The following is a 72,089-nucleotide window of genomic DNA, read 5'->3' as shown; positions in this document are numbered from 1 at the left end:
GGCCCTCTAGACTGCTGTGCTTCACCTGGCAGGACAGGCTGGCTGCCTCTTCAGATGCCACATCAGGGGTGGCTTGGAGATACCATGTCCGGTCAGCACTGGGCAGGAGGTTGCTGTGCTGAGTGCCTGGCTGCTCCTACTCACCCCACATCCACATCACCCACACGGGCTTTGGGTAGAATCCTGAGACGTGGCAGACCAGCAGCAGACGGCCAGGCCCAGGACTAGGGCCACTGGACAGCCAGGCCTTAGGCTTCACTGTGGCAGGAAGAGACAGTGAAAATGTCTTATCAGGACTTGAATTGAGATGACAGGGACTCAGAAAGCCACAAGATTGGACTGTGACCCCTTCTATGGTTCTCTGATTAGCCACTATCCTTCTTGGGTACCTCTTGGTCTTGAGCTCAGAGCAGTTGGTGGGAAGGGAAGTAGAGAGCCAGACTCACTTTGCCTTTGCAGTGCCACCTTCCCTGCATCGAGGACATTCAAGAAGTATCGGGGGCAGGTTTCAAACAGGAGCTTCTTCACGGCGTCGATGATGCCTTGATATTTCATGAGTAGTGTGCATACTCCCTGTGCTGAGCTGCCGCCCTCTGGGGAAGGTACCCACGTATCATTCTCGACTCTCAGGAAATCCAGTCTTTCTCAAGAAGCTTAGTATGGATCCTCCAGACTTTAGTTTTTTTTTTTTGTAGAGACAGAGTCTCACTTTATGGCCCTCGGTAGAGTGCCGTGGCCTCACACAGCTCACAGCAACCTCCAACTCCTGGGCTTAAGCGATTCTCTTGCCTCAGCCTCCCGAGTAGCTGGGACTACAGGCGCCCGCCACAACGCCCGGCTATTTTTTGGTTGCAGTTTGGCCCGGGCCGGGTTTGAACCCGCCACCCTCAGTATATGGGGCCGGCGCCTTACCGACTGAGCCACAGGCGCCGCCCATCCAGACTGTAGTTTACAGCCTGTTATGCCCTGGATGTCAAAGGGGTCTAGGTAGAAAGATGATGGAGAATAAGTTATTAAACGTGAATGAGAAACAAAGTTGCAAGAAGAGGACTTAGGATGTTAGATTTTGGTTGAGATGAAGTTCTTAGATGTGAAATGATGACCAACCCCAATTCAGCATTTAGAGCTTTCCAGAAAGAAAAGCATTGGGAAGGTGTGAGGGGTATAGTAGAAGTGGGGGTGGAGAGGCAGAGGGTGATGCAGGCTAGCACACAGCACTTCAGAGTGAGACAGAGGACCACAGCAAAGGCAGTGCAGGGAGGAGATGTCTGAAGAGGCGGATCAGAGGAAGGAGCCACAGTGCAGGTCACTTGGGCCAGGGAGAGAATAAGGGCCCTTGGGGAGCCAGGCCCAGATAAGACAAAGCAGGCTTTGGTTACAGGGGGCCTGGATCTCTCAGAGAATAATCAGAGGTGGCCAGAATCTGCAATAAGGTGTGAGGTACAAAGTCAGAGGGAGGGATGGCTCCAGGAGAGAGTGTGTACACTGTTGGGACAAGCAGAAAACAGGGGAAAGATTAGCAATTTGCAAAAGGAGAGGGGGGAAAGTCTTTGAGCATCTTTGCAGTTCAGTGACTGGACTCACATTCTATCTGGAATTCACTACCACATGCCTGCCTTTCTTCAGTAAATCTGTAAAAGTAGATTGGGAATAGGTCCTCCAGCTCAGCAACCTCCACATCACTGAGGTTTCCCTTGGACCAGGGCTTCAGGACTATGGCAGTGTTTTTATCATTGTCCCAGCCATGAATCTGTAAATCATCCAACCAGCCTGAACCTCGATTTTTTGCCCAGGTACTGTTGGCAAAAGATGAAATCTGGATGACACGGTAAGAGGTTGGTCCCTGGAAGGCTGTGAAGAGAAAGGGACAAGCAGGAAAGAGTGAGAAGGAATGGAAATGGAAAAGATCCAGACGACTGGGTGCTGAAGAACACGTAAAGGCTGACACATGTGACTGCCCTGGGGATTCAGCCTCCAGCCTAAATACCCACAAAAAGGAAACGAGAGAATGAGGGCTGGAGACCACAGGGCTCAGAGCCTTGGTGCCTTCGTGTCTGAGTGCACCTGGATAGCGCAATCTACTTTAACCCAATACTCTTGCAGCAGTGCAGGGAGCTGCTAGAATGACTCTTATCATCTTCACTTTCAGCACAGGAGAACAGCTAGCAATGGAAATGGCAGAAGCCCCATTTCCCCCAGGAGATGGAACTTCTGACTTAAAGAGTTGTTGTTTGATCTCTAATTTCAGCAAACCTTTTTCTCAGTAGCTGTAGTAACTTCCTATCTCTTCCAACTAACAGATCTCTTCCTCATCCAAAGTGCATTTCAGAGATAAAATGTGCCTCCTACAGCCCTGAGCCTTATACCCTCCTTTTGTTCTCCACCATCACCCCTGCTCTGACTGTTAGATTTTGTCTTTCTCTCTGACTTCCAGCTTCTCTCTGTGTCCTCAGCTTCCTTCAGACCACCATGGAAAGCCCCCTTGTGATTCTGAAAAGTCATGTCACCTTCCTCCCCTTTATTCCCACGTGTGTAGCATAAAAGGTTGATATAAAACATTTGCTTATCTTCCAGTCTGCTATAACCTAGCCTTTGGTTTATCCACCTGACTCAGCCTTTCTCCCTCCTGCTGCCTTCTCTTCTCAGTCCCTGTCACTGCTTCCTAACGTTCTCAGTACGTCAATCTCACCCCTCCTGTCTGCTGTCCCTTACTCTCCTTTCTGGTCTGGCCCAATATGTGTGTGTGTGTGTGTTTGTGTGTGTGTGTGTGTGTGTGTGTGTATGTTGATATTTACTTGCAGTGGTTCCCAACCTTCCTAATGCCATGGCCCCTTAATACAGTTCCTCATGTTGTGGTGACCCCCAACCATAAAATTATTTTCATTGCTACTTCATATCTGTAATTTTGCTATTATTATGAATCATAATGTAAATATCTGATATGCAGGATGGTCTTAGGTGAGCCCCGTGAAAGGGTCATTTGACCCCCAAAGGGGTCACAACCCACAGGTTGAGAACTGTTAATTTACAGGAAGGCAGAGCTTTTAAAATGCCATGTGTGCTGCAGAAATGCAGACCCCAATCCCAGAATCAAATATCATAAATATGGCCACTTATATTCCAGGCAAAATTACTTCATATCATAGATATTACTAGGAGAAATAGCATTTCCTACTTGTATATGACCTTCTCTTCAGTAGCTCTTGACCTTTGGATTTTTGATTAACAAGTGTCATGGCACAATCAAAACTCCAGTAGCTGCTATAGGCACGTCCAATCTAAGTGGAAGGCAAATTTCTGGATATGGTTCTATATGTATTAGATATGTATTCTCCCTTTGCAATATCTGAGAACCTCTGTCTACATTGATGACTTCCTGTCACCCCTCGAAGCATTCATAAGAGACTCAGCAAGGTTGCCATTTTCTAGACCACGAATTCAGAGATGTTCATTCTAAGGATTCATCTCCTATCTTTCCTTTCTATGCCTTTTTCAAGTTTTGACAATGTTAAAATCTGCTGACTGAAAAATCTGGGCTTTAACGAGTATGTGGTTTAAGGATGATTTTTTTTCTGCAAGCATTAAAGGAAGTTTATTTAGAAAGAGAAATATAGGTTTACAGAGTAAGAGCAAGCCCCTGGTCATAACAAAAAGGGTGACGGACATTTTTGAATTTTCTTTAAATAAAAAAAATTACAAGTATGCCTAGATTAACATACCATGCAGGAATGTGGTGGCAAATGATTCCAAAATGTAAGGGGGTGTCATTAACTGATCTGCTATGTAAGATGAGAAAACTAAAAACGAGTCATGTGTCAGTCTCTAATCATGAAGATAAATGTTTCACCATATGAAAAAGAGTAACTTTCATCCAAGATTATTACTACTTAATTGATCATTCAGATTAGCTCTCCATATTTCAACGTTTGTGTCTCTGAACAGTATTCCCAGACCCTAATACATGGTAACATCTAATCCTCTTTTTGGGATCAGCCATAGAGAATAGCAGAGACTTAACATTAGTTGTCATTGACATGAACATTTATTTTTCTTCATAAACCTTTTATTAGAACACCCAATGCAGAATTCAGGGAAAACTGGTAGATGACCCGGGTTATTTTCCATTAAAATGCAAGAGCAAGACCTCCAAAGTTGAATTGATGTGAACTAAATTTCAAATATTACTCATTTTTGAAAATAATCCAAAAGAGTTAGCAGGGCACAAAAGACTATCACAACACTAGCCCCATACTCACCGAATTTTCAAAGAAGGTAACCCTAAAGTATGAAAACAAAATTATCTCACCAGAAGAGACTATTCATTGTTGCCAAGACCATGTTAGACTCTGATTTGAGCCAGAGGGAAGCAAGATAGAGGGTGAAATCTTGGTCTCAGTTGTAGCAGGAGGTCAGTAAGTCTGTGCCACATATGTGCAGGACATCAAGGCAAATGACAAACAGAAAGAGAGTCTCTCTAGAAGACAAATACATTTATTTGGGAATAGAGCACATCAATGGACATATGGGTGATGTGCATATTCAGGGAGTATGAAAAGTAAAGAAAAAAATTAGGATTACAGAAATAGTACAGAAAAGTAAAGAAAAAAATTAGGATTACAGAAATAGTTCTGAAATAATTATCCATGATTATAAAGCTTAATAACAAGGGTGATGCCCATCAGAGGTGAGACAGGCAGCTCTTGCACAGATGTCTTTGCAGAAGTATTTTTTGTGTTAAGTTCATGATGCCCTTTGTGCAAAGCTTGGGTATTTCAGAATCTTTGTTGATAATTTTTGTTATTAAGTCAACAAGCAGGAAAAACCTCTCTGCATGACCTTCCCCAGCTGTATTTGCTATTATTATTTTTTTTACACTGTGACTACATTTTGAGTCTGACTTGCTTTCACATGAAGATGACTGTAAGTTTAAACCCAATGAGGAAAGATTCCAAACAATTGAAAATGTAATTGAGAACATATATTGGAGAGAAAAATCTACCTTATACAATGTGACTTCTCTCAGCAACAGCAGCAACTGGAACTGAGTGAAAGATTTAGAAATTACCACTCTTTCTTTCTTTGGCATTAGGTCATAAGAGTCCTGTTCTAGAGAAGTTCCTGCTATGCACCCGGAAGGAATGAATGGATATTCCCAGAGGCCAAGAAGAATCTAGACATACAGGTATTGCTGGATTTCCCCACTTAGTCTATTAGCATTAGACCATACCCCCCCTTTTTTATTAAATCATAGCTGTGTACAATAATGCAATCATGAGGTACAATGTGCTGGCTCCATATACAGTCTGAAATATTTTCACCAAACTGGTTAATATGGCCTTCAGAACACAATAATTAAGACCATACCCTTTTTGTTCAGTCATGTTTCTACACAGCTGTCAGTACTTAATTGAACCTAATTATAAAAATGGATAATTTCTACTCTATTTTTGGGTCTTCATTCTGAAGTTTCCCATGTATACACATTCAGTGAATTTGTAGGTTTTTTCTCCAACTGTTCTGCATCTTATTAGTAATTTTTTCAGTGAACATTCAGAGGGCCAGGGATTCCCTTAGTTCTTACATAGTCATGGCATGTCTGTGACATCTCTATACTATACTGTGATGTCTTTTTCAGTCCTATGGTGTGGTTGCTATTTACACTGTGCCTTCCACCATTGTAGTTTAGTATATTAAACCTGTCTTCTATTGAAAGGCTCTCCCTAAGTGCCAATATTTGTTCCAAATAAAAAATCAACATTTGCACATGTCTTTATGGAAGTTTTTATTGCTGCACCCTCCTTTGAGCCCAGAGATGAAGTGTACTTCTGATAAGCTCCTCAAGACATGGGCTTTTTCTGATATTGATTGCATAATCTCTCTCTCTCAAAAAAAAAAAAAGGAATCTTAAAAAGGTTTTAAATATGCATAAGTAGAGAATAGAACAGTGGTTGCTGGGAGCTGGAAAGGGGTGGTGGTGGAGGAACGGGTGAGATTTTGGTTAAAGGATACAAAGTAGCAGATACAGTAGCACCCCCTTATTCATAAGATGTGTTCTAAGGCCCCCAGGGGATGCCCCAAACCTTGAATGGTTCTGAACCCAGTTGCTGCCAATTGGAACATGTTTCTGTTGATGGCATCCACCCACAGATTGAATGCTTTTTGTTTTTTTTATTAAATCATAACTGTGTACATTGATGCATTTATGGGTACAGTGTACTGGTTTGATATACAATGTGAAATGCATACATCAAACTGATTAACACATCCATCACCTCACTTACTTGTGGTAAGACAATTACACTCTTTTATTTTGTGAATTCCTATTTGTTTATTCTTTGTGTGTGTGTTAAGACATTTATATTCTACATTTACTAAGTTTCACATGTACCCTTGTAAGGTGCACTGTAGGTGTAATCCCACCAATCACCCTCCCTTCGCCCATCTCCCCCCCTCCCTCCTGTCCATCTCCCCCTTCCCCATATTCTTAGGTTATAACTGGGTTATAGCTTTCATATGAAAGCTATAAATTAGTTTCATAGTAGGGCTGAGTACATTGGATACTTTTTCTTCCATTCTTGAAATACTTTACTAAGAAGAATATGTTCCAGCTCCATCCATGTAAACATGAAAGAGGTAAAGTCCCCATCTTTCTTTAAAGCTGCATAATATTCCATGGTGTACACATACCACAATTTATTAATCCATTCGTGGATTGATGGGCACTTGGGCTTTTTCCATGACTTAGCAATTATGAATAGGGCTGCAATAGACATTCTGGTACAAATATCTTTGTTGTAATATGATTTTTGGTCTTCTGGGTATATACCTAGTAGAGGAATTATAGGATTGAATGGCACATCTATTTTTAGATCTCTAAGTGTTCTCCAAACACCTTTCCAAAAGGAATGTATTAATGTGCATTTCCACCAGCAGTGTAGAAGTGTTCCCTTTTCTCCACATCCATGCCAACATCTCTGGTCTTGGGATTTTGTGCTATGAGCTAATCTTACTGGAGTTAGATGATATCTCAAAGTAGTTTTGATTTGCATTTCTCTGATGATTAAGGATGATGACCATTTTTTCATATGTCTGTAGGCTGTGTGCCTGTCTTCTTCAGAGAAGTTTCTCTTCAAGTCCCTTGCCCAGCCTGCAATGGGATCACTTGTTCTTTTCTTGCTTATACGTTTGAGTTCTCTGTGGATTCTGGTTATGAAAACTTTGTTGGAGATACAACCTGCAAATATCTTCTCCCGTTCTGAGGGCTGTGTACTTGCTTTACTTACTGTGTTCTTGGTTGTGCAGAAGCTTTTTAGTTTGATCAGGTCCCAGTAGTGTATTTTTGAAGCTGTGTCAATTGCCCCGGGGGGTCCTCCTCATAAAATATTCACCCAGACCGATTTCTTCAAGAGTTTCCCTGCACTCTCTTCTAGTATTTTTATAGTTTCATGTCTTAAGTTTAAATCTTTAATCCAGTGAGAGTCTATCTTAGTTAATGGTGAAAGGTGTGGGTCCAATTTCAGTCTTCTACAGATTGCCAGCCAGTTCACCCAGCACCATTTGTTAAATAGGGAATTTTTTCCCCACTGAATGTTTTTAATTGGCTTTTCAAAGATCAAATAATGGTAAGTAGCTTGGGTTCATCTCTTGGTTCTCTATTGTTTTCCATACATCTACCTCTCTGTTTTTGTGCCAGTACCATGCTGTTTTGATCATTATCAATTTATAGTATAGTCTGAAGTCTGGTAGTGTGATTCCACCTGCTTTGTTTTTATTTCTGAGTAATGTCTTGGCTATTCAAGGTTTTTTCTGATTCCATATATAACGAAGTATTAGTTTTTTCAAGATCTTTAAAGTATGACAGTGGAGCTTTAATAGGGATTGCATTAAAATTTTATATTGCTTTGGGTAGTATGGACATTTTAACAATGTTGATTCTGGTATGTTTTTCCATTTGTTAACATTTTCAGCTATTTCTTTTTTTAGAGTTTCATAGTTCTCTTCATAGAGATATTTCACGTCCTTTGTTAGATGAACTCCCAAATATTTCATCTTCTTTGGCACTACTGTGAATGGAATGGAGTCCTTAAGTGTTTTTTCAGCTTGACTATTGTTGGTATATATAAAGGCTACCGATTTATGAATGTTGATTTTGTAACCTGAGACGCTGCTGTATTCCTTTTTTTTTTTTTTTATTAAGTCATAGCTGTGTACATTAATGTGATCATGGGGCACCATACACTGGTTTTATAGACCGTCTGACACATTTTCATCACACTGGTTAACATAGCCTTCCTGGCATTTTCTTAGTTATTGTGCTAAGACATTTACTTTCTACATTTACTGAGTTTCACATATATCCTTGTAAGATGCACCACAGGTATAATCCCACCAATCCCCCTCCCTCCGCCCTCCTCCCTTTCCCCCTTCTCACTATTCTTAGGTTGTAACTGGGTTTTAGTTTTCATGTGAAAGCCATAAATTAGTTTCATGGTAGGGCTGAGTACATTGGATACTTTTTCTTCCATTTTTGAGATACTTTACTAAGAAGAATATGTTCCAGCTCCATCCATGTAAACATGAAAGAGGTAAGGTCTCCGTCTTTCTTTAAAGCTGCATAATATTCCATGGTGTACATATAACACAATTTATTAATTCATTCGTGGATCAATGGGCACTTGGGCTTTTTCCACGACTTAGCAATTATGAATAGGGCTGTAATAAACATTCTGGTACAAATATCATTGTTATGATGTGATTTTTGGTCTTCTGGGTATATGCCTAGTAGAGGAATTATAGGATTGAATGGCAGATCTATTTGTAGATCTCTAAGTGTTCTCCAAACATCTTTCCAAAAGGAATGTATTAATTTTCATTTCCACCAGCAGTGTAGAAGTGTTCCCTTTTCTCCACATCCATGCCAACATCTTTGGTCTTTGGGCTAATCTTGTGATATGGGCTAATCTTACTGGAGTTCAATGATATCTCAAAGTAGTTTTGATTTGCATTTCTCTGATGATTAAAGATGATGAGCATTTTTTCATATGTCCGGAGGCGGTGCGCCTGTCTTCTTCAGAGAAGTTTCTCTTCAAGTCCCTTGCCCAGCCTGCAATGGGATCACTTGTTCTTTTCTTGCTTATACGTTTGAGTTCTCTGTGGATTCTGGTTATTAAACCTTTGTTGGAGACATAACCTGCAAATATCTTAGCTGTGCAGAAGCTTTTTAGTTTGATCAGATTCCAGTAGTGTATTTTTGAAGCTGCTTCAATTGCCCATGGGGTCCTCCTCATAAAATACTCGCCCAGACTGATTTCTTCAAGGGTTTTCCCTGAACTCTCTTAGTAGTATTTTTATAGTTTCATGTCTTAAGTTTAAATCTTTAATCCAGTGAGAGTCTATCTTAGTTAATGGTGAAGGGTGTGGGTCCAGTTTCAGTCTTCTGCAGGTTGCCAGCCAATTCACCCAGCACCATTTGTTAAATAGGGAATCTTTCCCCCACTGAATGTTTTTAATTGGCTTGTCAAAGATTAAATAACGGTAAGTAGCTGGGTTCATCTCTTGGGTCTCTATTCTGTTCCAGACATCTACTTCTCTGCTTTTGTGCCAGTACCATGCTGTTTTGATCACTATCGATTTGTAATATAATCTGAGGTCTGGTAGCGTGATTCCTCCAGCTTTGTTTTTATTTCTTAGTAATGCCTTAGCTATTTGAGGTTTTTTTCTGATTCCATATAAAAGAAAGTATTGTTTTTTCAAGATCTTTGAAGTATGACAGTGGAGCTTTAATAGGGATTACATTAAAATTATATATTGCTTTTGGTAGTATGGACATTTTAACAATGTTGATTCTTCCCAGCCATGAACATGGTATGTTTTTCTATTTGTTAACATTTTCAGCTATTTCTTTTTTTAGAGTTTCATAGTTCTCTTTATAGAGATCTTTCACATCCTTTGTTAGATAAACTCCCAAATATTTCATCTTCTTTGGCACTACTGTGAATGGAATAGAGTCCCTAAGTGTTTTTTCAGCTCGACTATTGTTGTTGTATATAAAGGCTACCAATTTATGAATGTTGATTTTGCAACCTGAGATGCTGCTGTATTCCTTGATCACTTCTAAGAGTTTTTTTTAGTAGAAACTCTGGTGTTTTCCAGATATAGAATAATATCATCTGCGAAGAGCAAAAGTTTGATCTCTTCTGACCCTATATGGATACCCTTGATTGCTATTTCTTCTGTAATTGTGATGGCTAAAACTTCCATTACAATGTTAAAGAGCAGTGGAGACAATGGGCAACCTTGTCTGGTTCCTGATCTGAGTGGAAATGATTTCAATTTAACTCCAATTAATATGATATTGGCTGTGGGTTTGCTGTAGATGGCCTCTATCAGTTTAAGGAATGCCCCTTCTATACCAATTTTCTTAAGTGTTCTGATCATGAAGGGATGCTGGATATTATCAAAAGCTTTTTCTGCATCAATTGAGAAAATCATTTGGTCTTTTTTTAAATTTGTTTATGTGCTGAATTTTATTTATAGATTTACATATATTGAACCAGTGTTGAGACCCTAGGATAAAACTGACTTGGTCATGATGTATAATTTGTTTGATGTGTTGCTGGATTCCGTTTGTTAAGATCTTGTTGAATATTTTTGCATCTATATTTATTAGTGATATTGGTCTATAATTTTCTTTTCTTGTTGGGTCTTTTCCTGGTTTGGGGATCAAGGTGATGTTTGCTTCATAGAATGTGTTTGGTAGTCTTCCTTCATTTTGTGTATTTTGAAACAAGTTGAGTAATATAGGTAGTAGTTCCTCTTTAAAGGTTTGGTAGAATTCTGACGTGAAGCCATCTGGTCCTGGGCTTTTCTTTTTAGGGAGATTTTGTATGCTTGATGCTATTTCAGAACTTGATATAGGCCTGTTCAACAGTTCCACTTGATTCTGGCTAAGTCTTGGAAGGTGACAGTGCTTCCAAGTATTGGTCAATTTCCTTCTGAGATTTACATATTTCTGAGAATAATGTTTCTTGTAATATTCATTAAAGATTTTTTGAATTTCTGAGGAGTCTGTTCTTATATCATTTTTGTCATTTCTGATTGATGTAATGAGAAATTTTACTCTGTTTTTCCTGGTTAGGTTAGCCAAAGGTTTATCTATTTTATTGACCTTTTCAAAAAACCAACTTTTTGATTTATTGATCTGTTGTATAATCTTTTTGTTTTCAATGTCATTTAATTCTACTCTAATTTTGGTTATTTATTTTCTTCTACCGGGATTGGGGTTGGAATGTTCTTCCTTTTCCAGATGCTTGAGATGTCCCATTAAGTTGTTAACTTCCTCTCTTTCCATTCTCTTGAGGAAGGATTGCAGTGCTATAAATTTATACTCTTTTCTTAACAGTTTTGAAATGTACTATTGCACTATGCACATTTGGTGAGGTTCCTCCCACATGCCCACCCTCCTCCTGGTCTTTTGAAATTTTAGCTAAGCACTTCTCAGGCACTCTGGTCTCTACTTTTGCAATTTGTGGTGGGACAGCAAAATTTGTAAAATGTTTATTTTTTCTCTACTCGTTTTCGTGGATAGAAGTTTCGTTCTTACTGTAGATCATAGCATCCTTAGTGTACATCTTTTTTTCTTAAGTTGAGAACTTTCACCTTTTCAGATAAAGGAAGCATTTTATGGCTTTGCTTTGGCATATCTGAATGACCAGCATCACGACTCCTGTGCTTTGGAGCCATTATCAAGTGAAGTAGGAGTTACATGAACACAGCATGGTTGCTGGGTGGTGCAGAGCACGGCCAGGCTGGTGTTGAACCTGCAGGACCTCAGCGCTCCCTCCGGCACCGCTGTCACTGCGACACACCGGCCCATCCTGCCCTGCCTGGCTGCTGTGCCTGAGGGGGCAGACACGACATCCCGGCCCCAGCTTTTCTCTCAGACAGGTAGGGTGGAGCGGCCAGGTGCAGGAGGAGACATACTACCCCTCTCAGTTTTTCTCCTTGATGGGGCAGAAGACATAGGGGAATAGTTAAGGGTAGAGAGTAAGCACCAAGAGACTGTTCCCCAGTCGGAACAGAGAATGAGGAGCACCCAGTGACCTTACACTGACCTGGGCTAATTTGGCTCATTATATAATGAAAACTGCTAATTTCGATGGACCTCCATGGACCTCTTTGGGAACGTTTGAGAAAAGACTCATAACTCTTGAGAAGTTTGGTTCTGTAACCCCAACCTAAAGGAGGGAGGCCAGGGCCAATCCTCCCTGGGAAAGAGGGAGCAAACTAATCAGCTTAGTTAGCTTATGAAAGAAGGTGGGTTCTCAGACTCAGCGTCTTTTCTTCACTCAGGGAGAGGCCATGTTTCTCGTTGAGACATAGTCTCCTTACGGTTTGTGTGATAAATGCATGTTGATTGTGATCGTTTTGTATTTGTGATCACTTGTCATCAGCCAGGCACCAGCACTCATTCTTGGCACTGGGAGCCAAGAACCAGGGAACATCCTCCTGCAGACGGACCCGGCGGTGCCCAAGCCAGACCAGCGCCACCCAGCGCCGTGAGACCTTTATAGCTTATCTGACAACATTGCCAGCTACTAAGTGACTAACGGGCGGGTAGCGTATACAGCGTGGATAGGCTGGACCAAGGTGTGATTCACATGTCAGTCAGAAACAAGTGACTGGGATGAGATTTCATTACGCTACTCAGAACAGTGGACAATTTAAAAATTATGGTTTATTTCTTGAATTTTCCAATTTTACACTGCAGTTGACCTTGGGCAACTAAAACTGTAGAAAGAAAACAATGGATAAGGGGAGTCTACTGCATATTAAAAAATAATTTTGACTTTGCTACCAGTATTTATGCAAATTAAATTTAAGTTTAATGTTTATAGATACTTTGGGTATTTTTAGTGTACCGTATACTCTCATAATATCTCTAAATATGGAAATTCCGCTTGTTTTATTTTAATTCTAGTATCATTTATTACATTTTCTTGCCTATTTTCATTGGCCTTTGATCTCCAGGTACAATGATGAACAGCATTACTGATACCTAGAGTTCTTTCTGTGTGGCGACCCCTATGGCACTGGTCTTGGTCACCGCAGGAAGGAACCAGGTGTGACACAGATCAGAAGTACAAGCTTGAGGGAGGCTGGCTAACCTTAGTGTCACGCCTGGTTCCTGCTGCGACCGAGACCAGTGCCGTAGGGGTCTCGACATCTGGTGCAGTTGGCAGGATTAGCAATTGAGCAATCTTTTGTCTGGCTAAAATTTGAGTTGGTTGGTTTACCGAAATCCTGATCTGTATTTCCGCTAAGAAGTTACTATGAATAACACTTCTGTGGACAAACACTCCATAAGATGTTAAACTACTTTAACCCAATGGTATCTGGGGGGAATAGGACCACATATTCCTGTTTTTAATTTCTTTACTCCCATGTTGGAAAGCAAAAGAACATTATCACATGCTGGTAAATCTAAAGTGGCACTACCTGGGGTGGTGTGTAAAAGGGATTGGATGGGCTTTAGTTGCTGATGAGTGGGTAGGTCTCCAGACCCATAGTCTGTAGTCTTTGCCGGCCACTGAGGGTGCTCCAGGCTATGAGAGATGTTAGTAACTGTGACTGGGAAAAGCCCTATAGTATCTTCAAAAGTGAAGTCACTGTTTTCTTGCCCCCTAATAAAGCCTTCATAATAGAAGTCACAGGTGGATCATCTACACAGGGAGGCACTGAGGGCAATGTTGAGTGATTCACGTAAACATTATAAACTATTTTTATTTATTTATTTATTTATTTATTTATTTATTTTGAGAGCGAGGTGCACGCCCACCCCGCCGAGGTTGCACTCCTGGACCAGCCTGGATGGCCCCCTACGTCCGCAACCACATCACCCCTGGGACAAGGGTCACTGCAGACCCAGCCACTCAGCAGATGCTGCCACTGACCTCAGTCCCCAGTCCTGGCTTGGGGGTGAGGAGGCAGCGGGTCCCTGAGCTCGGGGAAGGCAGGCGGGGAGGGGGTGGCACCGCACAGCGTCACCCATCCCCTCCCTGGTTCTTGCTCAGCTCTCCACCACGGCCCCCCACCACGCTTCCTGCCACTTGTAGGCAGGAGAGGGGAGGCTGCTGAAGGTAGGTGTGACAGACTAACGGACCTGACCCAAGGCGCTCTCAACGCCCAGACAAACCCTTGTGTTGAAGGATATGTTAGCATTTTTAACTGTGAGACTCTTCAACTCATCTTCCAACTGTTTATTCTGAGCTGCCATAATGGACATTGGGGTATTTTCTTGCTTATTCATGGCTGTATCACATACTTCCTCCCACAGGAAGGGCCAGAAAAACCTTCATAGCTCCTGGTTCCCAATTCTCCTCAGGTCTAATTTCCTACTGAACCTCACTATTCTCCTCACTTTCAAATTCTGCTCAAACAAACCCTTCTTCTTCAGTTTCTAATTCTCGTGACTCCCCAAACAGCAAGTTACCCATTATTTTCTCTAAGTGTCTTTGCTTATTATTTACCAAAGGCCTCACTTATTCCGAGAGGAGTTCCTTTGTTTCTAGTATGGTCAAAGGTCCCTCTTTCTCTGAGCAGAGTTTCCCTTTGGGACTTCCTGCCACTGTTTACCGAAGGCTTCACTTACTTCCAAGTGTCCTTTGTCCCCTTTGGTCCATGTCCCCAGTGTCCTGTTGTATCCTGCTGACTAGGCCAGATGTCCCGACCCTTATAGTGGTGGTCTTGGTCTTTTATATCTTTTATAATAGTAATGTTGTGAGTTTGAATCATTTATTTTCAAGCTGGAAAACAAAGTTTTGTTCCTTTCTATAACTTATCTGTCTTGTTCATAATGTATGTATGTGGATTCAGTTTATAATTTTTTTATTGTTATTGACACAATTGTACCTATTTATGAGATATATGTAATATTTTGATACATGTATACAAGATGCAATAATAAAATCATGGCATTTAAGATACCCATCACCTCAAACATTTACCATTTGTTTGTGTGGGTAGCCTTTAAAATCCTCTCTTCTAGCTATTTTGGAATATACAATAAAGTGCTATTTACTATAGTCATACTACTGTGCTACTGAACGTGAGAACTCATTCTTTCTGTTTAACTATGTCTTTGTACCCATTAATTAATCTCTCATCATCCCCTCTGCCAACCCTTCCAGCCTCTGGTAGCTACCATTCTACAGTCTACCTCCACAAGGTGAACTTTTTTAGCTCCCATGTATGAGTGAGAACATGTAATCTTTTTCTTTCTGTGCTAGGCTTATTTCACACAATGACTTTCAGTTCTATCCATATGGGTACAAATGATAGAATTTCATTCTTTCTCATGGTTAAAAATTATTTCATTATGTATATATACTACCTTTTCTTTATTAATATGTTTGTTGGTGGACACTTAGGTTGATTCCATATCTCAGCTGTTGTGAGTAGATCTCCAGTAAACAAGAGTGTGCAGGTAGGTATCCCTTTGATACACTAATTTTTTTTACCTCTTTGGATAATACCCAGTAGTGTGATTGCTGGATCATATAGTATCCTGTTTAACCTTTTGACAAACCTCCATAATGTTTTTCATAATGAATGTACTTTTTACATTCTGCATTCTCACAAAAATTTGTTGTATTTTGTCTTGCGTTCAGACCAGGGTGAGTTCATATCTCATTGTGGTTTTGATTTGAATATCTCAGATGATTAGTGATGGTGAGCATTTTTTCATATATCTGTTGGCCATTTACATGTCTTTTTTAGAGAATTGTCTTCAGATCTTTTACTTTTTAATGGAATTATTGAATTTTTTACTTTTGAGGTGGTGAAAAAATAATGTAGTTGAAGTTATATAAAAATATTTATAATTTAGAAATATATGTTGAAATATTTATGGATGAAATACGATATTTGAAATTTATTTCAATCGTGAATGGATGCATTTTTCAAAGCTGTCTTTTTAGTAAAAGGTGGTTCTTTATGTTGCTTTCTCTATTTTGCTTATACAAAATTACTAACTAAAATGTTGAAAAAGAGACATTTATTATCTATGGTTTCAAGTCACTTTGTAGGTGGCTCAGTGAACAGATGGACTATTGCAGTTTTGCAGTGCTTGTGTTCAAGTTGTCCTTATTTTGCTTAGTAGTGGCACCTAAGTACAAGAGTAGCAATGCTGGCAATTTGAATATGGCAAAGACGAGCTTCCTTTAAGTGAAAGGTAAACGTTCTTTACTTAATAAGGAAGGGGAAAAAAAGTATGCTGAGGTTGCTAAGATCTTCAATAAGTATGATTCTTCTAGCCATAAAATTGTGAAGAGGAAGCAATTCATGCTTGTGTTGCATCTCAAACTGCAAGTTATGGTCACAGCTCATGATCACTACTTAGCTAAGACGGGAAAGGCCTTAAATCTGTGGGTGGAAGACATGAACAGAAACATGGTCCAACTGACGCAGTTGAGTTTCGTACTGTCTGTGGTTTCAGACACACACTGGGGGTCTTGGAACATACTCATCATGGAAAAGGGCAAACTATGCATGTTTACATATTTGCAAAAATCATACAATGGGTATCCATGCACATACATTCTCTCACAAAAATAGTTTGGAAGTCCTTATATTTTGTGGTTGAACATTTATTTCTGAAAGTCATTCCTACAGAAGTCCTAGTAAAAGTCATGGGTAAATTGAGGTTCATCAAGTTAAGGACACTAACAGGAAAATCATAAGTTCAAAACTATTGTTTAGGAATGATAAATTGGGAAAAGGAATAAGAGGAAATATGAGAAAAATATGAAAAAGCTGGTGCAAGCAACCATGATTAAAGTAGTATCAGCACTTTGAGGGAAATAAAAATTCAATCTCAATTAGTTTAAAGGAAAGATGAAACTTATTAGGTTCATGTAACTATAGTATCCAGAGGTGATTCCAGTCCCAGGTACAGTTGATTCAGGCTTTGGCTCTGCTCCTTATCATTTGCTCATTTATCTGTTTTTTCATTTGTGAGCTTCATTCCTGGGCCAGCTTTTGCTAAGGAACAAAATTCTATAGCAATTATCAGCTTGGCACACATGATACCAGCCAGACAATGGGAGAACTCTTTCCTCAAGCAGCAAAAATCCTAGGTTCCAGTAGGAATGTGTCTAATTTTGTTAGACATATATTGTGAGCCAATTATTCTGTCTAAATAGGGACATGAAATTATGATCATTATGTTTGATCTTGGTTTTGATTTTGGCTCAATGTGCACTACTATGGAACATTTAGCAAAGTCTGAAGATACATTTGAGTCACAACTGAGCACACACTATTGGCCTCTAGTGGGTAGATCCAGGATGCTGCTGACATCGTGCACAGAGCAGCTTCCAGAGCAAGAAGCATGTGCCCCCAAATACCAGTGGTGCGGATGTTGAGAGACCATTAGAACAAGGTTATCAAATTGAATGTATATCAGATTCATCTGAAAACCTTGTTGAACCAGATTACTGGTTCCCATTCCCATATTTTCTCATTCAGCAGGTTGAGGGGTAGAAATTTGATTTTACTGCAAGGTTCCAGGCGCTGTTACTGCAGCCTGTTCGTAGTTAACCCCTGTGTCCACATTGCATAGTTCAGGGCACACAGTGCTGTAAGATGGGCCAACTGAATGTAACCTGGAGATGTAGCCAGGTGTACTAATAGAATGGGGAGAAAGCTGCGGTTTCACCCATTTTCTATACTTGACAAATTCTAAAGACTGTATTGTCCTAAAAGGTACAGGTAGGAGAATTGCTTCTAGTACCACTGGCTTCTCTAAAACTCCCATTTCCTTCTTAAGTCCAGAAATTCTGCTGCCCACCATGGACTTGTGACTATCACACCAAGCTATGGCTTAGTTTCCCATCACGGTCTCATTCCCCTGATGAATTCAATGGATGTGCCAGGAATCTTAACCTGATATGTGGGTGATGCTGCAATTGTGTTGGGTACACTGGCTGGGCCTGACCCCAAAGATTCTGCCACAATACAAGATCCTCTTTTTTTTTTTTTTTTTTTAATTTGGCCGGGGCTGGGTTTGAACCCGCCACCTCCGGCATATGGGACCGGCGCCCTACCCGCTGAGCCACAGGCGCCGCCCACAAGATCCTCTTAAACCATTCACACTCCCCAGTTTGACAGATGTGAGCAAAATATGTATGGGAATTCCAAAGGAGTATCTTGTACAGAGTTATCAAATGAGTATGATCTCTTTGATCCAAAGCTGGTGACCTCCTTGAGTCTGAGAGAACCAAAGATAATCGATGTATCCCTTCTCCACACCAGTTACTTAGTTGTCTGCTACAATATTGTGCACATCAGAAGTAGCATCAAATATGGCAAGATTTGATGGGCTAGAATATGGTCACAGATGTGACATTGATGTACCCACTGAAGCCATGTATACTGTAACCAGATGAGAAGAGTTCAGCGATGTGGTGAGAGGAAGAATTCTCAGGAAATTTTTTCTTATTAAAGGAAAACTGTGAGAATTATTTCATTAAAGCACAGAAAGTGAGATGCCTCATTGCTAATGATTTTGTGAATATTTTTAACTCTAGAGTAGATGTTTTGCTCACTCCTATCACCTTGAGTGAAGCAGTGACATACTTGGAGTTCATCCAGGAAGACAACAGAACATGAAGTGCCTATGATGATATTCTTACACAGGCTGTAAATACAGCAGGATTGCCAGCAGTGAGTATCCCCATGGCACTCTTAAAGCAGGAGTTGCCAGTGGGACTGCAATTTGTTGGGCGTGCCTTTTGTGACCAGCAGCTTCTTAAAATTTCTAAATGGTCTGAAAAACAAATACAGTTTTTTGTTACTCAGTTTCAAAAACTCATGGATCGTTGCTCATCAGTCCTTGAACATGAAAAGCTAGCTTCAATGTCTCTAGAACAAGAGAGAGAAATGTATCATGAAAATTCAAATGAGTTTTAGAGATTCTGCACTCTCAAGAGTCAAATGACCTTGCTCAATTCTTTTTTTTTTTTTTTTTACTTGCAGCTGTCATTGTTGTTTGGCGGGCCTGGGCTGGATTTGAACCTGCCAGCTCAAGTGTATGTGGCTGGTGCCTTAGCCGCTTGAGCCACAGGTGCCAAGCCCTACGTCGTGCTTTTTTAAGGAATGCCAACATCATGTTAACTCTTTTTTTTTTTTTTTTCGTAGAGACAGAGTCTCACTTTATTGCCTTTGGTAGAGTGCAGTGGCGTCACACAGCAACCTCCAATTCCTGGGCTTAGGCGATTCTCTTGCCTCAGCCTCCCAAGTAGCTGGGACTACAGGCGCACGCCACACGCCTGGCTATTTTTTTGTTGTTGTTGCAGTTTGGCCAGGGCCGGGTTTGAACCCACCACCCTCGGCATATGGGGCCAGCGCCCTATCCGCTGAGCCACAGGTGCCGCCCCAGACCTTGCTCAATTCTTATAATTAGGTTCATTCTTATGACAGTCATTTCTTGGAATCACTTCTTAAAATTCTTGTGATAGTTAATTATAGATAATCTGGCAGCATTTATTAAGCATTTACTGATTGCAAAGTACGGGATTTCTACTATAACACAAAATACATATTCCTGAAAAACAATTCATTCTGCAAAAATGTTCACTAAAAAGAGCAAGAAATTATAGTCAAAATAAGATCAGGGATGAACTCAAAATGTGTCACTAAAGCACTAACAAAAACAGTAATTGCACCTCCAGAGATAACCTGGACAGCCTAGCCAGGCAACTTATCATGTCGTGAAGGCCACCTCAGAGGATGTTAAAAATGCACAGAAACAATCAAGGAGGAATATGGGCTTCTGAGTGTTGAACAAAGCAGGTGGAAGAGGAACTCTAAGCACAGGAGGAAGTGCAACCTGCTGGGGCCCAGCATCATGCAAAGCTCGGGGCATGGCACTCTGGGGACGAGCCCCAGGTGCAGGCACTTTTTTTATTTCTTCAAAAATTGAGCTGAAATGACTGAGAACTTTTCCCCTTTTCTCCTTAGACTTCAAATTTTATTTCTGTTATTCCAGAGTTCATGCCTGGGAGCCAGAACAAGTCCATGTTACACTGAGTTCAGTCTCCTGTTTACTGATCACAAATGAGCTCATCGATGTCATAGAAACATTTGTTCTAACCTAACAGACCATTTTGGACTAGAAACTAGGTAGATGGTAGAGCATAGTTTTAGTGAGAAAGGTTCAAAATATGCAAATGACTTGTAGTCTGAAAAAGTTGCAGATAATTTGGTGAGGATGCCAAAGAAGGAAGCCCTAGCAGGGTCCTCCCTCCCCCCTGATTCTGCTTCCTTGGATTCCTTACCGGCTTGACTGTCTTTACAGGTGTTCTTTATTTGGGCTTCTGGATCCCAAAGAGACATTAATGGAGATCTGTGTTACATATTTTACAAAATCTGATGGAAGTCATGCATTTACTCACTTTAAGACTTTATCTTTGGCTTTCTCCCTCTTTGCTAGAACACCATGGTCACTTCATGTTGATCAGGCAATCTAATTTGGCATTTGCATGTTGTTAATAAAGTCGAATTATTACTTAATTAATTCACTTCATTTCATAAGAAAAATCCTTTTCTAAATACATTAAGGAGAAAACCTAAAAGGCAAAACCATCTGCAGAACCTCTAGGATGCTTTATTTTAGGGATTTAACCTGCCTATTACTTTTCATTAATAATTTTATCTCCTCTCTGGGATCCTATTATTCCCAAATACTCAATCTGGATAAACTTTGCATAGAAGCTTCATGTGCCAGGCTCAATAGTATTCTTATAAATTTTGACTCTGAATCCCTGAAAGAGGAAGAAATTCATAAGAGAAAATATAAAAGGAAACTATTAGTTGAAGGAGCTAATGTGATGTAAAATGCAAGTAAGTAAATAAATCTTTGCCCCAGTCATTTTTTATGTATGTATAATTTGAAATGAAAAAATTTTGAAGAATATTTACTCTCTTTTTCCTATATTTTTACTTGAGCTGTGCTAACATATAATTTGAAATGAAAAATTTTCAAAGAATATTTACTCCCTTCTTCCTGTATCTCTACTTGAGCTGTGCTAACAATTTGAATCTGGAAATAGAGAAGTCAAATACTTAACCATTACATAATAATACCCGGCTAACATGAACAAAATAAAAATAGAAAGTGAAAGAGAAATCACCATTAAGTTGTATATTCCATATTTCTTTTATTCTGAGACACATTCTTTCTCATATTTTAATATATAAGACTTGTAATAAATTTACTGTTTTAAATAATTTTCTTCTAGTATTTCAATTATAATTCATCTTAACATTTATGAACACTCCAGTTTGATAAAATATGATGATCATTTGATGAAATGTTATGAGATTGACTCCTGGGATGACATCATGGGATCCTAGGCCTTATTTGGTCCTGATTCCAAATGGAAAAGCAGATATGATGTGGACCCAAGGGATATCCTGACATGACCTATTAAAATCACACAATATAGGCCTCTACATAAGAGATATTTGTACACCCGTGTTCATGGCACCATTAATCACAATAGGTCAAGGTGGAGGCAAGCCCAGCATCCAGTGATGCATGAATGGATGATGTGAATGTGTCAGGTCGACAAAATATTATTCAGGCCCATAAAAGAAGGAAACCTTCTCATATGCTACAACATGGCTGAACCTTGGGGAACCTATACTAGGTGAAATAAGTGAGTCACGATAAGACAGTTACCATATGTGGGTATGATTCCACTTAATATGAGATATCTAGAATAGGCACATACATAGACACAGTCAGTATAATGGTCCTACCCAGGGCCCATAAGGAAGGGGAAGTGGTGATTTGCTGTTTAGGAATAGAGTTTCAGTTCTGAGGGATGGAATAGCTCTGAAGATTGCTTGTATAAGAATCTGAACACACTTAATATCACTCAACTGTACACGTGAAAATGGTAAAGATGGTAAATTTTATTCTGTGTATTTTCACAGGATTATCAATACATTATCTCCACCTAAAGAAGAAGGAGATGGGGGAAAGAATCTGGTGGAAAGTTTGTGGCTAAAACAATGAAATTGATAAAAATGATAGAACAGAGTGGGAACGTGGACAGAAAAGAAAGATTAAAAACAACAACAACAACAAAAACTCATCTTTGCCTCAAATACCATAACATAAGTCATAGCAAAAGGATGAAGGAGGGTACTAGGATTGCCAAAAAGATCAAGGTAATAGATATGGGTTGTTCTGGAAATTGGAAAAGGAAAAAAGGATGTCATATCCCATCCCATGCCCTGAATTCCCTGGCATCCTCTGGACACCTGCATGCCAGAGCTACTACTCACCAGCTGTCAATGTGTGGTCATCCCCACCTCCCTCTCTCTATTCCTGATTCCATCCCTCCATCCTGTGATCCTTCTATCCCCAGCTCCCACAACCTGCAGGTCCTTCATTCTTACCTCTTCCATATCTTGGATTCTCTGTTTTTATTCCTGATGGAATTAGTGTCCCAGAAATGAATCAGTCAATCTCTCTTTTTCCCTCTCATCTTTCAAGTTCCATGCCTTCCCAGTGCCTCCTTCCCTGCCTGAAGGCCGTCACCTCCCATGTCTAGGCTTGGGCCTGGCTCTTTCTCATCCCAATTGAGGATGATTTCCTGGCCCTCTAGACTGCTGGTTTCACCTGGCTAGCAGGACAGGCAGCCACCTCCCCAGCAGCCACATCTAGGGTCACTTGGAGATACCATGACCAGTCCGCATTGGGCAGGAGATAGCTGTGCTGAGTGCCTGGCTGCTTCTGCTCACCCCACGTCCACATCACCTACACAGGCTTTGGGTAGAATCCTGAGACATGGCAGAGCAGTAGATGGCCAGGCCTGGGGCTGGGGCCACTGGAAAGCCAGGCCTCGGGCTTCCATGTGGCAGCAAGGGGCAGTGAGAGTGTCATATGATGACTCAAATTGAGATCATAGGGACTGAGAAACCCACAGAGTTGGACAGTGACCCCTTTCAGTAATTTAGGAATAAAGTAATTTGTTGTTTAATCCCCCATACTACCTGAGTACCTTCCTAGTTCTTGAGCTCAGAGCAGGTGGTGAGAAGGGAAACAGAGAGCAGACTCAACTTACCTTTGTAGCTCTGTTTTCAACACATTGATGACATTCATGAGAAATAGGGGGCAGCTTTCTAAGAGAAGCTTCTTTGCAGTATCAGTGATACCTTGATTTTACATGATTACTGTGCAGACCTCCTGGGCCCTGCTGCCTCCCTCTGCCACCCTCTAGGGAAGGTACATATATATCATTGTCAAACCTCCAGTCCTCCTAAACTCCTCTCAAGAAGCTTACTATAGATTCCCCAGAATGTAGCTCACAGCCTGCTATGCCCTGCATCCCAAAGGGGTCTAGGTAGAAAGATGATAGAGAGCAAGTTATTAAACATGAATAAGAAGCAAAGTTGTGAGAAAAGAATGTAGGATTTTAGATTTCAGTTGGGATGAATTTCTTGGACATGAAATGATGAGCCAAATCCCAATTACAGCATTTGGAGCTTTTCAGAAAGAACAGTCTTGGGAAGGTGTGAGTGGTATAGTAGAAGGGAGCTGGGGAGGCAGAGCATGATGCAGCCCAGAGCACAGCACTTTAGTGTTTGAGAGAGAGGACCACAGCAAGAGCAGTGTAGGGAGGAGACAACTGAAGAAACAGATAAGAGGAGGAAGCCACAATGTGGATCACTCAGGACAGGGAGAGAATAAGGGCCCTTGGGGAACCAGGTCTACATAAGACAAAGCAGGGGTTGGTTACAGGGGAGCCTTGGTCACTCAGAGAAGAGTCAGAGGCAGCCAGAATCTGCAATAGGATGTGAGGTGTAGAGTTAACACGAGTGACATCTCCAGGAGAGTGTGTGCACGCAGCTGGATAGAGCAGAAAGCAGGGAGAAGGGGAGAGATTAGCAATTTACAATAAGAAAGAGAAGAAAGTCCTTGAGAATCTTTGTAGTTCAGTGACTGGACTCACATTCCATCTGGAATTCACTGGCATGCTCCTTTATTTCTTCAGTAAATCCATAAAAATAGCCTCGGAATTGTTCCTCCACTTCAGCTACCTCCTCTACACAGAGGTTGCCCTTGGAACAGGGCTTCAGGAATATGGCAGTGCCTGAGTCACTGTTCAACTGCCATGAATCTGCACATCATCCAACCAACCTGGACCTTGATTTTGTGCCCAGGATGAGATCTGGATGACATGGTAAGAAGTGGGTCCTTGGAAGGCTATGAAGAGAAAGAGACAAGCAGGAGGGAGTGAGAAGGAATGGAAATGGAAAAGATCCAGAGAACAGGAAGGTGGATGCTGAAGAACAAATAAAGGCTGACACATTTGATTGGCCCAGCGATTCAGGCTCCATCCCCAGTACCTGGACAGGCAGAATAAGGCTGGAGATAGCAGGACTCAAACAAAGCCTTAGTGTCCAAGTGAACATGGGTAGTGTAGCCTATTTTTACCCTGGTCCCCTGCACCAGTGCTGGAAGTGACTTTTACCATCCTCACTGTGAGCACTTGGGAGAACAGGTAACAATTGAAATGGCAGAAGCAGCATTTCACTGGAAGATGGAACTCCTGACTGGCAGAGCTGGTGTTTAATCTTTGATTTCAGTAAACCTTTTTCTCTGTCACCATCATGACTTCTTTCTTCCAACTGACATATCTCTTCCTCATCCAAATTGCATTTCAGAGATAAAATATGTTGCCTGCAGCCCTGAGCCTTGTAGCTTGCTTCTCATCTCCCCACCCCCACCCTGACTTCTAGACTTTCTCTTTCCTCCCTGACTTCCAGCTGCTCTCTATGTCCTCAGCTTCCTTCAGACCACCAGGGAAAGACCCCATGTGGTTCTGAAAGGTCATTTCATCTTCTCACCTTTATTCCCACATACATAGCATAAGCAATTGATATTTAACAGTTGCTTATCTTCCAGTCTGCTCTAACCTAGATGGAGCCTTTGGTTTATCCACCCGACTCAGCTTCCCTCCCTCTCTGCTGCCCTCTCTTCTCAGGCCGTCTGTCACTGCTTCCTAATGTTCTCAATGTCTTCTCTTTCTTTTCTCACCCCCCTTGTCTGAAATCCCTGACCCTCCTTTCTAATTTGACTGTATGTGTGTGTCTTTTCATGTCTTTTACTCAGTTTTAAGGTCATGATTTTATTTTTTTTTTTGCTGTTTTGTTTGAGTTTCGTATAGGTTCTGGTATCAGACATTTATTGGATGCACAGCATGCAAATGTTTTCTCCCGTTTTCTGGTTTGTGTATTTGCTCTCTTGATTGTGTCCTTGGCTGTGCAGACACGTTTTAATTTAATCAGCTTCCACTTATTTACCAATTTGGTGCTGTGATTGCTTTTGAAATCTTCATAAATTCTTTCCTGAGGCTGATATCTATAAGAATTTTTCCAGAATTTCTTCTAGAATTCTTGCAGTTTAATGCCTTAGTCTTGAGTCTTTTAGCCATCATGAATTAATTGTTGTAAGTGGTGAAAGGTGCACATTCTCTTTCTGTCTTTTTATGTGCGGCTATCTGGTTTTCCTAGCACCATTTATTGAATAGGGATTCTTTCCCCCAGAGTATCTTTTTATCTCCTTTGTCAAAAATCAGTTGGAAATATAAGGATGATTTCATCTCTGGGTTTTCTGTTATGCCTCTGGTTTGTGCCATTGCCATGCTGTTTTGGTTACTGTAGCCTTGCAGTATAGCTTCAAGTTGTCAAGGTGATGCCTCCTGCTTTGTTCTTATGTAAGGTTGCAACAGCTATTCTGGGTCTTTTATGGTTCCATACAAATTGTAGAACTAATTTTTCTAGATCTGTGAGAAATGGTATTGGTATTTTAATGGGGATTGCATTGAATCTGTAAATGACTTTGGGTTGTATAGCTATTTTAACAATTTTGATTCTGCCAATGAACATGATATATTTTCCCATCTTTCAAAATCTCCTGCAATTTCTTTCCTCAGTGCTTCATAGTTTTCCATATAGAGGTCTTTCACTTTTTAATTTAAATATATTCCTAGGTATTTTATTTTCTTGTTGCTACTGAAAAATGTATTACATTTTTATATTATTTTGAACTTGACTGTTGTTGCTGTATATGAAAGCTATTTATTTGTGTACATTTATTTTGTAGCCTTAGACTTTACTGAATTTATTTAACAACCAGTGGTCTCTTGCTTGAATGTTTGGGGTTTCTAGATACAAGATCATGTCATCAGCAAAGAGTGATAATCTGACCTCTTCTTTCCCATTGGAATACCCTTGATTTCCTTCTCTTGCCTGACTGCTCTGGCTCAGACTTCCAGCACTATGTTAAACACAAGTGGCGATAGTGGGCAAGCTTGTCTGTTTCCATTTCTACGCCAGAATGGTTTTGATATTTCCCTGTTCAATATGATGTTGGCTGTGGGTTTGTCATCTATGGGTTTTATAATTTTGAGGTAAGTCCCATCTATGGCTAGTTTGTTAAGTGTTCTTATCATGAAAGGGTGCTGAATTTTGTTGAATGCCTTTTCTGTGTCTATTAAAGGATCACATGGTCCTTGTTTTGGCATTTATTTATGTGGTAGATTACATTTATGGATTTATATGTGTTTAACTATCCTTGCATCTCTGGGATGAAGTCCACTTGGTCTTGATGAATTATTTTTTTGATGTGCAGCTGAATTTGGTGTGCTAATGTTTGATTGAGAATTTTCACATCTACATTCATATAAGGGATATTGGTCTGTAATTTTCTTTTTTAGTTGTGTTCTTTCCTGGCTTTGGTATCAAGGTACTATTGGCTTTGTAGAATGAGTTAGGAGGAATTCCTTTCTTCTCAATGTCAAGGAATAATTTTTGCAGTATAGGTACAAGCTCTTTGTATGTTTGGTAAAATTCAGGTTTGAAAACTTCTGGTCCAGGATTTTTTTTTTTTGAAGATATTTTATTGCTATTTCAATTTAGGTGCTTGGTATTGGCCTGTTGAGGTGTTCTGTATCCTCCTGATAGAGCCTAGTAGGTTGTGTGTTTTTCTATTTCCTCCACGTTTTCAAGTTTGCGAGCACAGAGCTTTTTATAATATTCCTGGATGACACTTTGTGTTTCCAAGGTATCATTTGTAATTTCCCCTTCCCTTTTTCATTTTTTATTTAGCTTATTAGAGTCCTTTCTCTTCTCTTTCTGATTAATCCAGCTAGGGGCTAGTCAATTTTGTTCATCTTTTGAAAGAATCAACATTTTGCTTCATTAATCTTCTGTATAGTTCTTTTATTCTTAATTTCATGTAATTCTGTTCTGATGTTGGTTATTTCTTTTCTTCTGTTGAGTTTGGGATTGGTTTTCTCTTCCTTTTCCAGTTCCTTGAGACAATTCATTAGATTATGGATTTGTGATCTTTCAGTCTTTTGGTTGTTGAATGAATTTTCATCTCAGGACGGTTTTTCCTGCATCCAACAGGTTTTGTTAACTTTTGTCCCTATTATAATTTAGTTCAAAGAATTTTTTTGTTTACATCTTTATCTCCTCTTTAATCCAGCTATCATTCAGCAATAGGTTGTTTAGGGATCCTTTGAGTAGGGATGAGTGATTCTGTTGGAATTGATTTCTTTTATTTTTTTTAGTTAAAATTTTAAAACAAGTTAATGTGTCATACATATTTTATTCCCAGAAATACTTCATAAATAAGCATTTTTGTGTTTTTGATTCATATTACTATGAGGGTACAAATGATTAGGTTACTTTGTGTTTCTAAGGTAAAGTTCAAGTTACAGTTGAAGCAATTGAGCCTTTGATACCAGGAGTGTGCTGTATGCCCTCAAAATGTGTCCATCATGTGAGAGCTTACCAATCCCCATCCCTATTCTTTCACCCTCTCTCTTCTCCCCATTTGAATATACTTGTGTTATTCTCTTATATGGGTATGTAGTTCCTTTTCTATTAGATTCATATTAGTATTGAGTACAGTGTAACTTGCATTACCATTCTTGTGACACTTTACTAAGAAGAATGTGTTTCAACTCCTTTCAGGTAAATACAAAAGATATTAAGTCATCTTTTTTATAGCTAAGTAGTATTTCACGGTATACATATATCACAGTTTATTAATCCAGTCATTGGTTTGATGGGCACTTGGTTTGCTTCCAGACCTTGGCAACTGTGAATTGAGTTGCAATGAACATTCTAATGAAAATGTTCTTGTGATAAAATGATTTATTTTCTTCTGAGTAGATTCCTTGTAATGGAACTGCAGAACTAAATGGAATGTCCACATTTAGCTCTTTGAGGATTCTCTATATTTATTTCCATAAAAGCTGTATTAGTTTGCAATTCCACCAATAGTGCAAAAAAGGTTCCCTTTTCTCTATATCTGCCCCAATATTTGCAGTTTCGAGATTTTGTGATGTGGGCTATTCTCACTGGGGTTAGGTGATATGTCAGGGTGCTTTAGATTTCATTTCGCTGATGATTAGGAATGATTAGCATTTTTTTCGTGTGTTTTGTGTTATTTACCTGACTTTTTCAGAGCAGGTTCTGTTCATGTTTTTTGCCCAATGATAGATGGGATTATTTTCTCTCTTTTGTTGATTAATTTGAGTTCTGTGTAGATTCTAGTTATCAACCCTTTGTCAGATTCATACCATGCAAATATCTTTTCCCATTCTGAAAGTTATCTATTTGCTTTAATTTTTGTGTCCTTAGCTGTGCAAAAGCTTTTCAGTTTAATTAAGTTCCATTTGTTTATTTTTGTTATTGTTGTGATTGCCACTGAAGTCTTCCTCTAAAATCTTTCCTCAGGTTGATAGTTTTTCCCATACTTTCCTCTAGAATTTTTATTGTCTCATATTGCAGATTTGAGACATGACAAAATAAATCTTTTATTCATTGTGAATTGTGTTTTGTAAGTGGTAAGAGTTGTGGGTCCAGTTTCAGTCTTTTACATGTGGTTAATTAGTTCTCCCAGCACCATTTATTGAATAGGGATTCTTTTCCTCAGTGTATACTTTTGTTTGGTTTATCAAAGATCAGATAATGGTAAGAGGCTGGTTTAGTTGCTGAGTTTTGAATTCTGTTACATAAGTCTATGTCTCTATTTTTGTCCCAATACCATGCTGTTTTTTTCACTGTGGACTTGAGGTGTAATCTGAAGTCTGGTAGAGCGATGTTTCTTGATTTGTTTTTATTACTAAGTATTGCCTTAGCTTCATGTTTTTTTTTCCTGTTTCCAAACAAAATGAAGACCTATTTTTTGAGTTCTTCAAAGTATGCTATTGGTATTTTAAGGGTAATTGAGTTAAATCTATAAATTTCTTTGGGTAGTATTGACATTTTAGCAATGTTGATTCTTCCCAGCTAAGAGCATGGTATGTTCTTCCATTTGTTAGTGTCTTCTGCTATTTCTTTTCTTAAGGTTTTATAATTCTCTCTGTAGAGATTTTTCACTTCTTTCATAAGATGTATTTCCATGTATTTCATTTTCTTTGAGGTTACTTTGAAGCGTATCATGTCCTTGATTTACTTCTCCATTTCATTGTTATTCGTGTATACAAGGCTATTGGTTTGTGGACATTGATTTTTTTTAAGGTTTTTTTCTTAATTTTTATTAAATCACAACTGCACACATTTCATACCCACAATATTATTGTATTTCTTGATCACTTCCAGGAATCTTGTGGTTGAGTATCTGGGATTTTCTAAGTATAAGATTATATTATTAGCAAAGAATGAGAGTTTAACCTCCTCTGCTCCTATTTGAATGCCTTTAATACCCTTCTCCTCCTTAATTGCATTGGGTAGAACTTCCAGCACTATGTTCATGTTCTAAGTGGAAAAGCTTTCAGTTTTACTGCATGCAGTATGATATTGGCTGTAGGTTTGTTGTAGATGGCGTCTCTCAGTTTAAGAAAAGTCCCATCTATGTCTAATATCTTAAGAGTTATCAGGAAAAAATAGTGAATTTTATCAAATGCTTTTTCTGCATCTATTGAAAGGATAATACGGTCTTTGTTTTTTCTTCTATTGATCTGCTGAATTGCATTTATGGATTTGCTCATGTTAAACCAGCCTTGCATCCCTGAGATAAAGTCTACTTGATCATAACGTATAATTTTTTGATATGTAGCTATATTCTATTTTATAAGATTTTATTGAGTATTTTTGCATCAACATTGATTAATGAAATTGGTTTGTAGTTTTCCTCTTTTGTTGGGTCCTTTTATGGTTTTGGCATTTTCTTGGTAAAATGTGTTGGGGAGGCTTCCTTTCTTTCCAAGATTTTGGAATAGTTTCTACAGTATGGGTACTAGCTCTTATTTGAATGTTTGATAAAATTCTGGGGTGAAGCCATCTGGTTTTGCCCTTTTTTTTTTTTTTTTGGTCAGGAGCTTTTTTGTTTCTTTAATTTCAGTGCTTGATATTGGTTTGTCCAAGAGATGTATTTTTTACTGGTTAAATGTAGGGCTGTGGTGTGATTCCAAGTATTTGTCCATTTATTCTACATTGTCACTTTTATGGACTTAGAGTTTTTTGTAGCAATCTGAGATGATCTCTTTTATCTCTGTGGTCTGTTGTTATTTCCCCTTTTTTGTTTCTGATTGAGGATATTTGAGATCTTACTTTTCTGTTTCTGGCCAAAGGTTTAACCAACATTTTGCCTCATTGGTTTTCTGAATGATTCTTTTGTTTTCAATTTCATTTGTTTCGGCTTTAATTTTGGCTATTCCTCAAACATAATGACGACAAAGCCACAAGCTACCAAAACCTGTAAGATGCTGCAAAAGCAGTCTTAACAGGGCAACTTATTGCATTATATACCCACATTCAAAAAATAGAAAGAGTGCACATAAACAACCTACGGCACCACCTCAAGAAACTGAAACAGGAAGAGCAATCCAATCTAAAACCTAGCAGAATAAAATAAATAACCACCTACCCTTCTTGCTGGGCAATAAGTCTCTCCAGGGTTGTTCTTTTCTGGTATCTTGCTCCTTCTTGTTCTGCTCTGCAAATTCCGCAGGTAGAATCTCCTGCAGATTCTGGTAGTTTTCCCGTGGAATTGCATCTGTTCTATGATTGTTTGTTAGTTTTTTTTTTCTTTCATCTAAAATTTTCCTTCTTTCTGAGATGGTCTGGGAGCTTGTTGTCTCTGGTAAGCCACCTTCCAAGAGTCTTTCAGTGAACTTTTGGAGGACCAAGGGTGCCTTTAGTCCTAACATACACCTGGCAGCATCTGTGACATCTCTATACTACATTGTGATTAGGCTTTTGTAGTCCTGTGGTATGGTTGCTAGTTCCACCATCTCTTAGTGCCATTGTGGCTTGGTGTATAAACCCAGTCTTCCAGAAATTCTCCCTAGTTGATCCAAATGAAGAGCCAACATTTGCACATTATTAAATGAACATTTTTATTGATGCTTTGGATCCAAGTTCTGCTGTGGGCCTAGAGATCATATATACTTCTTAAAAAGTGCATTTTTTTTTTTTTTGCACCCTCTGTAGGTAGACACTTCACTTTCTAGGATATGAAGCTTAATTTTCTTCCCCCGAATGTGGGTTGGACTTAGTTTTCCACTTCCAGTGAATATAGTACAAAGCAAAAAACAATAGCTTTACAGCGGGAAAGCCTGAGAGACACATCCTTAACCAAATACTCAAGATTAACATCACCAGTAATAAGCCATGCTATTAATGCCATGTCCTCCGGATACAATGTGATAGGAAGAGCATACATCCCTGTGGTACTCTTACCTCAAATCCATGGTCCAGACTGATTATAAGAAAAATATTAGACAAAGCCAAAGAGAGGGGCAATCTAGAAAATATCTGGAAAGTACTCTTCAAAATTAACAAGGTTATGAAAACAAGTAAAGATGGAGAAGCTATCACAAATTAGAAAAAACTAAGATACATTGTAACTAAATGCAGTGTGACATTCTCAATTAAAACTTTGAATAAAAAATGGAAATTAGTGGAAAAAAACAAGTAAAATGATTAAATTTGTATTTTAGTTACTGATAATGCATTAGTTATGACAAGTTTACCACAGTTATGTAAGATAGAATTTTTTGAGGAAATTGGGTAAAAGGTATATGGGAATTCTCTTTTCTTGAGATCTAAACTTTTTCTGACATAAAATGTTTATTTACAAATGTCTTATTAAAGACTAAAAGAAAGAGAGAAGTCTAGGGGCTCCTAAAGTGTGTCAACTGATAAGATGTCCTACATAAGTACATGCCACACAAAATAGCCCTTACTCTGAGGGCATACATTCTATGATGTAAACAGAGAACAACCCAAATTAAAAAAAAAAATTCTAGTGCACAGCAGCATGACTACAGTTAACAATACTATATTGTAAAATATTTAAAATTTACTAAGAAGGTAGATCTTAAACGTTCAAACTTCAAAAAATAAGGAAAAAAGGTAACTAAGTGAGATGATGGATTTGTCAATTAGCTTGTCATGGCAATCACTTCACAGTGTATACTTATATACAGACATCACGTTATGCACTTTAAGTATACTCAATTTTGATTAGTCAGTTGTGCTTCAATAAAGCTGAAAAATTTGTGTGAATAAATACAAACAAGAAAATAGGTACATAAGGAATCATCTTTCCTGAAAATAACCCAAAAAGAAAAATAAAACTCTTATTTTAATTCTTTTAAAAAAATCAGCAGATGAAAAATTTCCTTATAGTTTTAAAAACATACTAAAAATATTATTTTAAATAAGTTTTAGGTGATTTCTCTCCATCATTTTCTTACATAGGAAGATTAATTTATCCAAAGTCCCATCTTGTAATAAATTTCAAGAGCATTTTCTAGTTTTGGCAAAAGGCTAACAAAAGGGGATCTGTAAATGGGACTGTGGGGAATTCCCAGGAAAAGCATAGGAGGGGAATTTCTTTTAAAAAGAGAACACAACAGTAAATATTTTTAGTAAAACATGTGGTTAGACAGTGATGGAATTTTGTCAAACAAGGAAGAAATAATTGTACCATATAGTTATTTTTAAAAATAAGATTAATTTTGGAATTTTTCCCCTTTATTTTGTAAATGATTGTAAATGCTTCTAATTAGTACAGTTACTTGTAGCATTGATGTTTGGCATATGCCATTCCAATCTTTTTACTATATATTTTGGTTTTCATAGGTTAGTATATATTCTCTTGAATATCTATCACTGTCTCCTGTTCACAATGGTATTATGAAACTAAGATGTGTTTATATAGCAATATATAGCTACAGTAAATGCATTTATAGAAAATATTAAAAAGAATTAACGTGCACCTTCAACTCCGGAGACACGTAAAAGAACCATAAAATAAATCAAAGCGTATAGAAGGAAACCACCATAAAAGCTGCATTTTAAAAACAGAAATTAAAACAAATTACATACTAGAAATTATAGTACAGAAATTATAGTCTAGAAATTATACTACAAACTGTATTTTTTAAAAAAATTATCAGTTTGAAAAAACTGATAAAATATCAAAGTAAATAAATTATTGACAAGAAAATAATACTAAACAGTTGGAATTTAAAAGGTGAGTATTAACAGATGTGGTAAAGAGTAAAAATCAGTAAAAAATACTTCAGGTAATCTGAAGTCAAAATGAGATTGAAAATTTTAATGAAAATTGAAAATGGTGAAAATAAAAGCTAAAGGAAAAAGAAACTAATAATATAATAGTTAACATAAAAATTGAGCCTGAAGTCAAAGTTATAACGAATCCAGAAGAAATGAAGCTCATCTGTGATGAACAGTTTTAGATGTTTAAAAAGACAGGAAATAGTCAAAGTCATGTTATGAAGCTTAAATTATCACAACACGAAACCTCACCAACATGTCAATATTTAAAGATAAATAATGCACACAAATGAAAACAAAATACACAAATAAACCAACAATGCAATGGCTGTTATCTCATTTAACTTGTGAATTTAAGCAAGTCAAATTTACACCTACCAAATAGTGTTTTTACTGGAAGTGTAAGAATAAGTGAACATTAGAAAATCCATTTGTGTAGTTGTCTATAGTAATGGATTTTTGAGGGTATGTTTAATATTATTTAAGGCTTTTTAATCAATCATTGATTAAAAAAAGAAAACATTTTGTTAGTTTGGAATAAACAGGAATTCCCTTAGATGGTTTAGGGTAGTTATAACCAAAATATAGAAAGTATACTCAATTAAAAAAAGATTTAACACTAAAGGGGGAAACAGGACAAGGCTGTCTGCTATTGCCTGTTAGGTAAATAAAAAAAAAAAGAGGGTGAAAATAGAGAAAAATGAAAGTATTATTATTTGAAGATGATATGATTTTGTTCACAGAATAAATTAAGCAGTAGAAAAGTAACTTCAAAAGAAAATAATTAAGCAGCCTAGGTAGGTGAAGAAAACAACATGCTAAATAAGTGTAGTAATACTGTCGTACAAAATTTCCCAGTCAACTCTGTTTATTAAAAGTAAAAAAAGGGAACAAAATGAAAACCGGAAAAAGACTTTATTGGCAGAAAAACAAAATGAGTTGTTTATAACATATGTAGTTGTAAAATGAATAAAAATGTTACATTTTTTGCTAATTTTATTCTTTTAATGTTATTTTTCATGTTATTATGAATACATGAAATGTTTCTTCATTTATTTATATCTTTCACTTCTCTTAGCAATATGTTTTTGGTTTTCTATGTACACATCTTACATTTCTTTTATTAAATTAGTTCTTATGCATTTGAAATTAGTTCTTAAGCATTTGTATTATGCTTTTTGAGACTTTTGTGCATGATTTATGGTTATTATATAAATATAATTGCTTTTGGAATGTTTAGCTTGCATCCTGCTACTTCTGCACAGCCAAGAACACATTTTTGGCCGGAGCTGGGTTTGAACCTGCCACCTCCAGTATATGGGGCTGATGCCCTACTCCTTTGAGCCACAGGCACCGCCCCAGACTGCCTTTTAACAAGATTCCAGGTGAATTTGAGGAACTCAGAGATACCCATAGTAAGATCTCTGCTGAGGGTCAAAGACTTGGAAAAATATGAACCTCCCAGGGCTCTGACTTTAATGACTAAAATGAGTTGCTGTGGCATAAAAATAAAGCAAGCTGGGCTTTTGCTCTAAAAAAAAAGTCATCATAGTTTTTTTTTTTTACTACTTTATTTATTTATTTTTGTTGGGGATTCATTGAGGGTACAAAGATGGAGGTTACACTAAATGCATTTCTCAAGCAAAGTCCCTCTTATAAATGTGTTTCTCTCCCAATAGGTGTGCCAAACACCCTAACCCTCTGCCCCCATCCCTCCCTCCCTCTCTCCTCTTCTCCATTCCCCAACTCCTCCGTGTACTAGGTCATCAATTATCCCCATATTAAAATTGAGTACATTGGATTCTTGTTTCTCCATTCTTGTGATGCTTTACTAAGAAGAATGTGTTCCACCTCCATCCAAGTTAGTACAAAGATGTATAGGCTCCATCTTTTTTAGTGGCTGAATAATCTTCCATGGTATACATACACCACAGCTTGTTAATCCATTCCTGGATTGGTGGGCATTTAGGTTGTTTCCACATTTTGGCAATTGTAAATTGAGCTGCGATAAACAGTCTAGTGCAAATGCCCTTATGATAAAAAGATTTTTTTTCTTCTGGGTAAATGCCCAGTAATGGGATTGTAGGATCAAATGGGAGGTCAAGCTTGAGTGCTTTGAAGGTTCTCCATAATTCCTTCCAAAAAGGTGGTATTAGTTTGCAGTCCCACTAGCGGTGTAAAAGTGTTCCCTTCTTTCCACATTCACACCAGCATCTGCAGTTTTAAGACTTTTTGATGTGGGCCATTCTCACTGGAGTTAGGTGACATCTCAGAATGGTTTTGATTTGCATTGCTCTGATAATTAGGAATGATGAGAATTTTTTCATATGTTTCTTAGCCATTCATTTGTTTTCTTTAGAGAAAGTTCTATTCATCTCTCTTGCCCATTGATATAGGGATTTTTGGCTCTTTTTATGTTGCTTGATTTGAGTTCTCTGTAGATCCTGGTCTGATTCATAATATGCAAATATTCTTTCCCATTCTGATGACTAGGAATATATCTAACAAAAGAGGTGAAGGAAACCTATAAAGAAAATTACAAAACCCCAAGAAAAGAAATAGCAGAAGATATTAACAAATGGAAGAACATACCATGCTCATGGTTGGGAAGAATCAACATTGCTTAAATGTCCATACTTCCCAAAGCAATCTAAGATTCAATGCAATTCCCATTAAAATCCCAACATCATACTTTCAAGACTTGGAAAAAAATAATTCCTTATTTTGTATGAAACCAGAAAAAACTCTTTATAGCTAAGGCAATTCTTAGTAATAAAAACAAAGCCAGAGGCATCAGCCTACCAGACTTTAGGCTGTACTACAAGGCCATAGTGATCAAAACAGCATGGTATTGGCACAAAAATAGAGACATAGATACCTGGAACCGGAAAGAAAATATGAGATGAAGCTAACATCTTACAGCTACCTAATCTTTGGTAAACCAAACAAAAACATACATACAACAATAGGGGGAATGAATCCCTATTCAGTAAATAGGTGCTGGGAGAACTGGATAACCACATGTAAAAGAGTGAAACTGGACCTGCACATTTCACCACTCACTAAAATTGATTCAAGATGGACAAAAGATCTAAATCTAAGAGATGAAACAATAAAAATCTTTGAAGAAAGTGTGGAGAAAACACTTGAAGGTATTGGCCTGGGAAAAGAATTTATGAAGAAGAATTCAATAGCAATTGCAACAGCAGCAAAAATAAACAAATGGGACTTAATTAAACTGAATGGCTTCTGTACAACTAAGGAGACAACAGCCAAAGCAAATAGAAAGTCATGATAGTTTTTGACTCTAGAATTTCTTTTCAATTTGTTTTAATGAAATAACTTGATTCTTTAATAATATTCTTTATTTAATGCTTCATTGTTGTTTCCTTTAATTCTTAACTACGGACATTGTTCTTTGAATGTATGTAATGGGAGCTTTGAGGTCTTTCTGCTATGTCCCAAACCTGAGTAATGTCAAAGGCAATTTCTCTTGATTTCCTTTTTTCCTTCCATGTATAGTCACGCGTCCCTCTTTGTTCTTGTGCTTCCTTTTTGTTTTTGAAAAGTGGATATCATAGATCATGTATTGATTCTGATTCCTTCATGGTTATTGCTCTTAGAGCTTTGTTTTGTCCGTTTAGTGACTTGTTTGTGCTAATTTTGTACAATCTGACTTCCCCACATGGCACAGCTGCTGATGTCTTTAATAATTTAAAAAAATTCTTGTTTTTCTTTTTTTTTTTTAAATTAAATCATAGCTGTGTACATTAATGTGATCATGGGGTACCATACACTTGTTTTATATACCATTTGACATATTTTCTTTTCTTTTTTTTTGTACCATACACTGGTTTTATAGACTGTTTGACACATTTTCATCACACCGGGTCACATAGCCTTCCTGGCATTTTCTTAGTTATTGTGTTAAGACATTTACATTCTACATTTACTAAGTTTTACATGTACCCTTGTAAGATGCACCACAGGTGTAATCCCACCAATCACCCTCCCTCTGCCCACCTTCCCCCTTCCCTCCCTTCCCTCTCCCCCTTCCCCATATTCTTAGGTTATAACTGGGTTATAGCTTTCATGTGAAAACCATAAATTAGTTTCATAGTAGGGCTGAGTACACTGGATACTTTTTCTTCCATTTTTGAGATACTTTACTAAGAAGAATATGTTCCAGCTCCATCCATGTAAACATGAACGAGGTAAAGTCCCCATCTTTCTTTAAGGCTGCATAATATTCCATGGTGTACATATACCACAATTTATTAATCTATTCGTGGATTGATGGGCACTTGGGATTTTTGCATGACTTAGTAATTATGAATTGGGCTGCAATAAACATTCTGGTACAGATATCTTTGTTATAATGTGATTTTTGGTCTTCTGGGTATATACCTAGTAGAGGAATTACAGGATTGAATGGCAGGTCTATTTTTAGATCTCTAAGTATTCTCCAAACATCTTTCCAAAAGGAATGTATTAATTTGCATTCCCACCAGCAGTGTAGAAGTGTTCCCTTTTCTCCACATCCACACCAACATGTCTGGTCTTGGGATTTTGTGATATGGGCTAATCTTACTGGAGTTAGATGATATCTCAAAGTAGTTTTGATTTGCATTTCTCTGATGATTAAGGATGATGACCATTTTTTCATATGTCTGTAAGCTGTGTGCCTGTCTTCTTCAGAGAAGTTTCTCTTCAAGTCCCTTGCCCAGCCTGTGATGGGATCACTTGTTCTTTTCTTGCTTATACGTTTGAGTTCTCTGTGGATTCTGGTTATGAAAACTTTGTTGGAGATACAACCTTCAAATATCTTCTCCCATTCTGAGGGCTGTCTGCTTGCTTTACTTACTGTGTTCTTGGCTGTGCAGAAGCTTTTTAGTTTGATCAGGTCCCAGAAGTGTATTTTTGAAGCTGTGTCAATTGCCCCGGGGGGTCCTCCTCATAAAATATTCGCCCAAACCGATTTCTTCAAGAGTTTTTCCTGCACTTTCTTCTAGTATTTTTATAGTTTCATGTCTTAAGTTTAAATCTTTAATCCAGTGAGAGTCTATCTTAGTTAATAGTGAAAGATGTGGGTCCAGTTTCAGTCTTCTACAGGTCACCAGCCAGTTCACCCAGCACCATTTGTTAAATAGATTCCCTATTTAAATAGGGAATCTATTTAACAAATAGAATGTTTTTAATTGGCTTGTCAAAGATTAAATAACGGTAAGTAGCTGGATTCATCTCTTGGTTCTCTATTCTGTTCCAGACATCTACTTCTCTGTTTTTGTGCCAGTACCATGCTGTGTTGATCACTATCGATTTTGAGGTCTGGTAGCATGATTCCTCCTGCTTTGTTTTTATTTCTGAGTAATGTCTTGGCTGTTCGAGGTTTTTTCTGATTCCATATAAAATGAAGTATTATTTTTTTCATCTTTAAAGTTTGACAGTGGAGCTTTAATAGGGATTGCATTAAAACTGTATATTGCTTTGAGTAGTATGAACATTTTAACAATGTTGATTCTTCCCAGCCATAAGCATGGTATGTTTTTCAATTTGTTAATATTTTCAGCTATTTCTTTTTTTAGAGTTTCATAGTTCTCTTTATAGAGATCTTTCACGTCCTTTGTTAGATAAACTCCCAAATATTTCATCTTCTTTGGCACTACTGTGAATGGAATAGAGTCCTTAAGTGTTTTTTCAGCTTGACTATTGTTGGTATATATAAAGGCTACTGATTTATGAATATTAATTTTGTAACCTGAGATGCTGCTGTATTCCTTGATCACTTCTAAGAGTTTTGTAGTAGAATCCCTGGTGTTTTCCAGATATACAATCATATCATCAAACTTTCGCGAAGAGCAAAAGATTGATCTCTTCTGACACTATATGGATACCCTTGATCGCCTTTTCTTCCCTCATTGCGAGGGCTAAAACTTCCATTACAATGTTAAAGAGCACTGGAGACAATGGGCAACTTTGCTTGGTTCCTGATCTGAGTGGAAATGATTTCAATTTAACTCCATTCAATACGATATTGGCTGTGGGTTTGCTGTTTATGGCCTCTATCGGTTTAAGAAATGTTCCTTCTATACCAATTTTCTTAGGTGTTCTGATCCTGAAGGGATGCTGGATATTATCAAAAGCTTTTTCTGCATCAATTAAGAGAATCATATAAAATTCTTGTTTTTCTAAAAAGCCTGGTGTCTTAGAGGTCACCCTATGTCAGTCAGCACAGCTTAGTGGTCACCCTCTGACTGGTCAGAGGTTATATTCAAAACAACTTGAACCAGTAAGGCTTCTACCCTTGACTAATGGATCTTTGTTTGGTTTGGCAAAACCATTCCATATTCAGGAAAATTAGAATGGATTGAAAATTATGTCCAATCTTATCATTGTGTTGGGGGAAGAGGATTTGCCATGCTTCTCACTCCACTGTTATGAAAATTCCCTGCTTTAGAAAAATTAAGGGGTCACATCTTTGCCTGCCTGGTTTTCATGTGCATTCTGAACATGAAATTGCCACTTACCTAAGAATTTTTTGTCATGGACAGATAAAAAAAAATTTAGCAGAGGCCTATTTAGATGCTTAAATAATTTTGGAGGCCTTCTGGCTGGTGTTGTAGCATAAGTGAAGTAAGGAAGCATTTGCTCATGTCTGCATAGCATGGTATCAGGAAGAGGGAGACCCATGTTACTAAGAGTTCATCAAAGAGGATGTCATTCTGCAAGTGTTGATCTACTGACACATAGGAACCTAATGACTCAGTGACATGGTAGAAGTGTCAGTTCTGACACATTTCTTACTAAGTTTGTCTGACATTTGCAGATGTGTCCTTATCAGATGAAGAATCTCTTGACCATGTTATTTGAATGTGAGCATGATATAACTTTCACTAGAGTATATTATGGAATTGAAAGCATGGTCATATTCAAAATTGTCTTTTTTCCATTTTTCTCAAGAAAAGATATACTTAAAACAGAAAAGCAGTTTAAACAATATTTTAAAAGTTTTGTATCATGAAATACATGTGAATTATGGCCCCTTTTCAGTTACTTAGATGCAATATGCTCCTTGTATTTCCTGTGTGTTTGCATATACTGTGTTCTCTTTTCTAGGTTAATTCCTATTCTTTCCTAATATCTCAGGTCTATCATCACTTTTTGTAAATCCTTCCTTGACTTACTCTGTTTTTCACTCATGCTAAACTCTACCAGGACAAGGTCTATATACCCTTCTCCCCACTCTTAATTTGATCTACTGTTACATTTTTCATTCTTAGTAAAAGGGCTGGCATACAGTAAATACACAATGAGTATTTATTTAATGAATGAAAGAATGAATACATGAACATACTTCAAGATAAGTGAACATTTTCTAAGATGCAGATGGTAATATTATTAAATTTAACTTTGAAATATAATTTGAAGGAGGAGGGCACATTTAGAATCCTTCACTGCTTTCTATAGGATCTGTGTTTGAAGGGATCAGCACAGTCCATGCAACAACTGATGTGTTGGGAACCACCCGAATACCTGAAGCTGGAGCCTTGGTTTCAACATGACCCAAATGAGCTGTGCATCTCAATCCTATCTGTCCCAAACCTGTGCTCTCTGCCTTCATGGATGGGACCACTTTATATCCTCTCAGTCACAATTCTTAGATTAATCCCAATTTTGTTCATATTGTGTTGGTTATTTCCACCTCTTTCATTCTCTATTCTGTGATAAAGTCATCTTCTGTCCTGCTCTTATCACCCTCTGGTGCATTCTCTAGTGGATCTCATTGGGATTTAGAAAATGTTACAAAATATTAGTTTAACCACATCATTCTCATGCTTTAAGATGCTTTACTTGCTTGAAAAAGGAAAGACAAGTCTTTAGCATGGCATGAATAATTCTTCCACAATCAGGGCTTCTCAATTCCCCGGCCTTGGCCCTTTGGTTTGTTAGCCCCAGTACTTGCTTCTATCATAAAATAAATCTCTACACATCTTTCATCTGTTTTAACATCAAACTTCTAATATGTTTCATGATATGTTGAGGCATTTACCCCTTTCACTATTCTTTAGCAAAATATAAAGGATCTTATGCTTTCATTTGTTTTGCATAAAACTTAAAATAAAAATGTCAAATTGACCCAGGCTTCCTGGAACTAGGAGGCTGCCATTCTAATTAACCTCCCCAGCCTCTCTGGGGATATGACACAGTGGGCCTGTCCATCCTAGCAAGAACAAAGAGGTGATGCAGGAGGTCTGGTTGCCTTAGTCCTTGCTCTGCTTCTCCTGCAATTACACTATCTGTTCCAGGCTGGGATGTTTCTTCAGCAAACGTGATTTCTCTAAGAGTGAATTTATTGCATTATTATCATGGGAACAAATTGTCTTGTAGCCTGAAACTTGGTGAAACCAGTGTAAATAATTATGTAGTTAATGACCAATATGTTTTGTTTTGATTTATATACAAATATTATACAGACATCTCCTTATCTTGTATTTTTTTGCATATAATTTGGTCTATGAATTTGAAACCATCTTGTGTGTTTTCCATTTTTGAAAAACTTCTTTTAAATTTCTTATCAGCAGTTGGATTCCTTCATTGTTTTCCAGACTAATAATTGATTTGTCTTTTTTTTTAAACATGCTTTTTTTTTTTTTTTTACATTTAAAGATTTGGATACAGAAAAAGCATTTGATAAACTTTATCATCCTTTCCTAATAAGAACACTTAAGAATATAGGATAGGTGGCACATTTCTTAAACTGATTGAAGCCATCTATGACAAACCCATACCTATTATCATACTGAATGGAGTAAAACTGAAAGCTTTTCCATTTAGAACTGGAACCAGACAAGATTGTCCTCTATTGCCACTACTATTCAACATAGTGCTGGAAGTTCTAGCCAGTACAATCAGGCAAGAGAAGGAAATAAAGCACATCTAAATGGGAGCAGAGGAGGTCAAACTCTCACTCTTTGCCAACAATATGATCTTATACTTAGAGACCCCCCAAAGACTCAATCACAAGACTCCTAGAAGTGATCAAGAAATATAGTAATGTCTCAAGATATAAAAATCAATGGCCACAAGTCAGTAACTTTTGTATATTCCAACATCAGCCAAGTTGAGAAACCAATCAAAGACACAATTCCCTTCACAGCAGCTTCAAAGAAAATGAAATACCTTGGCATATACCTAACAAAAGAGGTGAAGGACCTTTACAAACAGAATTATGAAACCCTAATGACAGCAATAGCAGAAGACATTAACAAATGGAACACACCATGCTCATGGCTGGGAAGAATCAACATTGTTAAAATGTCTATCTTCCCAAAGCAATCTACAGATTCAATGCCATCCCCATTAAAATCCCGACATCATGCTTTCAAGATTTGGAAAAAATAGTACTTTGTTTTGTATGGAACAAAACCCTGTATAGCCAAGGGAATTCTTAGTAATAAAAACAAAGCTGGGAGCATCATCCTACCAGACTTTAGGCTATACCACAAGTCTATAGTGATCAAAACAGCATGGAATTGTAACAAAAATAGAGATGTAGACATTTGGAACAGAATAGAAAACAAAAAGATGAAACTAACATCTTACAGCCACCTGATCTTTGATAAACCAAATAAGAGTGTACACTGGGGAAAAGAATCCCTATTCAATAAATGGTACTGAGAGAACTGGATAACCACATGTAAAAGACTTAGACTGGATCTGCATCTTTTACCACTTAGAAAAATTGATTCACAATGGATAAAAGATTTAAATATAAGGCATGAGACTATAAAAATCCTAGAAGAAAGTGTGGGAAAAATTCTTGAAGATGTTGGCCTGGAGAAAGTGTTTATGAAGAAGATTTCTGTGGCAATTGCAGCAACAAAAATAAATAAATGGGACTTAAAGAAACTGAAAAGCTTCTGTACAGCTAAGGAGAGAACAACCAAAGCTAATATACAACCTTCAGAATGGGAAAAGATGTTTGCATGTTACACAAATGACAAAGGTTTGTTAACTAGGATTTACAGAGAACTCAAATTAATCAATAAAAAAAGAGCAAACAATTCCATCTATCACTGGGCAAGAGACTTCTCTAAGGAAGACATATGAATGGCTAAAAAATATTTGAAAAAATCCTCATCATTTCTAATCATCAGAGAAATGCAAATCAAACCCACACTGAGATATCCTAACCCCAGTAAGATCAGCCCACATCACAAAGTCCCAAAGCTACAGATGCTGGTGCGGATGTGGAGAGAGGGAAACGCTTTTCCACTGTTGGTAGGACTGCAAACTAATACAATGTCTTTGAAAAGAAGAATGGAGAATCCTCAAAGAGCTCAAATTAGATCTCCCATTTGAGCTTGCAATCCCACTACTAGACATCTCTACCCCGAGGAAAAAAAATCATTTTATCATAATGACATTTGCACTAGATTATTTATCACAGCTCAACTTACAATTGCCAAGATATGGAAACAACCTAAATGCCCATCAACTCAGGAATGGATTAACCATTGTGGTATATACATACCATAGAATACTATTCGGCCATAAATAAGATGGTGACTTCACATCTTTTGTATTATCTTGGATGGAATGGAAACACATTCTTCTTAGTAAAGTATCACAAGAATGGAAAAGCAATTATGCAATGTACTCAATACTAATATGAAGCCAGTAGACGATGTAAGCCATGTCCACATGGGAGAAAAACTCACTTCAATTCAATTTCAGGGGAGGGGCAACAAGGGAGAGGGAGAGAGGAGGTGGGTTGGGGTACTTCCACTGAACAGGCACAGTGTGGGTGTGTTTGGCACACCTTTTAAGTCTGGGACATAACCATAAGAGAGACTACCCGTAAAAATAAAATATTTTGGCCTGGTTGTTTGTATCCTCACATTAACTAGAAATAAAATAAATAAATAAATAAGAGATAAGAGCTAAATGTTAGTGGTCTCCCCTTGCTTGATTTGGCCTCCTCTTCTACAAACATCATAACTTAACCAATTTTTCTGATTGCCTGCATTTTCTATTCCACTTCTGTAACCAATAAGACATAATTTAAAATAAACCCAATCTCTCCCCTTTCTTTTCATCTCTTTCCCAGATTTCGGCAAAATAACATGAGATTTAATTTCCTAATTATTAGCTTTTTTCTCAAATACTAACCAGCTGTGTTAAGTTTTATAAGTATATGTTAAACAACTATTTAGAGATAACTCTGTTTTTGAAAATTATTTTATACCAGTCTTTTCTTTGGTATCATTTCTTGAGTTCTTCATTCACATTAATATTTGATTTGATGTTATGTGGATATTTGTTTGAGTTGTAGAATGTTCAAAAATTGATCAATTTTTCCCTGGTAGGAGAATGATAATTTACCTCAGTAAAGAATTTAGGATTACTGAGCTTACCAGAATTCTGCAATATTTTCTCACTGTGTCACATACGAGGCATCTGAAGCCAGTGTCATTTTCTTCTTGGGAATAGCCAGTATTTTTTGTCTGGAACTTTTAAAGATATTTCTTTAACCTTTGAATTTAGAAGCAATGCTAAGATGATACTGAGTTTGGACCTTTTTCAGTAATTCTGATCACTGTTCTGTAAGCCCTTTCTAAAAGAAAAGTAGAGGTTTGGGGTTGGATTTTGTGTTATGTTTCTTAGTGTCTGGCAAATTTTTTGTATATGTCAGTTCAGGCTATCACGAAAAATATCAGTGAAAAAAGAACAAAAATAAAGACTCAGTACCTGTGCTTCCGGGTCATGAGCTGCAATGGAAGCCCTCATGCCTGCCCTCATTCTCCCTTTGTTCCTAAGGTGATGTGACGCTAGCCCACAGGCTTCTCAACATGCTCATCTCATTTGGGTAGAGATCTGAGGCCCCTGTATACTCCCTGGAGACCAACCTATAGAGTGTGGGCAAAGTCTGCCTGCACCCCAGCTTAATATCTCCAAGGCAGACCCACTCATGGACCATTTCAACCGTGAAAAGTGCTTTGGCAGAGCAAACAGAGCAAATGGGCATTTCGTTAGCTGTGCTCAGAATAACCTAGGGTCATCTGATAATGATTTGAGAAGAACACAGGATGGAACAGGAGAGAGACCAAGGGACCAGGGAGAACAGGCAGGCATGTGAGAAGAGCAAAAGTGGACATGGAGGCAAAGAAAAAAAAAAATGGGAGAACGAGAAGAGGGAGAAAGAGGTCCAGGCGGCCTACAGGTGGAGGGGAAGACCACAGAAAGGTGGGAGCAAGAAGATTGCTCGACAGGTCGCTGGGTACCACCTGGAGTCACTTCCATCGCTTCTCAAAGATGAGAACATTGGTAACCCAAGTGTGCCTTTGACTTCTCCAAGGTCAAAAGCTACTACATTTTTTAGCTAGACCACAGATTTTTTTCTGAGCCAGGACTCCTTTTACAGCAGATAGTGCAATAGAGGGGGCCGGGAGGGTGTTGGCAAGAGTGGGGAGAAAATCTGGAAGGCAGACAGTGGGAGGGATGAAGGGGAAATGAGAGACCCTGTGGGAGGCTGTGGTGAAGGGAGGTAGCGGGGCTTTTCTTGTAAGGAAGTGGGCATAGGGAGAGGTTTGCCCTGTCTGTGTGGCAGGGGAAGTCAGCTGACAGCAACAGAGGGTACTTGGAGGGCGCTGATGTCTGAGATCCCAGGGCAGGTGTCCTGCGGAGGCATCCCTCCCCTGACAGAGCTCTGATGCTGCTCCTTCCCCTGATCCTGTTCCTCTCCAGGGAACTCTGCTGCCCTGGGGAAGTCATGGCAGGTAAGAAGAGCTCAGGAGGAAGGAATGACACCTGCTTGGGCACAGTGTGTGTGTGTGTGGGGGAGGTGGGTTTGGGTGACGGAGCCCTGGGGAGGACCTGGGAAAGGGAGCAGTGCTTCCCAGGGATGCTCCAGGAGTCTGCCTTCCAGCCTCAGAATTCTTGCCTACAGTCACAGCTTCTAACTCTGATTTTGGGGAGAGGAATTCCGCCCCGGGGAGAGGGTCCTGGAATATGTGCATCCTGCTAACTATCTCTTCCTTCCTCTCCTGTCCTGCTCCTCTTCCTCCTGTGACCTCTTCACCTTCTTTCCACTTGTTCTTCCCCTCTCTCGGCTCCCCCAGCTCCAGGATCCCGTCATCCAGCAGCAGAAGAGCCCCCCACCTTCCGCATGCTCCAGATCTCTTCCTTTGCCAACCACAGCTGGGCGCGCACCCTGGGCTTAGCCTGGCTGGGGGACCTGGAGACTCACTCCTGGGACTGGGTCGTGGGCACCATCCGCTTCCTGCGGCCCTGGTCCCGGGGAACCTTCAGCAAGGAGGAGATGAAGCACATACAGGCGCTGTTCCAGTTTTACCTGCATGCCTTTACCAGGGAACTACCAGCCTATGTCTCTCAATTTCAGTTAGAATGTGAGTTCATTGTTGCCAGCTGATAATTTGCCTGGTCTATGGCTCTGGCCCTCACCTTGTTTCTTGTTTCCATTTTTCTCTCACTCCTCCCTCTGCTGCACCCATCATTACACCTCCCCATATACAGGGAAGGGTCTGCATGTGCACATCTCTGCATGCCCCCAACATGCCCTCAAGTCCTGGATCCTTGGAATTGTTGTCTCTTTTTGATTTTCTGCCCATCATTCCTGGCCTCACACTCAGTTTTTCCCAATCTGGCCTCACACTCAGTTCTTCCCAAACAGGCTTCTGGCCGCTTTCCTCCTTAGCCTGATTGTTCACACGGCCTGCCCTGGACCTTACCAGTCTCACAGGAGTTCTTCCAGACTATCCTTCCCATCTACCCCTTCCCCGTTAATGATTTTACAGTACCTTTATCATCTTCAAATTTTCCTCCCACAAATTACCTTCCCCTTTCCATCTAGTCTTCCATATGATTTCCCAGAAAAATTTTCTTCCCTTGAGACTCATTACTCTCTAAATTGTTCATTTTTTTTCTATCCTTCTTTTCATATTGATTCTGTCTTCCCTGTCTACCCTCAGATCCCTTTGAGGTCCAGATAGCAGCCGGCTGTAAAATTCATGCTGGAAAGACCTCTGAATTCTTCTTAAATGGGGCATATCAAGGATCAGATTTCCTGAGTTTTCAAGGAACTTCGTGGGAGCCATCTCCAGGAGCAGGGAGTCAGGCCCAGAATGTCTGCAAGATGCTCAATCGCTACAGAGATATTAAAGAAATAGTGCAGACCCTTCTTGGTTATACCTGCCCTCGATTTCTGGCAGGCCTCCTTGCAGCAGGAAGGTCAGAACTGGAACGACAAGGTGAGCCTCCTCTCCTAGCACTAGGGCTTTAGCTTTTGTTTTCAAAGTTGCCAGTTCTTATTATCATTTGAAACACACATTGAGAGGGTGGAGGGTGAGATGTGTGGGTTTAGGATTATTTCTTAGACAAGAGAAAGAAGTGATTGCTCAAACTTCTAAAGTACCAGAGACCCTGAGCTCTAGCCTGGGGTTCCCCTTAAATTCCATTTCTCCTCATCTTCTCTTGTCCAGTGAAGCCCCAGGTCTGGCTGTCCAGTGGCCCCAGCCCTGGGCCTGGCCGTCTGCTGCTGGTCTGCCATGTCTCAGGATTCTACCCAAAGCCCGTGTGGGTGATGTGGATGCGGGGTGAGCAGGAGCAGCCAGGCACTCGGCAAGGTGACCTCCTGCCCAATGCTGATGGGACGTGGTATCTCCAAGTGACCCTGGATGTGGCGGCTGGGGAGGTGGCTGGCCTGTATTGCCAAGTGAAGCACAGCAGTCTTGGAGGCCATGATATAATCATCCACTGGGGTAAGAATAAGTGGGGGCCCAGTTGGGAAGTAATGGAATATGGCCCTAGGGCTTTTGAGTGAAGAGCAGAGAAAATGGGTAGCAACAGAAGGATAAAATTAGGAGAATCCAAATGCAGAAGGGTAGAAAATGACTGCAGTTAAATTTGAAGAAAATGCAAGAGGGGATTAGAGGTACTACAAAAGAATGAAAAGGTGAACTAGTAATGTGATGGAAGAGGGTTGGGGGAGATCACAGACAGACTCAGGAGGAACTAAAATGAGGGCTGTAGACAACACAGATGAAGACTCTAGGTGGGCTGGTGAAATGAGAAAGCTTCACTGTAAGTTGACTACCCAAGGGACTGTAACAAACTGGTCAACATAAGCAGGTGGTCAATGTAAGGAAGCAGGCCTCCTGTTCTGATACATACATGTGGTGCATGACCAACCCAGGAACATTAGGTCAACATAAGGAGGTGGTCAAAATAAGGAAGGAAGCCTCTTGTACTGATTCGTAAATGTGGTGCATGTCCAACCCATGAACATTAGGTCAACTTAAGGAGGTGGTCAGTGCAGGGAGGTGGTCATCTATGGAGGTTCTGCTGTATTTTATGGATTGATATTTGTATTTTATCCCCAACCAGGCAGATACTCCATCCTTCTGATACTGATCTGTTTGAGTGTAATAGTTACTCTGGTCATGTTGGTTGTAGTTAACTCATGGTTTGAAAAACAATGGTAAGCTTTTTGTTTGTTCAACCTCTAATTAACTCTTTCTTCTATTTTCTATCTTCTTTTCTCCCTTTCCCCTTTCCTTTTGATTTCCATTCCTTGATATTAAGATCCTCTTCTTTTCCCACAGTTCAATTTGGAACCATGTCTCTCCCCATGTTCCAAGCACTGTCTTTCCCATGGGAGCCAACACTCAGGACACTAGGAGTTCAGGGCACCCGCTCTGCTTGGCACAAGAATCACGGATAAAAAAAAAATTCTTGGAGAAGTGGAAAAAAAGCCTAAAGCAATTCTGGTGACATTAGTTTCACCTTATATGTGAAAGGTACACCTTGTCTGTATCTTAAACATGATTTTATTAAAACAGTTTGTTAAAAAAAAAAATAGTTTGTTCTAGCAAAGATACTGATCCTTTTAGGAATCTGTTTTTTTTTTTTTTTTATCTTCCAGCAGTATCTTTTCTGCTTTGGCTACGTACACATTCTGCACTATCAATTCTTCAAACTGTAATTCAGATGCCTCTTCCTCACGGAAGCTTCCCAGGATCACCCAAGTGAAAGCTCCTCTGTACTCCCCAAATCAAACTGATCTTCATAAACACATTCATTTTTTACTACTCTGAAAGGTAGTTTAGGTTTCTGGTCCTCTTTTCTCTAAGTTGTTTGAAAATAGGATTTAGATATTTGTGTCTGTGTTCATGACAAAAGCCTGAGTTCAGGGCCACAAAGGATCTCATGCTGTGAAGGGACTCAGTGCTCAGTTTAATGTTCCATTGCTGTAATTGTGAAATTCTTAGTTTTCATAAGAGAGACATTACACTTTCATTTTGCACAAACCCCACAGATTACGCAACTGGTTCTGCCTGAAAATAATATTTCTCAATAAATACTGCCTGAACTAAATTCAGTGACAGATCAAGTGGTGTTGTCTTACTCTGTTCCCTCTTTGACATCTCTGCATCATTTGTGCTCTTATTAAAATCTTTCCCCTTTTGTCTTCTCAGCAAAGGTGTAGAAGACACATGAGGGCCTCAGCTCCACAGTGTTCATTCACCTCCAGGGATGTTTAAAGACAATAATAACATAAGAGATGTCTCTTGTCAGAGCGAAGACAGGGTTGAACTGGCATTCCTACTTCCCTGAGATTGTGCGTGTCTATGTGTGTTTTTGTAAATGTGCATATTCAGGGGAGAAATTCATATTTCGAATAATAAGGACATGGGGTTTGAGGGAAATTTTAATGTGCAAAGTCAGGCCTAAGGCAGTGAGACAAAGGAGTGATTAGATGTCAGTTAAACTATGTGTTTGCTTTTCTTTGCTATTTTGGCTTATTAATATTGTTATTTTCATTATTGTTTATAGTTTGCCTTTTGTTAGTCTTTTAAATGTACATTCTCAAATTATCTAATTAATTGAGATATATTTGATCGAACCTATTGGAAAACAGAAAGTGTTCAGAGTTCATAGAGATATCCAGTCAATCTCTTGCCTTGGTTGGGATAATTGAACAGATTATGCTGAGCTTTTAGTGGAAGTTTATAACTCCATGTTGGGAATTTGGGGGTTATCAGACAGGGTGTCATAATCACATATCAGGCTGCACTCTTAACCATGAGCAAGACATTAGACCAGCTTGTCCACTGTTGAGAGATCATCACCACCTGTAGAACACATTCAGATGGGCTATTTTGAGGCAGGCTGCTGGAGTCCAGAGAGGAAGGTAGAATTTCAAGTAGTTGTTTGGAGCAATAAATAATAAAATTCAGGGTTTAAATCCACAGAGGATGACCTCTATCAAAATGAAGATTCAAGAAGGGACCCCTCAGTTTCTGGCATAGGTGTATAGTGAAAACATTTTCCATGTTTCCCATTTGAAGAGATTTTGCCCCTGATTCGAGTTTTGGGTCGTGAGGATTCTTGAACCCTTTATATGGCTAGACTGTTTTGTCTGTCTCTGTGTCCAGTCCTTCTGCATACTATGTTCCTGTGACACTAGATTTCTTTTTGTCCTCCAATTATGTTAAGTTTCTTCTCAGCTCAAATGTAGCCTCCCTAGACAGACCTTTGCTAATCGGTCTAAGTAAAGTAGCACACTTCACTCCAGTAGCATAATTGATTATCTGGAACCATTACTTTGTTTTAAATTACCTTATTTATTGTTATGTGTTTATTGCCCTTCTCATCTAAAATATAAGCACCATAACATCCTGTATTTTATCTATCCTGATCACATTTATAACCCAGGGCCTAGATTATGGCTTAACATACAGTGGGTAATTAAAATATTTTTATTGAATGCACAAATGATATTAAACTTTGACTTACCAGAAGAGATTTTGGTGATGCCAGTCTCTACCTGATTGGGCATAGCTCATCTGGTACTATTATATTTCCAAAGGGCAAATGAAGTGAAAGCTATGCTGATTAGTATGATGTAAGCACTCCAATTTGTACAAATAATCAACACACTGAAATTGGCATAAATGTATTTATGATCTATGTACAAAAGACTTAATAAAAAAATAAATACCATGATTTGGTCATTACAAAAAAAAAAAAAGAAGAAGAAAATGTAAGTGTATCACCTACATTGTACAAATCTGGTAAAATGGTCACTCTCAGTTTTCTCTTTCCTTCAGATTATTGCCTTTACAGCCATGGTCAAATTTTAAGATACTGATAGGAACTTAGGAAGGGGAGATCCCAGAGCATTTTGTCAGAATTCTCTGTGCTGTGAGCAGCAAACTCAGCCACAGAGTGCTTCTTTGGGTTTCTCTTCTGCTGTACATGGGATCTTTTAGGGAAAGGTGACTGATGTTTACAGGGATTTTCAGAAAACTCTGGGTTCCTGAACAAAAATAGTTTAAAGCCTTCTAATTAATAAACTACTGACAAGGTTCTGTAGTTGAGAAGTTATCAAATATTTGGATGAGGTATAAGACACCTCTGCAGGTGACAGATATGGGCTATCTGCACACATACATCACCCCTCCTCATAAATTGGCATGAAGAGTTCAAAAAGAGCCCGAGGATATATGACTATGTTGCAAGAACGAGCAGCTCAACATTATTTTGAGAAGTTGTAAATATTGGTCCACAACAGAAAAACTCTGGGTCATCCTTACAATGTAGACCTTTGGCCTAAGTAATCTTATCACAACTTCATAAGAATCTGGTAATTAAGAGGAAAACATGTGATTAAATTGCCCCATGGCAGAGATGTCACCTAGTACTGCTGACCATATCATTTTGGCTGGAACCCCAGAACACAGTACTTACTATTCTAGAGGACCAGGGTGGTTTTCTCAATGATTAGGGATCGATGGCACGTCCATTTCCACCAGGTATAAAACCAAGAAGGTAATCTGTTCTGCGTACAGTTCAGACCTGGAGTTTACTGTGTTCTATTGTGAACACAAATACGGTAGAAATGATAGAGGGTAGGTTTGGAAAGAAAGAAGCGGGGAATATTCTCAGTTGTTAGTGAAAATTTCTCTGTGAATGGCATTATCTCACAGTGGGAGGGAGCAGTAGGTCTGATGGAATCAAGATATGCTAGAGCCTAAGCTCAGAAAAGTGTGGTGGGCCCAGGCCCAGGCCAGCCCTTGGAGAATTCCTGGCTGACATTGTTTATCTCAGAAATGAGATAAGCTGAGTATATGAAAGGCTTGATTAAGTGGAGCAACATAAACAGGGTCTCTAAGTGCATGACCTGCACATGACTAACGATGAGTATGTAGCCTGGTGCACCTGCTCTGGGGCCTGTGTGCAGAGGAAGGGGGCTGGTTACAGGCACATTGCTGCTGCATCAGGTCAGGCACCTGTGGATTTCTGGGACTTAGACTTTGCCCTTAAGAAATTAAAACTAGTTCATAATCTTTCCTCATTTATCATTTTCTCATCCTCATTTTCTTCTGTAAATGGTCCCTTCAATGAATTAGTTTCTCAGGATCTAATCTTTCTTCTGTTTGCTTCATCATTCTTGCTGAGTAGCAGATCACTCAAGTTCCCCTGCGTTCCATTCCCTCCTCTATGTTCCTGATCCAAGTGTGAACACCACCACCAAAAATGTGAAACAAGTCACTGATCCCATTACAAATAATGTGGTAATGATCACGTATTAAGCATCAGCTCAATTATCGCAGCAAATAAGAGAATTGTCTATTGTTAAAGCTGATTAATAAAAATCATTTGAACAAAGCCTGTTGTAGGCCAAACACTCTGCTCCATACTTTACACACAGTGACTCCTGTAATCTTCACAATAATCCTGAGCAGATACTATTATTTCCACTTAATGAAAGAAGACAAAGATTGCATAACTAGTAAGTGTTTTAGGCAGTCCTGCTCTAAAGTCTATGCCTAACTGCCACACTACACATTCAGAAAATGATCATTGGAGCCTATCACGTGATAGATGGATGCCATTACAGATAATGAAATGCAGCAGAGACACAGGAGGGAATGACCCCATCTTCACGGAGCTTACACTGGTAGTGGTGGGGTGGGAAGATGATATTAAATTAATAAAAATATTATATGTAAGGTGATGTTACAAACTACAATTAAGGACTGAATCAGGGGAAGGAGAACAAGAGAAACAGGGTCTATAACTTTAGAGATGTGGAGCAGAATGAGTCACTATGAGAAGATGGCTTTTGAGAAGAGAACTAAAGCAAAAACAAGAAATAAGCCAGGCAGCATCTGGGGGAAGAGTATTTTAGGCAAAGGAACTACGGACATAGGTAGCACTAGACTGGCTGTTGGCTGTTTTCTTTCTTTCTTTTTTCTTTCTCCCTCTCCCTTTCACATCCACTTCTCATCCCTCTTTTTTTTTCTGGACAGAGTCTTATTTTGTTGCCCCAGGCTACAGTGCCTTGGTGTCATAGCTCATAGTAACCTCAATCTCCTGGGTGCAAGGGATACTCCTGCCTCAGTCTCCTGAGTAGCTCGGACTACAGGCACTCACCACAATGCTTGGCCAATTTTCCAGTTTTTAGTAGAGACAGGGTCTCATTCTTGCTCAGGCTGGTCTTGAACGTCTGAGCACAAGTAATCTTCTCACCTTGGCCTCTCATACTGCTAACACTATAGGCATGAGCCACTGTGCCTGGCCAACACCGACTGTTTTCTAAAAAGTATGAGAATTCTAGCATAGCTGGATTGTAGTGAATGATAAGGAACCTCAGAGAAGATGAGGCTGGTGCGTTGCACTCACATCACAAGGGGCCTCACAGGCCACTAGGCAGGGATAAAAGTTGTTGTAGCATGTGAATAAATGTGTAGCAGTTGTTAGGCAAAAGGACATGAGTTCTTAGAAGAGGGGAGTAGAATAGTAGTTGCCAGAGACTGGGGGAAGAGGAAGTGGAGAGATTAGTCATTGGGTATGAAGTTTCAGTTACGCATGATAAATCTACCATAAAGCATAGTGCCAATAGCTAAACATGCTGTATTGGACACTTGAAATTTGCCAAGAGAGTAGGTCTTGTGTGAAGTGTTCTTACACACACACACACACACACACATTCACACACACCTACTACTAATAATAAAGGGGGTGAGAGGATATTTTGGGAAGTGACAGATGTATAGCCTTGATAACTGTAATATTTTCATGGGTGTATACTTATCCCCAAACTCATTGAATTACATACATCTAATATGTACAACATTTACATGCCAGACAATCCTCAACAATTTAGTTTTTTTAATGAGTTCTTTTTTTTTTTTTAAATGAGTTCTAAAACACATGTGTCACCTGGCTTTGCCATCTGTGAGTAGAAAATGGAGCAAGATCATATCTTATACATAAACTACAATGACCCCAATCTGCTTATCTGCTCTAGCCCAGCTGAAAGTATGCTCCACCTGTGACCACAGCTCAGGCTTTCTGAATCAGTTATCAGGTAGCACCTGCTATGTTTCTTCCTCTCCAGTTTATGCTTCTATTTGCCAACTATCTTTGGTTCACAGTGCTGCTTAGAATACCTTCATATTTGCTGGTACCCATGGTGAGAAGGTAACATCTAAACCAACCGTTGCCTCCGCCAAAGCTTCTGACTAGTCCTTGGGTGCCTTTGTGGAGGGATGCTCCATACAGAGGTGTGGGGATGAATTAATTAATCCTGAGCTCTTTATTTCATTTGATACTTAGTTACAGAAGCTGCTTTGCTTTCGGTTAGTCCCTTAAAGGCTCTTGACAGTCAGATTCTGACTGTTACTCATCTCTTGGGATTCAATAAAGAAACTCTTAACAATTTTTTCCTTTAGCTTTAGTTGGTTGGCCAAATTAGCAAGTTAAGTCACAGCAATAAATTGCACAGATTTCAAAGGATTTACCTAAACTCAATTTGTTAAAAGACCTAAGATGTGTTCTCAACTTCTGTCACTCTTAAAATTAAACTAAAAATGCTAATAATAGCACCTTTGCTTACCACTAAATATCATAGCTATGTGCACTAGCATCCAGACTATACATTAAAAATTAGAGAAATTCCTGTAGGGAGCCTGGCTGATTCCATTTCTTGTGTCAAGAAAATTCTAGGCTGCTAACATTCTTCAAATGAAGAACAACAATAATTCTTAAAATATGAAATAAAAGTATATAGTTTTAAAATAAATGACTTTTGAATGTTATATGTTTAATTTTTATCTATTTTAATAAATAGGAGTGTTACATACATATACATCAATATTAACTATAGTTCATTTATATGTATGTGTATTTGTGTTTAGCCTAGCAGGCAAGGCTAAACACAGGAAGTAATAAGCAGAGTAATCACAAAAAAGTACACATTAAAACAAATATAGGAGAGATATTTATATATTAACAGAAATATGGGTTTTTTCTTGCATTAACTTCTAAACTCTTCCAGCCTCTGCCCATTTCCCAGATTAAAAGCTGCTTCCACATTTTCAGGTATTATAGCCACTGCACTCTTATTTCTTAGTACTAATTTCTGTCTTAGTCTGTTCAGTTGACTATAATAAAACACCTTAGAGTAGGTAATTTATAAACAACAAAAATTTATTGCTCACAATTCTGGAGGCTTGGAAGTTCAAGATCAAGGTAGATTTAGAATCTGATGAGGGCTTGTTCTGTGCTTTAAAGATGGCAACTTGGTGGAAGGGAGAAGTGAGCTCCCCCAGGTCTCAATGAATCAGAAACAGGGAAAGCTAATCCTATTCCAGGTGATAAGCCTGGCACAGGTGGTATGGGCTCTATCTCTTCATAAGGAAATATTCTAGGACAAAGGCCCATTCTTATATGGCCCGGTGTAAATAAAAAGACCATCTGTATAAGACAGCTTTTCCAAACAGTTACACGCAATAAAAACCCACAAAGCATATACTAGTGAGTTTAAATATTTCAATTAAGCAGATATTCTAAAAAGGAAAACTAACTATGCAAACCTAAGTTTTCACATACTGGGATATACCTATTCTAGAAGGTCCTACCTACTAAGATCTATAACATACAAATGTTATTAATTGTAACGGACTAAGTTAATACATAAAAATGATAGTATGATGTCTTAGGTATCACCAGATCCTCACAAATTAAAAATTTCAATTACTCGGAAAGATGAAATGTTTAAATTAAAATTGATATGGGAAACATATTAAAAGTTCCATGGTAAAAGAGTTAGAATTTTATTTTCAAATATACTCAGCTGAATCTTCAGTACTTTATTCCTCACCCTTATTAATATTTTTTCTAAATTTTTATATTACTATTTTTATTATAGAAGAAAATATACATGAAAGTATATTGTTAGTTGATTTTCATCTAGGATTTGCCTTTCTATTATCTTTTTGGTTTTACCAATTTCTTATCTCCTATTTTCTATAAAAGTTGTACATTTATTTTATTATTTCAATAGATTTAGGGAGCACAAGTGTTTTTGATATACAGATGAATCATAGAATGCTGAAGTGAGGGCCCTCAGTGCACTCATCATCAGAATATTATGCATCTGTCAGCTCCTTGGTTAGGTATATTTCTAGATATTTTATTTTCTTTGAAACTATGTAAATGTTATTGATTTGACTCTAGCTTGACTTAGCTAATGATAGGAGATGGATTAAAGACTTAAACATAAGACCTGAAACCATAAAAATTCTACAAGTAAATGTAGGAAAAACTTTTCTGGAAATTGGCTTTGGCAATGAATTTATGACCAAGACCTCAAAAGCAAATATAGCAACAAGAAAAATAAATAACTGGAAATCAATTTAACTAAAACTTTTCCATACAGTAAAGGAAATAATTGGCAGAATAAATAGACAACCTACAGAATGGGAGAAAATATTCACAAACTATAAATCCAGCAAAGGATTAATATTGAGACTCTTCTAAGAACTCAAATAAATCAGCAAGCAAAAAAAAAAAAAAAATACAAGAAATGGGCAAAAATCATGAATAGATTTTTTTCTAAGAAGATATACAAATCACCATCAAACATATTAAAAAAGGCTCAACAATACTAATCATCAGGGAAATTCAAATTAAAACCACAATGGATATTTACATCTTACATCTGTCAGAATGACCACTATTAAAGAGTCAAATAAGGATAAATGTTGGTGTGGATAAGGTAAAAAGGAAACACTTGCACACTGTTAGTGGAATACAAATTAGCACACCCTCTATAGAAAACAGTATTGCGATTCCTAGCATTTGGTCAAGGGATATCACTACTGGGTATCTACTTAAAGGGAAATAAATCATTACATCAAAAAGACACTGGTCCCTAAATGTTTAAATTGCAATATAATTCACAATTGTAAAGACATGGAATCCACCTAAGTGCCACTCAACTGATGAGTGGATAAAGAAAATGTGACATATTATAATACCATAAAAAGGAATGAAATAATGTCTTTTGCAGCAACTTGGATGGAACTGAATACCATTACCATACAAGGATTATCTCAGGAATGGAAAGATGAATTCCACAAGTTTTCATTAATAAGTGGGAGCTAAGCAATTGATAAGTGGTCATAAAATGGTGTGATGGACACTGGAAGCTAAGAAGGTGGGAGGGTGAGGGATAAAAAATTATTATTGGATACAGTATAAACTATTCTGGTTATGGGTACAATAAAATCTGGCTGATATGATCCAGCCATATAATGAAAAAGATTTGAACTCCCTAAATTTGTTGAAATAAAGAAAAAAGTACAAAAAAGAAAAAATTAAAAAAAATGAACCACAGAACACATAGTAAGTAAAGCAAGCAGACAGCCCTCAGAATGGGAGAGGATTTTTGCAGGTATATTTCTGACAAAGGTCTAATAACCAGAATCCACAGAGAACTCAAACTTATTAATAAGAAAAGAACAAGTGATCCCATTTCATTGTGGGCAAGAGACATGAACAGAAGACGGGTGCACGGTCCACAGACACATGAAAGAAATGCTTATCATCTTTAATCATCAGAGAAATGCAAATTAAAACCACTTTGAGATATCATTTAACTCCAGTAAGATTAGCCCACATCACAAAATCCCAAAACTACATATGTGGAGAAAAGGGAACACTTCTGCACTGCTGGTGGGAATGCAAGCTAGTACGCTCCTTTTGGAAAGAAGTTTGGAGAACACTCAGAGATCTAAATGTAGACCTGCCATTTGATCCTGCGATTCCTCTACTAGGTGTGTATCCAAAAGACCCCAAATCAATTGGAAACAAAGATATATGCACCAGATTGTTCATTGCAGCTCAATTCATAATAGCCAAGTCTTGGAAGAAGCCCAAGTGCCCATTGACCCATGAATGGATCAATAAATTGTGGTATATGTATTCCATGGAATACTATGCAGCATTAAAAAAAGATGGAGACTTTACCTCTTTCATCTTTACATGGATGGAACTGGAAAATATTCTTAGTAAAATATCTCAGGAATGGAAAAAAAAATCCAATGTACTCAGTTCTACTGTGAAACCAATTTATAATCACTCACACTTTCACATGAGAGATGAAACACAATTATAACCCAGGATGAAGGAGGGAAGGGGAGGGGCATGGAAAGGGAGGAGGATGGTTCGATAGAGGGTTAATGGGAGCTATAGGACCTCACCTATGAAGCATATTGCAAGGGTACAAGTCAAATCTATCAAGTATTGAACACAAATGTCTTAACACTGTAAGTAAGGATGTAACCACTCCAATTTATACAAATAATCAACACATTGAATCCCACAAAGGCATAAACGTATTCATCATCTATGTATATTCGACTTAATAAAAAATAAATAAACTGTAAAAAATTTTAAAAAATGAATTATCATTAGGTCTTAGAATTCTCACTTCTGCTATTGATTATTGTGATATAATTACTATTTATTTATGCTTAATCTACTCATTTCCCTTTGTCATGTTTCCTTACATTATTTAGCTTGGCAGTTGGTTGGCATTCAACTACAATCTTTATTCTAGACAAGTTAGACTCCTGGGAGAAACAGCCTTCAAATTGTAGGTGTCTTCTTCCATTTCTAGGTGTGGCAATACAATAAAGCATGAAAAAGATTCCCAACATTTTATCCTATCTTCTTAGCTCCATGATACAACTGTGACTGTCTTTCCTTCTGATAGTCATGCAAGTCACTCTAAGCAACATCATAATTTCTTTATTTCTCTGTTTGTTCAATAGTTTGGAAAATCTGAAATGACTAATTGCTCTTATTGGTCTAATGACTCTTATCATTGAGGAAGTCCTCTTTCTTTGGGCCTCAATTTCTAAAGACCAGTAGAGAATTGGTTTAGAGAAGCGAGAAAAGTTTGGGAAGAAAATATTTTGAGTAAAATTGGAGGTTAACTATTAAGAGTTTGTTTCTTCACCCCACTCCTAGTGTTACCACAATCCTACCAAGTATCAATCACTGTTTCAGATCAAATGTTTCTTCCACAAGATGATATACTTCAGTTTCAAAATGGTTTCTCTCTCTTTTTTTTTTTTTAACAGTTTAATAATCTTAAATTTATTTTCACTCCGTAGTGGAAGATTGATACTCAATAATTGATGCAATTTATTTGTCAGTTTCAATATATACACAGCAATCTAAAGAGGTTTCAAACAAAACAAAACAAACATAACAAAAAGAATACTTTGTTGTCTTATTTTTTATTTTATTTCTTTATTGTTATTATTATTATTATTTTTTTTTTTGTAGAGATGGAGTCTCACTTTATCGCCCTCAGTAGACTGCTGTGGCATCACACAGCTCACAGCAACCTCCAGCTGTTGGGCTAGTGATTCTCTTGCCTCAGGCTCCTGAGTAGCTGGGAGTACAGGTGCCTGCCACAACATCCAGCTGTTTTTGTTGTTGTTGTTGTTGCAGTTTTCTCAAAGCTGGTGGCATACAGAGTTGTCAAGAGGTCATTTCAACCAATATAAGGCAGAATTGCAACTAACAGGAGAAAAACCCTTAAAAAGTCACAGTTAATAAATATTGTTGGCATCTTGCACTGAAGAATAGCCAGGTGGGCTTTTCTGAGGCAAATAAATCTTGTTGAGTATGCAGATAGCATCCACCATTGCTAACATAGTCACTTGTCCACAGTCCCATTTGATACACATCAGGTTGGTTGGGCAGGAGGCTAACCAATGGTCTCAGAGTAGGTTACCATATTTCCTGGATTATTAAAACCATTTTGTGTTTTGGGGTTCTGCTGAAGAACATTTATGTACATCAGTTATATTTATATCCAAGGATTGTTCTTAGAGTCTTTTCTACGTCTCTTTTTTCTAGATGGCCTTGTTACCAAGGGCCTGACCTTTCTTCTAGGTCTCTGATAATTAGGCTAGACCACACCAACGTTCTTAGATTTGTTGTGAAACTAGCCTTTGGATGTCTCTTCATTCACATAAGGAGGGAAAGCATGTGTTCTGCCCTGTGGTTTTTCAGGTCCATCTCTGAATGGCCTCAGAGTCAGCATCTTGGTACTACTGACATTTGAAGCACAACCAGTGTAAACAAGGCCTAGGGGTTTTCATACTCCTTACCAAGGTCATGGGAAATGCCCTGTAATGACATGTTTGCGGACTGAAAGGAGAATAGAACTATGACTTAAAAATATATACTTTTTATGTTTCTGAGTTGTTTCGCTTAAGATAATGGCCTGCAGCTGCATCCATGTTGCTGGAAAATACATGATTTTATTCTTCTTTATGACTGAGTAGTATTCCATTATGCACATATGCCACATCTTCTTTATCACTATATATATCCATGTAAAAAAATTGTACTTGCACTCCTTATATTTATACAAATAAAAAATTAAACCAGAGACCAATATTTAAAGTTCACAAAACATATGTGTTTTTTTATTAAACCATAGCTGTGTACATTAATGCAATCATGGGGTACAATGTGCGGGTTTTATATACAATTTGAAGTATTTTCATCAAACTGGTCAACATAGCCTTCATGGCACTTTCTTAGTTATTGTGTTAAGACATTTATATTCTACATTTAGTAAATTTCACATGTAACGTGCGTTTTGGGAGTGTGAAGTATGTACTTGTGTACATATGTGTTTGGGTTTTTCTGTCCAGGTTGCATATGTACTTCTTCCAGTTAGTGACTAAAAGTTGTTGAGCATACCCTGTTTTGTAGTTATATGCATCAGACAGCTGATTGGTCCTCTGGATATTTGGTTTCTGCTAAAGACTCATAGTAAGACAGGAGTATTTTTATTAACAAAAATAATTACTTGCTAAAAGAACTATGATATTATTCTGACGTCTTTGCTATGGTATAAGGGGATTTCTTTTTTTTTTGGATCAAAATGTTTGGGTTTTTTTCTTTTTCTTTTTTTACTTAATTTTTATTAAATCATAACTGTACACATTTATGTGGTACTATGTGATTATTTGATATACAATGTGGAATGCTTAAATCAAACTAATTAACATAACCATCACCTCACTTATTTTTATGGTACGACATTTATAATATACTTTTAGTTGTTTTGAAATGTACCCTTGCATCTTTTAACCTTTATTTTTCAAGTTCTTTTAGTTTATTAGTTGCAAAAAAATTAACTAATTCCATTATACAAAAGGAAATGATTTTTAAAAATGATAAAAAATTAAATTTACATTGGAATAACAAAAGTCTTAAAAGAAACTTACATTTCAAGGTGTTTCTCAAAAGAAACACCTACATTTGAAAGGGAAATATAAATTATTTGACATTTATGTTTTTTCACGATATATTATTTAAAAAAAATTGACATGAGAAGTAAATTGAAATCTTAACAACCTCTCCTTTCAAGCAAAGCTTTCCTTTTCTTCATGACAAAAATCCAATAATCACATAACTTCAAGGCAAAAAATTCTATGAATTTCTCTTTTGAGACATATAGTTGATACTTTCTTAGGCTATGTACTGGGGACAGCAAACATAAATTGTTTTCCTTAAAATAAGTACTCTAGCTAAATGAGACATTTTATGGAACACTTTGAGTAAACTCCTTTTTAAGCCTGTATGTTATTTATTATTGAAATGATAATGGCTGGTGTGGAGTAGCCCTCCAGAGAAAATATATTGCCAATTTTAATCTCATTTTGTTTTCTTAATCATGCCACTTTTCTAGTGAGAAAATCACCTTCAATCACTGGAAGCAATATTCACAGGTAGGTAGGAACTCACACTTAAGGTATATAGAGGAAGCCCTGGAGTTTCAAGGGTATTTTGCCTTAAAAGTGACTTTGCCTAATATTCCATGGTGTACATATACCGCAATTTATTAATCCATTCATGGATCAATGGGCTATTATGCAGCCTTAAAGAAAGATGGAGACTTTACCTCTTTCATGTTTACATGGATGGAGCTGGAACATCTTCTTAGAAAAGTATCTCGAGAATGGAAGAAAAAGTATCCAATGTTCTCAGCCCTACTATGAAACTAATTTGTGGCTTTCATATGAAAGCTATAACCCAGTTATAACCTAAGAATATGGAGAAGAGGAAGAGGGAGGGGAGGGAGGGGGGAGGATGGGCAGAGGGAGGGTGATTGGTGGGATACACCTGTGGTGCATCTTACAAGGGTACATGTGAAACTTAGTAAATGTAGAATGTAAATGTCTTAACACAATAACTAAGAAAATGCCAGGACGGGTATGTTAACCAGTGTGATGAAAATGTGTCAAACTGTTCATAAAACCAGTGTATGATGGGCGGCGCCTGTGGCTCAGTGAGTAGGGCGCCGGCCCCATATGCCGAGGGTGGCAGGTTCAAACCCAGCCCCGGCCAAACTGCAACAAAAAATAGCCGGGCGTTGTGGTGGGCGCCTGTAGTCCCTGCTGCTCGGGAGGCTGAGGCAAGAGAATCGCCTAAGCCCAGGAGTTAGAGGTTGTTGTGAGCCGTGTGACGCCACGGCACTCTACCCGAGGGCGGAACAGTGAGACTCTGTCTCTACAAAAACAAACAAACAAACAAACAAAAAAAAACCCAGTGTATGGTGCCCCATGATCACATTAATGTACACAGCTATGATTTAATAATAAAAAAAAGTGACTTTGCCTATTGTTTGGGGGAAAGAAGGGTAATGAGATCTCTCAACTTAAAAGAACTTGTACATGTTTATGGTGTGTGATGTTTTGATGCATTTACACGTTGTGTAATAATCAAGTTATCGTGTGTGTGTGTGTGTGTGTGTGTGTTTGAAAGGAGAGGCTCCCCTGTAGTAGATCCGTAACCTATGGAGAAAAGAGAGATGGCAATATGGGGAGTGAAATGTCTACATAACAGAGCAAATTCTGACTTTGTGTTTCTGAGGCAGCTGGTGGTTCAATGAGAGTTTGAATGGAATTAAAGAGGGACAGAGCTAAAACCTGAGGAGGTCAAGTGTGAAGGAGTCCTAATTTCTCTGAGAGAAATAGATTAACATCCCTCAAAGAATTATGTTACTTGGGAAAGCCACTGTAAAGAGAATGAATCAGCCCTGCCTGCCAGTCATGTGCTGATGATACTGTGTGTGACAGGAAGGCCACCAGCACACACTGAGCTGGCCTTCTTTTTGCTTTGTGTGGATACCACTCTGATTCCCCTTTTAAATGTGTAAATCCCCAGGGTTTTTGGAAAATTCAGGATTAAAGGGCTCAAAAAGGAAATAGTGAATATCTTGCTAACCAGGCACATAAGGGGTTGAGAAATAACTTGGAAAAACAAGAGTTGTAACTGCATAGGCACCTTAATTTGTAAAGTGACTCATACAGTCAGGGGCTTCCCACTTGGATTCCCCACCTCAGCTGCTGGAGGTTCTGTTCCTCCTCTTTTGCTCCCCACCTTTTGCTTATCATGCTTATCAATCTTTCTCCCTGTCAATAAAAAACAATAAAAAAATTTTAAAAATCATATGGACTTAGTTTTAAGGAAAAATGAATCAACTTACACCCATAATATTAGCATAATTTGCTTTTTTGTGTATTATACTTTTATTCTCATCTATAGAAAAATATGTTTTTACATAGATGAAAATATACAATAGAACCCTCTCACCTGCCCAACAGATCTAGATGATTTGTTGATTAATCCAAAAAGTCTAACAGAGCTGAAAATCGAAGAGATGGCTTATACAATAAAATATTTTATTTTAACTCAAACTATTTAAATGTACCTATATTTATAAATACAATGTTTTCTCTTAGGGCTTTACTTAGAAAATGGACTAATTAGAGTTGTTCAGAGTACTTCTGGCATAAGCCCACCCATAAAACATTACATGAATTCTGGTGAATTTAAAGATGAGCAGCCCCTTAGAGACATTTGAAAAATAATCCAAGTAAGTTAGACTTCCAGATTTTTATGATTTATTTTTGGAACTTAGTAGGTCTTTCTAAGACAAGCACAGGCATATATTAGAAATATGTCTAATAGGTATGTCTAACATATGGAGACTATGTTCCAGCTCCTACTCATTTCTAATATATGCAGGTGCTTGTTTTAGAAAGACCTACTAAGTTCCAAAAAACATCATAAAAATCTGGAAGTCTCACTTACTTGGATTATTTTTCAAATGTCTCTAAGTGAAACTTAGTAAATGTAGAATATAATTGTCTTAACACAATAACTAAGAAAATGCCAGGAAGGCTATGTTAACCAGTGTGATGAAAATGTGTCAAACTGTTCATAAAACAAGTGTATGGTGCCCCATGATCGCATTAATGTATACAGCTATGATTTAATATTAATAAAAAAAAAAGAAATGAGTAGGGTTTTTTTTTTGCAATCATATTTCACCAGGTTACATAGTATAAAATTACATTTCACAAATAGAGTAAATAGAATCATAAATACAACTGCTATAAATACTTTTGAGAACAAATACATCTGGCAATTTGTAGGGGCTGAAATATACAAGCACAACTGAAAGCAATCTTCTCAACATCGGTGTTGATTGTGGCATTGGAATCAGGGTGCTTTACACCAGAGTAGAACATGCTGGTTAATCTGTGTTATAAGAATTCTTTTCTTGTTTATATGTGATTTTCACAGTCATATAAGTAATAATAACATAACTTTCCATTTGCATGATTTAATACATTTTTAACAAATCAAGAGGTTTTTATTCTATTTTGTGTTGGGCCTCTGGGCAGAATAAGACTATAATAAACAGTAATTGATTCTCTTACCTAGAAGAAAAACATTGTGCTAACTAGATAATTCCCATATTCACTCACTCAAAGAAAAATCAGTTGTCCAGATGAAAAACAACGAAGTCTCTTCATTTTCAATAGTTTTACGTAACAGGTGCATACCAATGGGTGGGGTCAGAGGCTATAATATAATATTAATAGAATTCTAGAGTAATATTAATACAAATCTAGAATTAAGTTTTGAAAAAAAATCAGCAATTCTGGTAATTGTAACTAATTTTTTTTCTCACTGGAAACCCAGTGCCTCAGCATTGACATCTTGTTCTCTATCTAAGACCTGGTTTAAATTTTCTCTCCTCTCTTCCCATCCCACTAATTCCAAACCTTTTTCTCTTTCAGAAAGAATAAATATTTGTTCTTTTGATTTTCATGATACAAATCGTATCCAATACAAAACGTATCTTTTTTAATAGATATGCTTATCTTACATTATTGTATATTTTTTTCAGTGCTCATCCTTCCATTTACCCTCTCTCTCTCCTTCCGTAAACTATAAATTAGTTTATCTCAAACTTCTCTCCTTGGTACACAGGGAATCCACTAGAGTGTTTACTAGGTGAATGTCTGTGCCCTAGATAAAACGCTCCTAGCCACTTCATCTTTTTTTCATCCAGTAAAGCAATCCTTGTCCTGACTTTCATTTTGGGTTTGTGTTTTCCCTTGAAAAACTCTCATAATTTTTTCTTTATGTCAAGTGTGAATTCCTTCTTTTCTTTTTTCTTTTGTTTCCATTTCTTTTCTTTTCTCTTCTCTTCTTTTCTTTACTCTTTTTTTCCCTTCCCTTTCCTTCCCTTCCCTCCCCTCCCTTTACCCTCCCTTCCTTCCCTTCCTCCTTCTTTCCTTGGCATTGGGCAATGTAGGGCGTACATTACCTTCAACTTTTCTTATGTGGGAGAAAAGAAAAAAGGCAATGGAGTCTTAGTTCTTGGAAACACTGTCCAAGACATTTCTGAAGCATAATCCAAGTCATAGCTCAAAGGTCAGAGAAAAGCTCATGCCTTCAATTTCTTGCTTACTTTCCTAGGTTAATTTTAAATTTCTTTGTTAGCTCATCTTGGTTGCTCCAGGCATTCCCAGAACTCTTTTCAGGGCAGTTTTTACTTCCTGGTTCCTCAAACTGTAGACAAGAGGATTAAGCAGGGGAGTAACCACAGTGTAGGTCACTGCCACCAACTGATCCTTGTCTGAGGCAGACTTGGACTTGGGCCGAAGGTAGATGATAGAGGCACAGCCATAGTGGACAAAGACCACAGTGAGATGTGAGGCACAGGTGGCAAAGGCCTTCCTCTTGCCCTCAGCCGAGGGGATCTTCAGGATGGTGTTAACTATGAAGCCATAGGAAATGACAATTAACAGAAAAGGCACTATGATTACCAGGATGCTGAGGTTGAATAGAACCAGCTCTTTCACATGGGTATCAGTGCAGGCTAACTTGATCACAGGTGCCATATCACAGAAATAGTGGTTGACCATGTTGGGGCCACAAAAAGGCATGTCACAGATAAGGTTGGTGGCTACCAGAGCAATAAAGAAACCTGTGACTCCTGATAGAGAAACCAGCCCCAACCCTAGCCTTTTGTTCATGATGAGTGTATACCTCAGGGGGCAACAAATTGCTACATAGCGGTCATATCCCATCACAGCAATGAGAAAACAATTGGTGCAGGCAAAACCAAGGAAGAAGAAAAGCTGGGTGGCACAGGCCACAAAGGAGATAGTCTTGGTCTCTGAGAGCAGGTGGACCAGCAGCTGAGGGATGATGACAAAAGTGTAGCAGGACTCAGAAAATGAAAGGATGAACAGGAAACCATACATAGGAGTGTGTAGAGTCCGGTGGAGGCGAATAAGAGCCATGATGGTCACATTGGCCAGCAAAATTGTCAAGTACAGGAGAAAGAAGATGACGAAAAGCAGCAGCTGGAGCTCCCCCAGGCTGGAGAAGCCCACCAGGATAAATTGTGTAACCACTGTGGTTTTGTTGAAACCTCGCATCTGGATAACTTTTCTCTGAATGAGTTTGGGAGAGACAAAGTGAAAACTATTATTGCAATAAAAACATTTTCCCAATGCTTTCACTTTATATTGTCAGACTCAGAATTTTAACATCTTTCTGTCTCATTTTATCTGAATGCAGATATTCCCTTGATGATTTTTACAAGAAATTACTGATCTGCAGTAACAGGGGGATGACTGCTTATGTGACAGAAATACTCAAAAGTTTAAAAAGACATTTAATGTTTTCCAAAAATATTTGATAAAATGAGAGAAAATTCTCAGCTTAAGAAGATTACCTTTACTATGGAAAAGACCATTTAAATAGTTTTCCTTGTACTGTGTGGAACTCTTTACATGTATATTCACTTCTAATATGTTGGTTTCTTTTCCCAATATCATTATTTATTTAATTAGCATTATTATGAAAGCAGTAAAGGTCTGTACCTGAGAGCATGCATTCAGGAGCCAGAATCCTAGAGTTTAAATCTTGCTTTTGCCACTTCATGCTATGAACCTCAGTGGGACTCAGTTTTTTTCATTTGCATAACACAAATAATGGAGCATACTATCTAAGGCCATAAAAGGAATTAACTGATGCAGGACATGTAGAAGCTGCAATTCATGTGTTAGCTGTTTTGGCCTTTGTTATACACATCCACGGTCACTGGAGTAGAGAGACAAATATCCAGGTCTGCTACCCGAACACTAGAAAATCCTGGACCTCTGAATCAGGACACGGGTTCCCTGTATTCGACTCTATGTTCTTATCCTTGCAGTTTTTTTTTTATTATTACTAAATCATAGCTGTGTACATTAATGCGATCATGGGGCACCACACACTGGTTTTATAGACCATTTGACACATTTTCATCACAGTGGTTAACATAGCCTTCCTGGCATTTTCTTAGTTATTGTGTTAAGACATTTACATTCTACACTTACTAAGTTTCACATATACCCTTGTAAGATGCACCGCAGGTGTAATCTGACCAATCACCCTCCTTCCACCCCCCTCCCACCTCCCAGAGTCAGCTCTGACCAGCTGCAGTTTAGGCCATGTCCACACTCCTCGAGAAATCACCCAAGAATCTGGACTCCTGGGGGACAGGCCTCCAGAGCTCAGAGTGAGAGTGGAGGGGAGTGCTGGGAGCTCAGAGTTGCAGGTAGAGAATACATACAGTTTTATGCCTAGCAGGAGAATGCTGTGGCCCCCTAGTAGGGGAGGTAGGTCCAGTTTTTAGAGGGTCTCTCCCGTGGAGTGTAGTGGGAGGACCTTTGAACTCTCCTTTGTTTGTGGGGCACTCCGAGCCGTTCTCATGCGGGAAGGGGACTCCTGTTCACTTGGTGATGGATTTTGTACCTTTTGTTTGTATCCTTGGGGTCGCAGCTTGCCTCAGTGGGGTTGATGTGTGTTCTTCAACCTTCTCTCTTGGTGCAGCTCTAATCCACCAGATTACTTGCTAAATTTCTGTCCTTTAACTCTCCTTCTGGATGGGAGCCTCTGTGGAAAGCTGGCTCAGTCAGCCATCTTGTCTCTGCCCCCCCTTGCAATTGTTTTTTAAATGAGTGAAGGAATTTATGTATAATTAAATATAAGATTGCCATTTTCATATTTTTAAAAATTAGTTTTCTTTTTAGATTTCATATTTAACTGTCAAATAATAATTATATATACAGTATTTACGGGATACAATGTGATTAATGGATACATGTATCCATTGTAGAATGATCAAATCAGAGTTCTTTAATGAATCTACACTTTTTTCTCTCATGTAAGGAGTCTCTAGTCTTTGGGTTATTCTTCATGAATCTAGTACATGTCTGTATGTTTATGAATTTGGAAAGAGGCATAAGCATAAAATCTGTGTCACATGCTATGGCAGTTCTGTCTGTGATTCAAAATAGATGGATTATCCCTTAGGATAAGGGAGAAGCAGAAGATGAAGGCCAAGAAAAAAGGGAAGGAAGTAGCAAGAATGCACCTTGACTTTCTTGCAAATAGAATAGTCAAGAAGTGTCAGGGTAAAAGGAAAGAGAAGAGACTATTTCTGGAACTTTACGTTACATTATAGTCTAGGCCATTATTCCTCCAAGAAGCCAAATTATTTTTACTTTTGGAATCAGGTTCAGAGGTTTGGGAGAAACCTCTCAGCACCACTCAGCATTTCTCAGCTTGTTGGCTACTTATTAATGGCTATAAAATGTAAGGACACACTTGTGTATGTTCACTATTCATCATCTGTGCCATGATTTATCTGCTTAAGTAGTTCCATGCACCTGCTACAATAGCCTTTTCCTTTGTATAAGATGTTTTCATATGAGCTACCTCATTTTGAGCCGCCTAATGTCCTGCTGGATAGCTCAAGTGTCTCTGTATCTCACAGGTAAGGCAGTGCACTAAGTGCCCTCTCCTAGGACAAGTAACCTGTGAGCATCTTTATCATTGCACTTAGCATATTGATTTGAATTAATCTCCTATGTATTTTGTTTCCTCTATAGATTGTATTTCTTATGGGCAGGAACAATGTATTTTATTAATAGTTGAATCCCTAGAATATTACATATTTGTAGTTTATCATGCTCTCAAAGTTTTTGAGCTGAATAAAGTTAAAAAAACACACAAATAATATGCTCGAGTTGTAGCCCCAGTACTGGAATTTGTCTTGTAACTTCTAATTAGCTTTTTACCAACCACATTTTATGCCACCTGTTCTTTATCTTACAGTATGATTATCTACCCATGTGCTTTTTCCAGGGGACTAAAACATAGCACCTTACTGCTTGTTCACGTAAAAATTATTTTTTTTTATTTTTTTATTTTTTAAATATGGAACACTTCACGAATTTGCGTGTCATCCTTGCGCAGGGGCCATGCTAATCTTCTCTGTATCGTTCCAATTTTAGTATATGTGCTGCCGAAGCGAGCACATGTAAAAATTATTTTACCATTTCTGAATTTTCTAGAATAATTCAACTTTATCTGATTTTCTGAAATTATCAAATTTTATAATATGAACTTTATTCTTTAATATTAAAATTAGGGAGATGACAAAAGAGGACAAAGGGGTAAGTAAATAGGTAACTCAAGGATATGGATGGTGAATACACTCAAAAATGAGGAAGGTCAAGGAGATGTTGCTAAATTTCAGTACGTTTATAAATCAAACAGCTTTCAGTGTCTCCTGAAATCATTAACTTCTTCTCAAGAATTTGGATATAGGATCAATATCTTTTATTCTTGGTCATAGCCATAGCACTGTCTTTATGCCTGTTTTCATGATGTTTTATATACTTGTCTTCTCATTGTTTTTCATATTCAAATCTCCTTCATGACTCATGTTCTTCGATAAAACCTCCCTGACTCCCACCAATCACCTACGGTGCATCTTACAAGGGTACATGTGAAACTTTGTAAATATAGAATATAAATGTTTTAACACAATAACTAAGAAAATGCCAGGAAGGCTATGTTAACCAGTGTGATGAAAATATGTCAAATGGTCTATAAAACCAGTGTATGGTGCCCCATGATCGCATTAATGTACACAGCTATGATTTAATAAAAAAATAAAATAAATGGGAAAAAAAAACCTCCCTGACTACTACAGCCCACATAGATGCTCTTTCTCTTCATAACTCCTAGGTATCTTAAAATTACGGACGTATGTGAATAGGTTAGATACCATGTTGCATTACTTTATAATTAATTTGCCTATATAGGTGCCTCATATCCTTACTTAGATTGTTTCTTTGGGGAAGGGGCTATAGCATATATTCAAAACGATCTGTAGCCCTTACAACAGTACTGGACACACAATAGACTATAATTAAATGATCAATATCATGGCATTAATTCTCCTTTCATTTCTGAGTTTTCTTATTTACTATTTTTTTCTATAATGTGTTCTCTGCTTTTCTACTATAATCCATATCATTCTTAATTGTTTTATCTTTTAAAAATCATCTTTTATTTGAAAAAGAGATGTTCACTGATGAACTTTCTTGCTGTCTGAGCTATTTCTATTACTTTATGCTTCAAAATTCAGCTTGACGTGTTAAGATGTGGTGTGTGTACATATATGTGGTTGTATTTGCGTAAAATGTGGGGTGTGTGGGTGCATATATGTGTTTGTATTTGTGTGCCTGTGCAGTCAGTCAGAGCAGATGCACTTTCATTTCAAGAAAATGAGCAAATACATTTTTTGCTTTGGCACAGAATCTTCTTCATAGCAATAAAAACAATTTATGCAAGTGTATTCAAATTAGAAATCCTGTTAGAAAACATTTTTTTCCTCAGATAGTAATTAACAAAGAAAA

At 38.1% G+C, this 72,089-nt stretch overlaps 2 protein-coding genes, 1 non-coding gene and 3 pseudogenes across 4 annotated transcripts; 2 read left to right on the top strand and 4 right to left on the bottom strand.

Annotated features, from left to right (window-relative positions):
- Positions 1 to 2,502, bottom strand: part of LOC128596486 (T-cell surface glycoprotein CD1b-like) — a 2,949-nt pseudogene extending 447 nt beyond the window's left edge.
- Positions 2,503 to 13,869: 11,367 nt separating this feature from the next.
- Positions 13,870 to 18,969, top strand: LOC128596485 (glutamyl-tRNA(Gln) amidotransferase subunit A, mitochondrial-like; annotated as a pseudogene).
- Positions 18,970 to 24,006: 5,037 nt separating this feature from the next.
- Positions 24,007 to 24,603, bottom strand: LOC128596483 (T-cell surface glycoprotein CD1b-like; annotated as a pseudogene).
- A 21,661-nt stretch (positions 24,604 to 46,264) lies between these two features.
- Positions 46,265 to 49,644, top strand: LOC128596741 (T-cell surface glycoprotein CD1e, membrane-associated-like). 2 transcript variants are annotated; one of them, XM_053606412.1, is made up of 6 exons: positions 46,265 to 46,397; positions 46,740 to 47,027; positions 47,610 to 47,888; positions 48,120 to 48,398; positions 49,024 to 49,117; positions 49,242 to 49,644. In XM_053606412.1, the coding sequence occupies exons 1-6, from the start codon at positions 46,331 to 46,333 to the stop codon at positions 49,408 to 49,410; spliced, it is 1,176 nt and encodes a 391-aa protein (XP_053462387.1). In that variant the 5' UTR covers positions 46,265 to 46,330; the 3' UTR covers positions 49,411 to 49,644. The 2 variants fall into 2 exon arrangements, with proteins under 2 accessions (XP_053462387.1, XP_053462388.1); XM_053606413.1 differs by lacking the exon at positions 46,740 to 47,027 and having other exon boundaries at positions 46,289 to 46,397.
- A 17,177-nt stretch (positions 49,645 to 66,821) lies between these two features.
- LOC128595526 (olfactory receptor 10T2) lies at positions 66,822 to 67,769 on the bottom strand. Its single transcript, XM_053604223.1, has one exon. It carries the CDS (start codon positions 67,767 to 67,769, stop codon positions 66,822 to 66,824), a length of 948 nt encoding a protein of 315 aa, XP_053460198.1.
- A 2,824-nt stretch (positions 67,770 to 70,593) lies between these two features.
- LOC128597787 (U6 spliceosomal RNA) lies at positions 70,594 to 70,700 on the bottom strand. The gene has a single exon (XR_008383347.1). It is a non-coding gene; the product is annotated as a U6 spliceosomal RNA (small nuclear RNA).
- Positions 70,701 to 72,089: the final 1,389 nt, after the last annotated feature.

Source organism: Nycticebus coucang, chromosome 10 (assembly GCF_027406575.1).
Source record: "Nycticebus coucang isolate mNycCou1 chromosome 10, mNycCou1.pri, whole genome shotgun sequence".
Taxonomy (NCBI): Eukaryota; Metazoa; Chordata; class Mammalia; order Primates; family Lorisidae; genus Nycticebus; species Nycticebus coucang.
This window is presented reverse-complemented; position numbering and strand designations above follow the sequence as displayed.

Bases quoted from the DNA above. Each gene is read 5' to 3' on its own strand.
- LOC128596741 (XM_053606412.1), top strand. From the start codon at position 46,331: ATGCTGCTCCTTCCCCTGATCCTGTTCCTCTCCAGGGAACTCTGCTGC. The intron at 47,028-47,609 runs GTGAGTTCATTG...GTCTACCCTCAG, and splicing joins CTCTCAATTTCAGTTAGAAT to ATCCCTTTGAGGTCCAGATA. The intron at 48,399-49,023 runs GTAAGAATAAGT...ATCCCCAACCAG, and splicing joins TGATATAATCATCCACTGGG to GCAGATACTCCATCCTTCTG.
- LOC128595526 (XM_053604223.1), bottom strand. From the start codon at position 67,769: ATGCGAGGTTTCAACAAAACCACAGTGGTTACACAATTTATCCTGGTG.